Source organism: Hordeum vulgare, chromosome 2H (genome assembly GCF_904849725.1).
Source record: "Hordeum vulgare subsp. vulgare chromosome 2H, MorexV3_pseudomolecules_assembly, whole genome shotgun sequence".
NCBI lineage: Eukaryota > Viridiplantae > Streptophyta > Magnoliopsida > Poales > Poaceae > Hordeum > Hordeum vulgare.
Genome location: NC_058519.1, coordinates 565767051 through 565837171, shown reverse-complemented (window position 1 = coordinate 565837171; position 70121 = coordinate 565767051). Strand labels below are relative to the sequence as shown.

The window sequence follows — 70121 nt, the reverse complement described above, 5'->3', positions numbered from 1 at the left end:
GGACGCTTGGTATAGGAATTGCAATGCTCAGAGTAGATCTACTCATAAGCAATCTACTACCGTCCTGCTTCGCAGTTTTTATGTGGGTGTTTCTCCTTGGAATAGGTATATTCTTGACACCATTGTAGGTGGAAATTTCTTGGGTAGCCATACTGTTGATTCTTACGGAGCTGTAATAAATTTGGTAGGCTCACCCCCACTCATGGTTAATGGAACTACCTTAACTCTGGAACATGTGATGCGTAGGCTGGATGTCATTGAAAATAAAGTTGCTACGATCGAACTTATTGAGAATTTGGATAAAAAAGATCCACAATCAAATCACTTAGTACGGATCCAAGGTGGGAATGGTTTTGAAAAAATTAAAGGAGAAGGAACCCACAGTTAACGAAAAACTAGGTCATGATTCCGCTAGGATTGGCAAACTAGAGGATGTTATAACCAACTTGGGTTCCGCTTTTGCCGCTGTGCAGAATACTCCAAACTTTGCCCACAATAAGGCCACCAAGTCTATTTTTGTTCCTAAAAATAGTGGTGAATCATCTAGTAAGAAATATGAAGACCTTAAGATGATGAGTGATCATGCTACTTATGGTTTGAGCACCAAAGACGACGATACGTGATTCTATCGCCTTATGCCTAGCTAAGGGTGTTAAACAATAGCGCTTGTTGGGAGGCAACCCAATGAATTTATATTTTTATTTATGTTTTGTTGCATCCACACTATCATAATTCTGTTATGATTATGTCTTTTGTGTTTCTTTTTGTGTTTGAGCCAAGCAAAACCTTTATGACTAGTCTTGGTGATGGTTGTTTGATCCTGCTAGACAAAGACAGAAACTTTTCTCTCACGAGATGATTTTTTATTTTTATTCAGAAAGATATTTTGAGTTGATTCTTTTTTCTGGTGGTTGATATGCCTTTTTCCCAGGCATTCGTAATTTTTCAGAATTTTTGAGGTACCAGAAGTATACGAAGTATACAGATTGCTAGAGACTGGTCTGTTTTTGACAGATTCTGTTTTTGTTGAGTTGGTTGCTTGTTTTGATGAAACTATGGATAGTATCGGGCGGTAATAGCCATGGAAAAGTGAGAATACAGTAGCCCAACACCAATATAAATAGAAATCAAGATTGTTGCAGTACCTACAGGGGTGGTAGTTTGTTTTCTTGTGCTAATGTTATCACAAGTTTCTGTTTAAGTTTTGTGTTGTGAAGTTTTCAAGTTTTGGGTGATGTTCTCATGGACAAAGAGATAAGGAGTGGAAATATCTCAAGCTTGGGGATTCCCAAGTCATCCCAAGCCAAATTAAAGGACACTAAAAATCCTAAGCTTGGGGATGCCCCGGGAAGGCATCCCCTCTTTCGTCTTCAATCCATCGGTAACATTACTTGGAGCTTTATTTTTATTCACCACATGATATGTGTTTTGCTTGGAGCGTCTTGTATCATAGGAGTCTTTTCTTTTTGTTGTGTCACAATCATCCTTGATGCACACCTTTTTGAGAGAGAGACATGCACTCATCGTGATTTTGCTAGAATGCTCACCATGCTTCACTTATATCTTTTGAGCTAGATAATTTTTCTCTTTGTGCTTCACTTAGATCTTTTTAGAGCATTGCGGTGCGTGACTTGGTAGTTAGCTTTTGCTATTAAAGTAGTCCCAAAGGTGATAGGTACCAAAAGAGGATACAAAAACCTCCATCTTCATGTGCATTGAGTAGAAAGAGAAGTCTTGATTCCTTTCATTTAGTTTTGAGACGTGGATTTGGTAATATTAAGAGTTATGTTAGTAGGGTGTTGTGAATCTAGAAATACTTGTGTTGAAGTTAGTGATTCCCGTAGCATGCACGTATGGTGAACCGCTATGTTAGGAAGTCGGAGCATAATTGATCTATTGATTGTCATCCTTTGTGTTGAGGTCGGGATCGCGCGATGGTTAACACCTACCAACCCTTCCCCTAGGAGTATGCGTTTAGCACTTTGTTTCGATTACTAATAAAAACTTTCGCAACAAGTATGTGAGTTCTTCATGACTAATGTGAGTCCATGGTATAGATGCACTTTCACCTTCCACCATTGCTAGCCTCTCTAGTGTCGCGCAACTTTCGCCGGTACACAAACCCACCATATGCCTTCCTCAAAACAACCACCATACCTACCTACTATGGTATTTTCATAGCCATTCCGAGATATATTGCCATGCAACTCCCACTGTTCTGTCTCATGACTTGTGTTGTCACTCTCATATTGCCATTGCATGATCGTAAGCTTGATCGTTGCACATCCCGGTACACTGCCGGAGGCATTTCCCATAGAGTCATCATCGTTCTAAGCTTTGAGTTGTGAGTAAATAAAAGTGTGATGATCATCATTATTGGAGCATTGTCCCAAGTGAGGAAATAAAAAAAAGAGGCCAAAGAGCCCAAATAAAAAAAGAGAAAGAAAAGAGGCCGAAGTGCCAAATAAAAAAAAAGAGAAGAGAGAAAAAGAGAGAAGGGACAATGCTACTATCTTTTTCCACACTTGTGCTTCATAATAGCACCATGTTCTTCATGATTGAGAGCCTCTTGTTTCGTCACCACCATATACTAGTGGGAATCTTTATTATATAACTTGGCTTGTATATTCCAATGATGGGCTTCCTCAAAATTTCCCTAGGTCTTCGTGAGCAAGCAAGTTGGATGCACACCCACTAGTTCCCCTTTTGAGCTTTCACATACTTATAGCTCTAGTGCATCCTTTGTATGGCAATCCCTACTCATTCGCATTGATATCTATTAATGGGCATCTCCATAGCCCTTTGATATGCCGAGTCAATGTAACCATCTCCTCCTTTTTGTCTCACAACCACCACCACACTCTATTCCACCTATAGTGCTATATCCATGGCTCACGCTCATGTATTGCGTGATAGTTATAAAAAGTTTGAGAAAGTAAGAGTGCGAAAACAATTACTTGGCCAATACACGGGTTGTGCATGATTTAAATTAGTTGTGTGAGGATGATGGAGCATAGCCAGACTATATGCTTTTGTAGGGATAACTTTACTTGGCCTTGTTATTTTGAAAGTTCATGATTACCTTGCTAGTTTGCTTGAAGTATTATTGTTTTCATGTCAATAGCAAACTATTGTTTTGAATCTTACGGATTTGAACATTCATGCCACATGAAAGAAGTTACAAAGGAAAATTATACTAGGTAGCATTCCACATCAAAAATTCAGTCTTTATCACTTCGGTACTCGAGGACGAGGAGGAGTTAAGCTTGGGGATGCTTGATATGTCCCCAACGTATCTACAATTTTTGATGGTTTCATGCTATTATCTTGTCAAACTTTGGATGTTTTGTATGCCTTTTATATCTTTTTTGGGACTAACTTATTAACTCGGTGCCAAGTGCCAGTTCCTGTTTTTCCGTGTTTTTGACCCTTTTCAGAGAAGGATTTCAAACGGAGTCCAAACGGAATGAAACTTCTAAAAAGATTTTTCTGAAACAGAAGAAGATCGGGAAGCTTGAGAACCAAGGCATGGGCCATCCAGGGACCCCACAAGCCCCCTAGCCACGGCCAGGGGGATCGCGCCTCCCAGGATTGTGGGCTCCCTGGGCCTCCCATGCCCTAGGTCTTTCGCCTATATATTCCCATAAATTCCAGAAAAAATCAGGAGATCATCGAAAGTACTTTTCCGCCGCCGCAAGCTTCTGTCTCCGCAAGATCCCATCTGGGGCACGTTCTGGTGCCCTGCCGGAGGGGGGATTCGGATACGGAGGGCTTCTTCATCAACACCATGACCTCTCCGATGATGCGTGAGTAGTTCACCATAGACCTACGAGTCCATAGCTAGTAGCTAGATGGCTTCTTCTATCTCTTGGATCTTCAATACAAAGTTCTCCATGATCTTCATGGAGATCTATCCGATGTAATCTTGTTTTGCGGTGTGTTTGTCGAGATCCGATGAATTGAGGATTTATGATCAGATTATCTATGAATCTTATTTGAGTTTCTTTTGTTCTCTCTTATATGCATGATTTCATATCCTTGTAATTCTCTTCGAATCGTGGGTTTTGTTTGGCCAGCTTGATCTATGATTCTTGCAATGGGAGAAGTGCTTGGTTTTGGGTTCATATCGTGCGGTGACCTCACCCAGTGACAGAAGGGGTAGCGAGGCACGCATCGTGTTGTTGCCATCAAGGGCAAAAAGATGGGGTTTTCATCATTGGTTTGAGATTATCCCTCTACATCATGTCATATTGCTTAAGGCGTTACTCTGTTCGTCATGAACTCAATACACTAGATGCATGCTGGATAGCGGTCGATGTGTGGAGTAATAGTAGTAGATGGAGAAAGTATCACTCTAGTTGTCTCGGACGTGATGCCTATATGTATGATCATTGCCTTAGATATCGTTATGACTTTGCACGGTTCTATAAATTGCTCGACAATAATTTGTTCACCCACCGTAATATTTGCTATTTTGAGAGAAGCCTCTAGTGAACATTATGGCCCCCGGGTCTACTCCACACCATATTTTCAGCCTTACTCTTTTACTTCGTTGCACTTTCTGCCTTCAGATCTCACTTTGCAATCAATCTTGAAGGGATTGACAACCCCTTTATAGCGTTGGGTGCAAGCTTGTTTGTGTTTGCGCAGGTACTCTGGACTTGACGAGATTCTCCTACTGGATTGATACCTTGGTTCTCAAACTGAGGGAAATACTTACTGCTCCTATGCTGCATCACCCTTTCCTCTTCAAGGGAAAAACCGACGCAAGCAAGTCTTTGTCAACGTGTCAATTTTTGGCGCTATTGTTTGAGAAGTAGCAGCTAGCTCTTCACTTGGAAACTTAGATGAATCTGGTTTGCGACTAAGCCCCTGAGTGAGAAGTTAACTCTTCACTCGAAGAAGTTTTTAAACTTAGGCAAATCTAGTTCACAGCTAAGCCTCCGAGTGAGAGGTTGGCTCTTCACTCGGAGAAGTTTTTAAACTTAGGAGAATCTGGTTCGCGGCTAAGCCCCCGAGTGAAAGGATAGCTCTTCACTCGGAGAAGTTTTTTAACTTAGGCGAATTTGGTTCGCGGCTAAGCCCCCGAGTGAGAGGGTAGCTCTTCACTCGGAGAAGTTTTTTAACTTAGGCGAATTTGGTTCACGGCTAAGACCCCGAGTGAGAGGGTAGCTCTTCACTCGGAGAGGTTTTTGAACTTAGGTGAATCTGGTTCGCGGCTAAGCCCCCGAGTGAGAGGGTAGCTCTTCACTCGAAGAAGTTTTTAAACTTAGGCGAATCTGGTTCGTGTCTAAGCCTCCGAGTGAGAGGGTAGCTCTTCACTCGGAGAAGTTTTTAAACTTAGGCGAATCTGGTTCGCGGTTAAGCCTCCGAGTGAGAGGGTAGCTCTTCACTCGGATAAGTTCTCTAGACCAGAGTCGACAGATATATTGTGGTAAACAAAACTTTTGGCAAGTAAATTGCTTTAAGGAATCTTGTTCGTTACATCAAAACAGTCGAAAATCAGGCATAAAAACGCTTGAGTATGTCTCTGTTCCATGCTCGCGGCTCGTCGATCCTCTTCTCCAAATTGTAGAGTATGTATGCTCCATTATTCAGCACCTTGGAGACGATGAAGGGTCCTTCCCAGGAGGGTGCCAGCTTGTGTGGTCTCTGCTGATGCACTCGGAGCACCAAATCGCTTGCTTGAAACGTCCGACTCCTAACGTGTATGTAATGGAACCATCGCAAGTCTTGCTGGTAGATCGTTGACCGAATCAAAGCCATCTCTCGCTCCTCCTCCAAGAGATCAAGTCCATCCTATCGGGCTTGTTCAGCTTCGGCTTCTGAGAAGAGCTCAACTCTGGGGGAATTGTGAAGCAAATCACTCAGAAGGACGGCTTCTGCACCGTACACGAGAAAGAATGGAGACCGCCCAGTCGACCTGTTCGGGGTCGTTCTGAGCCCCCAGAGCACAGAGGGTAACTCGGTGACCCAAGCACCTGCAGCGTATCCAATCTCCCTCATGAGACAAGGCTTTAACCCCTGAAGTATGAGTCCATTCGCTCGTTTAGCCTGGCCATTTGTTTGGGGATGAGCAACGGATGCGTAATCCACTCGAGTTCCTTGGTTGGAGTAGAAACTCTTGAATTCGTCCGAGTCGAAGTTTGATCCATTGTCAGTGATGATACTGTGTGGGACTCCAAATCTGACAGTGATTTCTCTCATGAATTTGATTGCAGTTCGAGCATCTAGCTTTTTGATTGGCTTAGCTTCTATCCACTTAGTGAATTTGTCGACTGCAACTAGCAAATGAGTAAATCCGCATTGCCCTGTACGAAAGGGTCCAACCATGTCCAAGCCCCATACGGTAAAAGGCCATATGAGGGGGATTGTCTTCAGAAAAGATGATGGCTTATGTGATTTGTTGGAGTAGAATTGACATCCTTCACAGCAGTCCACAAGCTCTTTAGCCATTTCGCCTGCACGTGGCCAGAAGAATCCCGCTCGGAACGCCTTAGCGACGATGGCTTTGGAGGATGCATGATGACCCCAGGTTCCCGAATGAATTTCCTCCAAAATCAGTCGGCCTTCCTTAGGGGAAATGCACCATTGAGCTACGCCAGACACACTTTCCATATAGAGATGATCTCCCATGACAGTGAAAGCTTTTGATCTGCGAACAATCTGTCTAGCTTCATCTTCGTCTTCGGGCAGTTCTTGCCTCAGGATATATGCAATATACGGCACCATCCAATCGGGCGTGACTACTCGAATCTCCATGATTAGGTCGACAACTGCCGGGATTCCAACTTCAATCGGATCAACTGCACTTGTAGGCTGAGGAGGTTCTTCAGTGAATGGATCTTCTTGGACTGAAGGGATGTGTATGTGCTCCAAACAGACATCGCTGGATACAATTTTCTGAGTGGATCCGATTTTGCCAATTCATCAGCAGCTTGATTCTTCAGTCGAGGAACGTGATGAAGTTCCAAACCTTCAAACCTTTTCTCAAGTTTTCTGACAGCATTGCAGTATCCAGTCATGGCAGGGTTTCTCACATCCCACTCTTTCATTACTTGATTAACCACTAGATCCGAGTCACCGTATACCACTAAGCAACAGACGCCGAGTGAAATGGCCATACGCAACCCATAAAGGAGAGCTTCATACTCTGCTTCATTGTTAGATGAATCAAAGTGGATCTGCAATACATAACTGAGCTTGTCACCCTTCGGGGATATAAGAACCACGCCTGCACCAGAACCACTCAGCATCTTCAAGCCGTCAAAGAACATAGTCCAATGTGCCGAGTGAGTAGGGGCTGGTTGTTGTTGTTCCACCCATTCAGCCATGAAATCTGCCAGAGCCTTAGATTTGATGGCTTTCTTGGCTTCGAACTTTATGTCACAATATAATAGCTCCATTGCCCATTTCGCCACTCGGCCCGATGCATCCCGATTGTGAAGGATTTCAGACAATGGGGCATCACTGACCACAGACACCGGGTGATCTTGAAAATAATGAGCTACCTTCTTCGTAGTCATATAAATCCCATAAAGGAGCTTCTGATAGTGGGGATATCTCTGCTTGGAAGGAGTCAATACCTCATAAACATAATATACTGGGCACTGAATCTTGTAAGCCTTGCCTTCCTCCTCTCGCTCGACTGTCAGGATTGTGTGTTGGCAACTTGATTTGTAGCCGCTATGTATAAGAGGAGTGGCTCTTTGCTGTACAGAGGAGCAAGAACCGGCTGGGTGGATAGCAGAGTGTTTAAATCGATGAATGCAGCTTCTGCTTTGGGAGTCCACTCGAAGGTATCTGACTTATTCATGAGTTGGTACAATGGTAAGGCTTTCTCTCCGAGTCGAGATATGAATCTGCTTAATGCTGCCAAACATCTTGTAAGCTTCTGGACGTCATGCACTCGCACAGGGATTTTCATCCGGACGATTGCCCCGATCTTTTCGGGGTTAACATCGATTCCTCGTTCAGAAACGAGAAAACCGAGTAACTTGCCGTTGGGGACTCCGAATGTGCACTTGGCTGAGTTGAGCTTGATATCGTACCTTCGAAGGTTGGCGAACTTTTCAGCCAAGTCAGTCAGCAGGTCGGAACCTTTGCGTGACTTGACTACGATATCGTCCACGTATGCCTCCACGTTCTGACTGATCTGGTCGAGGAGGCATTTCTGAGTCATGCGCATAAAAGTGGCTCTTGCATTTTTTTTAGACCGAATGGCATAGTGATGTAGCAGAAGCACCCGAAAGGGGTGATGAAGGTTGTTTTTATTTCATCTAGGCCATATAGATGGATTTGGTGGTACCTAGAGTAAGCATCTAAAAAAGACAATCGCTCATATCCTGCAGTCGAGTCGACGATCTGATCTATGTGGGGTAGTGGGAAGTGGTCTTTCGGGCAGACCAGATTGATATGCTTGAAGTCGATGCACATTCGGAGTGACTTGTCCTTCTTAGGCACCATGACAACATCCACGAGCCACTCAGAGTGGTAAACCTTGCGAATGAACTTGTCCTCTAGGAGCTTAGCCACCTCCTCGCTGATTGCTTTCATTTTCTGTGTGGCAGACCGACGCAGATGTTCCTTGACAGGTCGAGCTTTGGGATCGACCCTCAGTCGGTTCTCAGCCAGTTCCCTGGGTACACCAGGCATGTCAGCGGGCTTCCATGCGATGATGTCCCAGTTCTCACGGAGGAACTGGATGAGCTCGGCTTCCTATTTAGGGTCAAGAGTTGTTGAGATGTTGGTCGGGGCAGCTGTAGGATCCGTCGGGTGGATGCTGACCTTCTTGATTTCGCTTGCCGACTGGAATGCGGACTCGGAAGCTGGATTCTTCGCGCACATCAGTTCGGCGGGATCTGCTATCTGTCGGTACTCATCGAGCTCTGCCATTGCCATCTGCTAGTCGACGATCTTGGAGCCCTGCTGCAAACATTATTTTGCTCTCTCCCGATCGCCAGTGATGGTGATGCCTCCCTTCGGTCCTGGCATCTTCATCTTCAAATAAATGTAACATGGTCAGGCCATGAAACGTACATACGTTGGTCGCCCAAGTATGGCGTGGTAGGCACTCTGGAAGTCCACCACCTCGAACGTGAGTTTCTCCTTGAGGAAGTTCTTGTCAGAGCGGAAGACGGCATCCAACGCGATCTGACCGAGTGAAACGACCTTCTTCCCTGGGATCACTCCGTGAAACTGCATATTGTTGTCGCTGAGCTTGGACAACGGAATGCCCATTCCTTTGAGAGTGGCGGCGTAGATGATGTTCAAGACGCTCCCTCCATCCATCAACACCTTGCGGAGTCAAACTCCTTCTACCACCGGGTCGACAACAAGAGCCTGACGTCCCGGAGTGGGGACATGTGTCGGGTGATCCGACTGGTTGAAGGTGATGGCAGTCTGCGACCACTTGAGATACTTCGGGGTGGAAGGAGCTGCCATGTTGACCTCTCGATTGACCACTTTCAGTCGACTCTTGCTTTCGACATCAGCAAAGATCATCAGAGTGGCATGGACCTTTGGGAAGTGGTCTTCTTGTTATTCGTCCTCTTTCTCTTGGTCTTTCTCACTCGACTGATCCTCTCCAAATCTCTCGATCAACAGTCTGCACTGCTGAGTGGTATGTTTAGGCACGATGGTGTTACCTTCTTCATCTATCTTTGTGTGAATTGCACATGGCTGATCGAGGACATCTGGTCCCGACTTATTCTTGAATTTCTTTGGGGGGAATTGGCTCTTGCCCTTTCCCTTGAACTTTCCCGCTCCCAGAGCGGCTGCTTCTGCTGGAGGAGTGCGTTCTACCTTCTGCTTCAGCTTTTGGTTGGCATCTACGTCGACTGCTTTGCCTTTGCCGCTACGGAGGTGGTCTTCTTCTTCTCCATTGGCATAGCGGGTTGCTATCTCCATCATCTTGCTCATAGACATATCTCCTGTTCGACCGAACTTCAAGTACAACTCGCGGTACCTGACGCCTACCTTGAAAGCGCAGACTGCTTGATGCTCGGTAACGTTCTCCACAATGTGGTGAAGAGTGGTCCAGCGTTGGATATAATCGCGCAAAGACTCACTCGGCTTCTGGATACAATGTTGTAGCTCTGAGAGACCAGCAGGGTGCTTGCAGGTGCCCTCGAAGGTCTTGATGAACACTCGGGCCAAATCTGCCCAGTAGTATATGCTTGATGGAGCTAGTTGATTCAGCCAGGCACGGGCCAAACCATCCAGCATCAGGGGCAAGTGCTTCATCGCGACATTGTCATTGTCGTCGCCAATCTGAACTGCCACTCGGTAATCATCTAACCACGTCTCTGGCTTGGACTCTACAGTGAACTTGCTTATTCCGTCCGCCAACCTGAAGTAGGGGGAATATCAGCAGAGCGGGTTGCTCGAGTGAAACACTCGGGCCCGGAGATGATAGAGCGGAATTGGGCGCATACGAACCACTCCGCGGAGGAGAGCGCGAGCGATGGCGATCTTCACGATTGAACCGGGGGGAAGCGGATTCTGCCCCTGGTCTCTGTACCGATCTTCTCGGTGATCTCCTCCTCTGCGGCGCTAGGGAGAACCTAGGCTGTAAACTGACCGAACTGTGTCCGCTCGGATGGAATTGATGTGCAGTCTGTTGTGAGACTGAGATACAGCGGAATTCTGTTGCTATGCCGCCTACAACAAGGCATGGATTTGCTTCACTCCTCTACCCGCTGACGAATTTGACGGCTGGATGGAGTCTGCAATCCTTGCGGCCGAAGCAAAGTTAAGGATAGGCGTGCGGAATACCTCGATGTTGTCGTGATGAGAACGTCGACCGGATGCTGGAGGGTGCGGATGATGACGCGCACCCGAAGTCTCTCCGGTTTCCCGCTTGTCCTGATTGGTCCTTGGCGGGCTCTCGTGTGAGCCGGCCATGAAAACCTCCGCCACAGGGTTGCGGTTCTCACACTCAGAAGGAGAGCTAGACGGATCTGACACCGAGTGAGATGCAGCACACGGAGGTGTAGCAGGTTCAATTGATGTCACCTGCGGCGAAGACGCTTGACGCGCGAGTGCATGATGCACCCAACGCTGGAACCGTGAGCGACCGGATCGCTTGTTGCGACGTGCGATGGGGAGCACAGTCGACGACGGAGTCGGTGGTTGGCAAAGAAGGACTCTGCAGGAACTAGCACGGAAGAACGTCTGTTGGAATTATGCCCTAGAGGCCATAATAAATATAGTTATTATTATAATTCCTGTATCAAGATAATCGTTTATTATCCATGCTATAATTGTATTGAATGAAGACTCATTTACATGTGTGGATACATAGACAAAAGACCGTCCCTAGCAAGCCTCTAGTTGGCTAGCTAGTTGATCAAAGATAGCCAGTGTCTTCTAATTATAAACAAAGTGTTGTTGCTTGATGACTGGATCACGTCATTAGGATAATCACGTGATGGACTAGACCCAAACTAATAGACGTAGCATGTTGATCGTGTCATTTTGTTGCTACTGTTTTCAGCGTGTCAAGTATTTATTCCTATGACCATGAGATCATATAACTCACTGACACCGGAGGACTGCTTTGTGTGTATCAAACGTCGCAACGTAACTGGGTGACTATAAAGATGCTCTACACGTATCTCCGAAGGTGTTAGTTGAGTTAGTATGGATTAAGACTGGGATTTGTCACTCCGTGTGACGGAGAGGTATCTCGGGGCCCACTCGGTAATACAACATCACACACAAGCCTTGCAAGCAATGTAACTTAGTGTAAGTTGCGGGATCTTGTATTACGGAACGAGTAAAGAGACTTGCCGGTAAACGAGATTGAAATAGGTATGCGGATACTGACGATCGAATCTCGGGCAAGTAACATACCGAAGGACAAAGGGAATGACATACGGGATTATATGAATCCTTGGCACTGAGGTTCAAACGATAAGATCTTCGTAGAATATGTAGGATCCAATATGGGCATCCAGGTCCCGCTATTGGATATTGACCGAGGAGTCTCTCGGGTCATGTCTACATAGTTCTCGAACCCGCAGGGTCTGCACACTTAAGGTTCGACGTTGTTTTATGCGTATTTGAGTTATATGGTTGGTTACCGAATGTTGTTCGGAGTCCCGGATGAGATCACGGACGTCACGAGGGTTTCCGGAATGGTCCGGAAACGAAGATTGATATATAGGATGACCTCATTTGATTACCGGAAGGTTTTCGGAGTTACCGGGAATGTACCGGGAATGACGAATGGGTTCCGGGAGTTCACCAGGGGGGGCAACCCACCCCGGGGAAGCCCATAGGCCATGAGGGTGGCGCATCAGCCCTTAGTGGGCTGGTGGGACAGCCCAAAAGGTCCCTATGCGCCATAGAGAGAAAAATCAAAGAGAAAGAAAAAAAAAAGGAGGTGGGAAGGGAAGGAAGGACTCCCACCCACAAAACCAAGTCCAACTCGGTTTAGGGGGGAGCCTTCCCCCTTGGACTCGGCCGACCCCCTTGGGGCTCCTTGAGCCCCAAGGCAAGGTCCCCTCCCTCCCACCTATATATACGGAGGTTTTGGGGCTGATTTGAGACGACTTTTCCACGGCAGCCCAACCACATACCTCCACGGTTTTTCCTCTAGATCGCGTTTCTGCGGAGCTCGGGCGGAGCCCTGCTGAGACAAGGTCATCACCAACGTCCGGAGCGCCGTCACGCTGCCGGAGAACTCTTCTACCTCACCGTCTCTCTTGCTGGATCAAGAAGGCCGAGATCATCGTCGAGCTGTACGTGTGCTGAACGCGGAGGTGCCGTCCGTTCGGTACTAGATCGTGGGACTGATCGCGGGATTGTTCGCGGGGCGTATCGAGGGACGTGAGGACGTTCCACTACATCAACCGCGTTCACTAACGCTTCTGCTGTATGATCTACAAGGGTACGTAGATCACTCATCCCCTCTCGTAGATGGACATCACCATGATAGGTCTTCGTGCGCGTAGGAAATTTTTTGTTTCCCATGCGAAGTTCCCCAACAGTGGCATCATGAGCTAGGTTCATGCGTAGATGTCTTCTCGAGTAGAACACAAAAGTTTTTGTGGGCGGTGATGTGCGTTTTGCTGCCCTCCTTAGTCTTTTCTTGATTCCGCGGTATTGTTGGATTGAAGCGGCTTGGACCGACATTACTCGTACGCTTACGAGAGACTGGTTTCATCGCTACGAGTAACCCCGTTGCTCAAAGATGACTGGCAAGTGTCGGTTTCTCCAACTTTAGTTGAATCGGATTTGACCGAGGAGGTCCTTGGATGAGGTTAAATAGCAACTCATATATCTCCGTTGTGGTGTTTGCGTAAGTAAGATGCGATCCTACTAGATACCCATGGTCACCACGTAAAACATGCAACAACAAAATTAGAGGACGTCTAACTTGTTTTTGCAGGGTATGCTTGTGATGTGATATGGCCAATGATGTGATGTGATATATTGGATGTATGAGATGATCATGTTGTAATAGTAAATCTCGACTTGCACGTCGATGGTACGGCAACCGGCAGGAGCCATAGGGTTGTCTTTATACTAACGTTTGTGCTTGCAGATGCGTTTACTATTTTGCTAGGATGTAGCTTTAGTAGTGATAGCATGAGTAGCACGACAACCCCGATGGCAACACGTTGATGGAGATCATGGTGTGGCGCCGGTGACAATAAGATCGTGCCGGTGCTTTGGTGATGGAGATCAAGAAGCACGTGATGATGGCCATATCATGTCACTTATGAATTGCATGTGATGTTAATCCTTTTATGCACCTTATTTTGCTTAGAACGACGGTAGCATTATGAGGTGATCTCTCACTAAAATTTCAAGACGAAATTGTGTTCTCCCCGACTGTGCACCGTTGCTACAGTTCGTCGTTTCGAGACACCACGTGATGATCGGGTGTGATAGACTCAACGTTCACATAACACGGGTGCAAAACAGTTGCGCACGCGGAACACTCGGGTTAAGCTTGACGAGCCTAGCATGTGCAGACATGGCCTCGGAACACATGAGACCGAAAGGTCGATCATGTCATATAGATGATATGATTAGCATAGGGATGCTTACCACTGAAATTATACTCAACTCACGTGATGATCGGACTTGAGCTAGTGTAAGTGGATCATGAACCACTCAAATGACTACAGAGATGTACTGAGTTTAGCGAATAATTTGATTAAGTTAAACTCTAATTATCTTGAACATAGTCTAAGTCCACTTCGAATATATTTGTGTTGTAGATCATGGCTCACGCTACAGTCATCCTGAATTTTAATACGTTCCTAGAGAAAGCTAAGTTGAAAGATGATGGAAGCAACTTTGTAGACTGGGCTCGTAATCTTAAGCTAATCTTACAAGCTGGGAAGAAGGATTATGTCCTTAATGCTGCGCTAGGAGATGAACCACCCGCTACGGCTGATCAGGATGTTAATAACGCTTGGTTAGCATGTAAGGAGGACTACTCAATAGTTCAATGTGCAGTCTTGTATGGCTTAGAACCGGGACTTCAACGTCGCTTTGAGCGTCATGGAGCATTTGAGATGTTCTAGGAGTTGAAGTTTATCTTTCAGAAGAACGCCCGGATCGAGAGGTATGAGACCTCCGATAAATTCTATGCTTGCAAGATGGAGGAAAACTCGTCTGTCAGTGAACATGTGCTCAAAATGTTTGGGTACTCAAACCGTCTAGCTGAGCTGGGGATTGAACTCCCACAAGAGGCTATCACTGACATAATCCTTCAATCACTGCCGCCAAGCTATAAAGGCTTTGTGTTGAACTACAACATGCAAGGGATGAACAAGTCTCTCGGCGAGTTGTTTGCGATGCTGAAAGTCGCAGAGTCTGAACTCCGTAAAGAGCATCAAGTGTTGATGGTGAATAATACCACTAGTTTCAAGAGAAACGGCAAAGGCAAGAAGGGTAATTCGAAGAAGAGCGGCAAGCCTGTTGCCAATCCGACGAAGAAACCCAAATCTGGACCTAAGCCTGAAACAGAGTGTTACTATTGCAAGGGTATGGGTCACTGGAAGCGCAATTGCCCCAAGTATCTCGCAGATAAGAAGGCGGCCAAAGAAAAATCAGGTATATTTGATATACATGTTATTGATGTGTACTTAACCGTCTCTCGTAGTAGTGCCTGGGTATTCGATACCGGTTCTGTTGCTCATATTTGCAACTCGAAACAGGAACTGCGGAATAGACGAAGGCTGGCGAAAGATGAAGTGACGATGCGCGTAGGAAATGGTTCCAAGGTTGATGCAATCGCCGTCGGCATAGTTTCACTTCAGTTACCATCAAGATTGGTGATGAACTTAAATCATTGTTATTTAGTGCCTGTGTTGAGCATGAACATTATATCTGGATCTTGTTTATTGCGAGACGGTTACTCTTTTAAGTCAGAGAATAATGGTTGTTCTATTTCTATGAGTAACATCTTTTATGGTCATGCACCTAATGTGAGAGGATTGTTCATATTGAATCTTGATAGCGATACGCATATACATAACATTGAGACCAAAAGAGTTAGAGTTAACAATGATAGTGCCATATTTTTGTGGCACTGCCGCTTAGGTCATATTGGTGTAAAGCGCATGAAGAAACTCCATGCCGATGGACTTTTGGAGTCACTTGACTTTGATTCACTTGACACGTGCGAACCATGCCTCATGGGCAATATGACTAAGACTCCGTTCTCCGGAACAATGGAGCATGCAAGTGACTTGTTGGAAATCATACATACCGATGTGTGTGGTCCGATGAGCGTGGAGGCACGCGGCGGATATCGTTATTTTCTCACCTTCACTGACGATTTGAGTAGATATGGTTATGTCTACTTAATGAAGCACAAGTCTGAAACATTTGAAAAGTTCAAGCAATTTCAGAATGAAGTTGAAAATCATCGTAACAAGAAGATCAAGTTCCTACGGTCTGATCGTGGGGGTGAATATCTGAGTTTCGAGTTTGGTACTCACTTAAAACAATGTGGAATTGTTTCACAGTTAACACCGCCTGGAACACCACAACGTAATGGTGTGTCCGAACGTCGTAATCGTACTCTATTAGAGATGGTGCGATCTATGATGTCTCTTACAGATTTGCCGTTATCGTTTTGGGGTTATGCATTAGAAACAGTTGCATTCACTTTAAATAGGGCACCATCAAAATCCGTTGAGACGACACCATACGAACTGTGGTATGGCAAAAGGCCAAAGTTGTCGTTTCTTAAAGTTTGGGGATGTGATGCTTATGTCAAAAAGCTTCAGCCTGAAAATCTGGAACCCAAAGAGGAAAAGTGCGTCTTCATAGGTTACCCAAAAGAGACAGTTGGGTACACCTTCTATCTCAAATCCGAGGGCAAAGTGTTTGTTGCTAAAAACGGAGCTTTTCTCGAGAAGGAGTTTCTCTCGAGAGAATTGAGTGGGAGGAAGATAGAACTTGACGAGGTTGTCGAACCTCTCATCCCTCTGGATGGTGGCGCAGGGCAAGGGGAAACCTCTGTCGTTGCGACGCCGGTTGAGGAGGAAGTTAATGATGATGATCATGAAACTCCAGTTCAAGTTTCTGTCGAACCGCGCAGGTCGACGAGACCACGTGCTGCTCCAGAGTGGTACGGTAATCCCGTCTTATCAATCATGTTGTTAGACAATAATGAACCTGCAAATTAAAGAAGCAATGGTGGGCCCAGATTCCAACAAATGGCTAGAAGCCATGAAGTCCGAGATAGGATCCATGTATGAGAACAAAGTGTGGACTTTGGAGGTACTACCTGAGGGCCGCAAGGCTATTCAGAACAAATGGATCTTTAAGAGGAAGACGGACGCTGACGGCAATGTGACCGTTTATAAAGCTCGACATGTGGCAAAGGGTTTTTCACAAGTTCAAGGAGTTGACTACGATGAGACATTCTCACCCGTAGCGATGCTTAAGTCCGTCAGAATCATGTTAGCAATAGCTGCATTTTTCGATTATGAAATTTGGCAGATGGATGTCAAAACGGCGTTCCTTAACGGTTTCCTTAAGGAAGAGTTGTATATGATACAACCCGAAGGTTTTGTCGATCCTAAGAATGCTAACAAGGTGTGCAAGCTCCAGCGATCCATTTATGGACTGGTGCAAGCATCTCGGAGTTGGAACAAACGCTTTGATGAGGTGATCAAAGCATTTGGGTTTATACAAGTGGTTGGAGAATCTTGTATTTACAAGAAAGTGAGTGGGAGCTCTGTGGCGTTTCTAATATTATATGTGGATGACATATTGCTGATTGGAAACAACGTGGAGTTTTTAGAGAGCATAAAGGATTACTTGAATAAGAGTTTCTCTATGAAGGACCTAGGAGAAGCTGCTTACATTCTATGCATCAAGATCTATAGGGATAGATCAAAACGCCTGATAGGACTTTCACAAAGCACATACCTTGATAAAGTTTTGAAGAGGTTCAAAATGGAACAGTCCAAGAAAGGGTTCTTGCCAGTTTTACAAGGTACGAGATTGAGTAAGACTCAGTGCCCAGCAACTGATGAAGATAGAGAGCATATGCGCTCCGTCCCCTATGCTTCAGCCATAGGTTCTATCATGTATGCAATGTTGTGCACTAGACCGGATGTTAGCCTGGCCATAAGTATGGCAGGTAGGTTCCAGAGTAATCCAGGAGTGGATCACTGGACAGCGGTCAAGAATATCCTGAAGTACCTGAAAAGGACTAAGGAGATGTTTCTCGTGTATGGAGGTGACGAAGAGCTCGCCGTAAAAGGTTACGTCGATGCAAGCTTTGACACAAATCCGGACGACTCTAAGTCGCAAACCGGATACGTATTTATTCTTAATGGGGGTGCGGTAAGCTGGTGCAGTTCCAAGCAAAGCGTCGTAGCAGATTCTACATGTGAAGCGGAGTACATGGCTGCCTCGGAGGCGGCTAAGGAGGGTGTCTGGATGAAGCAGTTCATGACGGATCTTGGAGTGGTGCCAAGCGCACTGAATCCAATAACCTTGTGTTGTGACAACACGGGTACCATTGCCTTAGCAAAGGAACCACGGTTTCACAAGAAGACCAGACACATCAAACGACGCTTCAACCTCATCCGCGACTACGTCGAGGGAGAGGACGTAAATATATGCAAAGTGCACACGGATCTGAATGTAGCAGACCCGCTGACTAAACCTCTTCCACGGCCAAAGCATGATCAACACCAGAACTGTATGGGTGTTAGATTTATTACAATGTAATTCACATGATGATGTGAGGGCTAGATTATTGACTCTAGTGCAAGTGGGAGACTGTTGGAATTATGCCCTAGAGGCAATAATAAATATAGTTATTATTATAATTCATGTATCAAGATAATCGTTTATTATCCATGCTATAATTGTATTGAATGAAGACTCATTTACATGTGTGGATACATAGACAGAACACCGTCCCTAGCAAGCCTCTAGTTGGCTAGCCAGTTGATCAAAGATACTCAGTGTCTTCTGATTATAAACAAAGTGTTGTTGCTTGATGACTGGATCACGTCATTAGGAGAATCACGTGATGGACTAGACCCAAACTAATAGACGTAGCATGTTGATCGTGTCATTTTGTTGCTACTGTTTTCAGCGTGTCAAGTATTTATTCCTATGACCATGAGATCATATAACTCACTGACACCGGAGGTATGCTTTGTGTGTATCAAACGTCGCAACGTAACTGGGTGACTATAAAGATGCTCTACAGGTATCTCCGAAGGTGTTAGTTGAGTTAGTATGGATTAAGACTGGGATTTGTCACTCCGTGTGATGGAGAGGTATCTCGGGGGGCCACTCGGTAATACAACATCACACACAAGCCTTGCAAGCAATGTAACTTAGTGTAAGTTGCGGGATCTTGTATTACGGAACGAGTAAAGAGACTTGCCGGTAAACGAGATTGAAATAGGTATGCGGATACTGATGACAGAATCTCGGGCAAGTAACATACCGAAGGACAAAGGGAATGACATACGGGATTATATGAATCCTTGGCACTGAGGTTCAAACGATAAGATCTTCGTAGAATATGTAGGATCCAATATGGGCATCCAGGTCCCGCTATTGGATATTGACCGAGGAGTCTCTCGGGTCATGTCTACATAGTTCTCGAACCCGCAGGGTCTGCACACTTAAGGTTCGACGTTGTTTTATGCGTATTTGAGTTATATGGTTGGTTACCGAATGTTGTTTGGAGTCCCGGATGAGATCACGGACGTCACGAGGGTTTCCGGAATGGTCCGAAAACGAAGATTGATATATAGGATGACCTCATTTGATTACCGGAAGGTTTTCGGAGTTACCGGGAATGTACCGGGAATGACGAATGGGTTCCGGGAGTTCACCGGGGGGGGCAACCCACCCCGGGGAAGCCCATAGGCCATGAGGGTGGCGCATCAGCCCTTAGTGGGCTGGTGGGACAGCCCAAAAGGGCCCTATGCGCCATAGAGAGAAAAATCAAAGAGAAAGAAAAAAAAAGGAGGTGGGAAGGGAAGGAAGGACTCCCACCCACCAAACCAAGTCCAACTCGGTTTGGGGGGGAGCCTTCCCCCTTGGACTCGGCCGACCCCCTTGGGGCTCCTTGAGCCCCAAGGCAAGGTCCCCTCCCTCCCACCTATATATACGGAGGTTTTGGGGCTGATTTGAGACGACTTTTCCACGGCAGCCCGACCACATACCTCCACGGTTTTTCCTCTAGATCGCGTTTCTGCGGAGCTCGGGCGGAGCCCTGCTGAGACAAGGTCATCACCAACCTCCGGAGCGCCGTCACACTGCCGGAGAACTCTTCTACCTCTCCGTCTCTCTTGCTGGATCAAGAAGGCCGAGATCATCGTCGAGCTGTACGTGTGCTGAACGCGGAGGTGTCGTCCGTTCGGTACTAGATCGTGGGACTGATCGCGGGATTGTTCGCGGGGCGGGTCGAGGGACGTGAGGACGTTCCACTACATCAACCGCGTTCACTAACGCTTCTGCTGTACGATCTACAAGGGTACGTAGATCACTCATCCCCTCTCGTAGATGGACATCACCATGATAGGACTTCGTGCGCATAGGAAAAATTTTGTTTCCCATGCGAAGTTCCCCAACAACGTCGCCCCGCGGACTAGAAGCGCCTCGACGTCGAGAGGCGCCTCCTGAAGCCATGTCGAATCATCGGCGATGAAGACGAGTGTGCTGAATGTTGGAAATATGCCCTAGAGGCAATAATAAATTAGTTATTATTATATTTCTTAGTTCATGATAATCGTTTATTATCCATGCTATAATTGTATTGATTGGAAACACAATACTTGTGTGGATACATAGACAAAACACTGTCCCTAGTAAGCCTCTAGTTGACTAGCTCGTTGATCAAAGATGGTCAAGGTTTCCTGGCCATAGGCAAGTGTTGTCACTTGATAACGGGATCACATCATTAGGAGAATCATGTGATGGACTAGACCCAAACTAATAGACGTAGCATGTTGATCGTGTCATTTTGTTGCTACTGTTTTCTGCGTGTCAAGTATTTGTTCCTATGACCATGAGATCATATAACTCATGGACACCGGAGGAATGCTTTGTGTGTATCAAACATCGCAACATAATTGGGTGACTATAAGATGCTCTACAGGTATCTCCGAAGGTGTTCGTTGAGTTAGTATGGATCGAGACTGGGATTTATCACTCCGTGTGACGGAGAGGTATCTCGGGGCCCACTCGGTAATACAACATCACACACAAGCCTTGCAAGCAATGTGACTTAGTGTAAGTTGCGGGATCTTGTATTACGGAACGAGTAAAGAGACTTGCCGGTAAACAAGATTGAAATAGGTATGCGGATACTGACGATCGAATCTCGGGCAAGTAACATACCGAAGGACAAAGGGAATGACATACGGGATTATATGAATCCATGGCACTGAGGTTCAAACGATAAGATCTTCGTAGAATATGTAGGATTCAATATGGGCATCCAGGTCCCGCTATTGGATATTGACCGAGGAATCTCTCGGGTCATGTCTACATAGTTCTCGAACCCGCAGGGTCTGCACACTTAAGGTTCGACGTTGTTTTATGCGTATTTGAGTTATATGGTTGGTTACCGAATGTTGTTCGGAGTCCCGGATGAGATCACGGACGTCACGAGGGTTTCCGGAATGGTCCGGAAACGAAGATTGATATATAGGATGACCTCATTTGATTACCGGAAGGTTTTCGGAGTTACCGGGAATGTACCGGGAATGACGAATGGGTTCCGGGAGTTCACCGGGGGGCAACCCACCCCGGGGAAGCCCATAGGCATTGGGGGTGGCGCACCAGCCCTTAGTGGGCTGGTGGGACAGCCCAAGAGAGCCCTATGCGCCAAAGGAAGAAAAATCAAAGAGAAAAAAAAAGAGGAGGTGGGAAAAGGGGGAAGGACTCCTCCTTCCAAACCTAGTTGGACTCGGTTTGGAAGGGGAGGGTTCCCCCCTTAGGTTCGGCCGACCCCCTTGGGAGTCCTTGGATCCCAAGGCAAGGCTCCCCCCTCCTCCCCCTATATATACGGAGGTTTTAGGGCTGATTTGATACAACTTTGCCACGGCTGCCCGACCACATATCTCCACGGTTTTACCTCTAGATCGCATTTCTGCAGAGCTCGGGCGGAGCCATGTTGAGATAAGATCACCACCAACCTCCGGAGCGCCGTCACACTGCCGGAGAACTCTTCTACCTCTCCGTCTCTCTTGCTGGATCAAGAAGGCCGAGATCATCGTCGAGCTGTTCGTGTGCTGAACGCGGAGGTGCCGTCCGTTCGGCACTAGATCGTGGGACTGATCGCGAGACGGTTCGCGGGGCGGATCGAGGGACGTGAGGACGTTCCACTACATCAACCGCGTTCACTAACGCTTTTGCTGTACGGTCTACAAGGGTACGTAGATCACACATCCCCTCTCGTAGATGGACATCACCATGATAGGTCTTCGTGCGCGTAGGAAAATTTTTGTTTCCCATGCGACGTTCCCCAACACTGAACACAATCTCGTGGCCAAGGCACAAATCACCGCCGGAAGACATGGTGAAGAGGAAAAAAATGCAAATTTGCCGGAAGTCGCCTAGATGCCTGCCCCACGGTGGGCGCCAACTGTCGTGGATATAAGCCTCACAATAGATGTGTAGGGTACGAAAGTAGAGGGCAGAGTCCTAGCAACGGAAGGTTGTATGAGTTCAGGCCCCTCTGCGGTGGAGGTAATAGCCCTACGTCTCAGTGCTCTTGGAGCTTTATGTCGAGTAGAATATGAATGTTACAGAATGCGAACCCTTGTGCCAGAGGGAGGGGGTGCCTTATATAGAGTGTGTTGCCCCTCATAAGTGTCCAGCCTTCAAGGGTGTAATAAGTGGGATTGAATGCATACGTTACAGGTAACGTATGCCATAAAGAACATTAACTACAGTAGTCTAATGTCTGACGGTTAGCCTCGCTGGAGTGGCTTCTAGTCTTCTATGTCGAGTGGCTTCTGGTCTTTACCGAGTGGAATCCAGTCGTCGAGTATTAGGTAACCTTCCGAGTGATTCTTTACCGAGTGGATCAGAGGTTGTCTTAATCCAGTCGGTAAGTATCTTGTGATCCTTAAGCTAATAATGAGGTGCCCTTGGGTAGGACTTATAGGTCAGGCCTAAATCCTACCCTATGGCTATAACCCCATCAATAACAAATCGAGTTCCTACAAAGGTAGTTTGAGTTTTGCTGAGGCTTAGTTGGTATTTCTCACTAGTCCTATGGACTTTGACGCACAAGATGTTTATGTTGATTTGGATGAAGTCATTTTCTTTCTTCGACTACTGGAGGGAATTTGGCTCAAGGTGGATATTGTTAAATTGTGATCCAAATTCTATCTTGTTGGACTATACGTAGTACAAACGGTGTGGGCCTTTGCGTTGGTACCGACGCATACGAGTGCAACTCATTTACTTATCCCCAAGGGCTCTCATGTATTGCCCCTCATATATATCCCATGTAGTCACGCCTAAAGACGGTATGTCGTTCCGTGCTTGTAGTACTCCTCCTCATAGTGAATTGCGCCTTCGTGCGTCCTGATTTTCTTCCGCAAGGGTTTCCATGTAAAAAACTGCGTCTCTCATGTCTCGTTTATCTCGTTTTATCTAACAGTAGGCCAACCTTGCACGTTAATCGAATCTTCTTTCGCTTCCACAAGAAAGTTTGTGGGCTATCCGAGAGAGTGGTTCAGGTGTATTGAAAGTGTCCATTGATCAATTTTTTAAACTTTGGTATTAAAAAAGAAAAGAAAACTAACATGCTCTTGCTAATTGTGTCTGTCCATGACAACATCAGGGCACGTCCACGGTATCTAGCCACTAGGACTGGAAAAAAAGCTCGAAGCTCTCGAGCTAAACAGAGTAGCTTGTGACTCGCCTCGAATAGACTCGAACTCGAAGAATAACGAGTCAAGCCGAGCTTTATTTTAAGATCGTTTATAGACCAAGTTAAACGAGCCAAGTTCATGAGTACTTGTGTAACTCGTTAGGCTCGGTATAAACATCAGCCATCAAGCACCACCATACATTCCAGGCCCGTCACATGGACACAACATTGTGCCCATCCACGAAAAACTAGGCTGATCCGCCAGGGAGATGCACGCCAAGACTGATCTCCTTACATCCCTCCCGAAATAGCAAGATATCAATCTCTCGATTCCTCTTATGTCTCCTATGTTTCTGAATTGTGAGTTCGCGAGGGCGGCAATGCCGCGTAAACCCATCCCTCGGGTCAGGTACATGTTGCAAACTTGCTCAATATTATGGTCATGTACAAGTTACTGACTTGCTAATTATAGTGGTTCTGACTTACTAACACGTTGATGGTACTAACAATTGTAAGTTAAATTACTTACGATTGTTTGTGAACATGGTGGATGCTTAATTTATACATGTTACATTCCCAATTCATAATTTTGTATCACATTCGTAATATTTTATTTTCATATCTATAACAACCTTAACAAGCTAAACGAGCTAGCTCGCGAGTTTTACAAGTCGAGCCAATCTTGGGTTTAAGCTCATTATAGTAATGAGGCGAGTCGAGCTAGCTCATTAGGCCAACTCTAACGCACGATCATATCATGTTCGTCCACATCCGTTTGCGGGTAAAACAGACACACCAGGCGGCCCATCGCGTGGGCGCAAACGGACGTTTGTCCGCTTTTGACCCATTCCCGACCCAAACTTGGTCCGGTTTTGAGGTGAAATGGACAGCGCGCGGACGGGGAGGGGGGACGCGTGCGCTTGTCCTTCCTTGCCCCGGCCGTCGGTGGCACAAAGCAGCACGACCTTCCCGCACCCACGCCACATTCCATTTCATTTCCCCCCAAAACCCTCCCACGCCCCGCCCTCCCCTCCGTCTGTCACCCTCCCGCCATGGTCGATCCCCCGCCGAATTTCGACGACCCAGCCGTTGTCCCGGCAACCAAGGCGAGGAAGAAGAAGGCACCCAAGGGTACGAAGAAGCCGCGGTCGGAACTCATGCCAGAGGAGATCGCAAAGTTGGACGCGGAATCGGCCAAGAGGCGAAACCGGCGGGCGGAGGCGAAGAGAAAGGACGCCGCGGCCGCGTATGCCATCGAGCGCGATGCGTTGGAGATCGTGCAGCAGAAGACCGATGCTCAAGAGAAGGAGGCCATCATCAGCAAAGCCCACACCCTTCACATGATGGGGTTGTGCCGTCTGACGAGCTTCGCGGCTGCGTCCGTCGGACCGGCGAGGACGTGTAGGCTGGTTGTGTTGCCGACGTGATCTAGTGCCGCTTTCATGAACTATGGGTTGTGGCTATTCGAATCCTTGTGTTTGAAAATGAGGCGGATAGGATGCGGCCAAGGATGCGTTCGTGTGTTGAACGCACAATCACCGCATCTCAAAAATGACCCGAATACGACCCCATCATTTATCTCAAACGAACAGAATTCGGATAAAACGGACTTTCGGATGGGTGGCGCGGAAACGAGCCTAGCGAGTCGCGACTCGCGACTCGGCTCGAATTCCAGCCCTACTAGCCACCACCAAACTGACAGCCGAGCAAACAAATCAGCCCGCTTTCCTCGTCTACCTCCCCGGCCTCAGCTCCTCCTCTGCTCTGCGCCTCTGCCTCGCTCCCCGCAGAACACCGATGAAACCCTAAGCGGCCTCTCCGATGCACGCGTCCGCGCGCTTCTTCTATTCCTCCGCCTCCTCCAGGAAGGGTTGGTAATCTTCCCTCCAAGTTTCCCCCGTTTAAATTGGTTTAATCATGGAGGATTTTAACCTCCTTCCCTGTGCCTGAACACCATTACTGCTTTTTAGGAGAAATGATGTACCTGTATGAGCTTTCTTAAAGTTGCATAATTGATGCCGCCCACAATTGCCATGTAATTAGTTTGATTCTCTTATGGGTTTTAATTCTGTCATTTTACCCCCATTTTTCAGTCATTGCTGACATTTCTGACGCCGTTGCACGGTCGTCCTATCGGCCTCTCCGTGGGAAGAAGCATCTGGCTTCTCTGTCTGCCCAGGATCCACCCAGAGTCCAGAAGAGATTAACAAAAGAAGAAAGAAGGGCCAGGGTTGTGGAATTTGTTGAAAAGTAAGGCAAACTCTGCCTGGCCAGCATTTCTAACTGTATTATTGTGATTAACATGCGTTGCAGTTTTCTTGTGCTGCCATTAAAACGAACTGGAATATTGTTTTTAGTTATGACCCTCGGTATTGTAGAATTGCATTGTATATTAGCAGTGTAAGGACACCCGAGTGCCCGGTTTCCTGCTAATTAACCGGGCAATTCTCTTCTGCTTAACTAATAGTTGAGGCAAATCTTTTGCCTCTGTTTCGAAGAAAAAAAGGGACACCCGAGTCAATTGATCAACTTCTTTCAGAATCACACAAGACTGGAGGTGGCAATTGATGTTTTTCTTATTCATGTTATGAAAACTTGGAAATTAGCTCAGGAACTTATCTAGTATTGGGTCCGAGAAAACTGCTAGTTTAGCTTATGAAAACTTGACAAATCAGTGGTTGTCCGTATGATTCATGGGATTAAGCTACTCGACCATAATTTCCAATTGTTGTTGAATAAAAACCAAGTGGTAGATTCGAAACAGTCCTCATCTAATTTTAAACTTCTAAGCATCCGTCTGTGTACTGAACTACTGATTCTTGCACCACATATAAATGTGCTTCCGGAATGGAGCTATGTGCTTGATGAAATTATAGGCCTCTATCTGTGCAATAAGGACTTGTTTGTGTCTTTAAACTTTTATATCCACTATTTATGACTGGCTTTACTATTCAACACAGTTACAGGGCATCACATAAAGGAAAATTTCCGTCTGCTACATATGTTCGTAAGCAGGTTGGAGGGTCCTACTATGTATCATGGGCATTACTCCAGGAATTGGAGTATAATTCAACACTGAGGAGTGATAACAGAGATGCCTCCTTCAACTCGGAGAACTTCAAAGGCAAATATGGGCTTAACAATATTGATCCCTCAACCAGAGATGCCAAGACCAGCTTTGAGGGCATAAACGAAGAGATGGTATTTTATTATAGATAACCTACTCTAACTCTCTGTCCATTTTGTTTGGGTTTGCTTTGTTAGTTATTGCCATTTTGATCCCTTACTTTTCTGGTAGAGCATATCTTATAATGTCGTAGTGTAAGATCAGATCCCAGAAAGAGACTACAAGGTTTTAACAGTTGGTTTTAGTTTAATCTCTGTGCATACTACTCCCTCCGTTTCTAAATATAAGCCCTTTTAGAGATTTCAATAGGACTACATACGGATGTATATAGATATTTTAGAGTGTAGATTCACTCATTTTGCTCTGTATGTAGTCCATGTTAGAATCTCTAAAAAGGCTTATATTTAGGAACGGAGGGAGTAAAATAATAAGTACCGGCTGAACCTTCACATATGTTTCCAGTGGTATAGTATCGTAACTATGTTATTAATAGCTAAACCAGGATGTTTTAGGAATGCAAATGCCCAAACCATGTCAGGTCAGACGCAAAGTGAGAATATGAACACCCTTCTTTGTCTGCTCAGGATCAACCCGAAGTCCCCAAGAGGATGACAAAAGAAGAAAGAAGGGTCAGGATAGAGGAATTTGTTGAAAAGTAAGCCAACTCGGCCAGACAGCATTTCTGATTGTTATTATTGTGATAAGCACTTGTTACACTTTGTGTCTGCTTCCTTTATCTAATTTCAATCATCTCGGACGAAGGATGAACTACTACGTTCCGTACTATAGAATTACACTGTACATTACATAGCAATGTCTAACTCCCGAGCCAATTGATCAACTCTGTTAATCAGATGTAAGTTCCATACCGCCCGAGATATAGTGCTTGATAAACGATACCATTTTCTTATTCAAGTGGCTCTGTGAGCGGGGACAAAAGTTCAAGAAGCATGCTGTAAGCAGCCATTAAATGCTTCACAAACTTGGCTAGGATTGGATTCAAGCAAAACTGCTAGTTCAGCTTAACGAAATTTGGAAAGTGAGTGATCTGATTTATGGGGTTAAGCTATTGAATCAGATTTTATCTTTGTTCTCGGATGAAAACCAAGTTTTAGATTCAAAATAACCTTCGCTAAATTTAGATTCTGGAAGTACCAGTTCTATACCGATTCTCGCTGTTATCAGCTGGATATAGCCGCATATAATTGTGCTTCACCCAATGAGGAGTTAAGGACTCGTTTGTGCTTGTAAATCTTACATCCATTGCTTATGCCTGGCTCTATTATTAAACACAGTTTCAGGGCTTCACATGAAGGAAAATTTCCACATGCGACATATGTTCGTCAGCAGGTTGGAGGTTCATACTATACAGTGCTGGCATTACTCCAGGAATTGGAGTATAATTCAAGACTCAAGAATGATGTCAAAAATGCCTCTTTCAGCTCAGAAAACTTCAAGGAAAAATACGGGCTCCACAATATCGATCTCTCTCCAAGAGTTGCTACTACAAGCTTTCAGGGTGTAAAGGAAGAAATGGTACCTTATTACAGATAACCTACTTCCACTCTTCATGTTTTTCTTTTTGAATTTTCGTCATTGAACATCATCACTGTGCATGCTTAAATATTCATATATCTCCAATTATGCTTGTGCTCCTAAACAATAATATACTAATAATAATTATCTACTTTTGCAGGCTAAAACTTCAGAACCTCTGGATCTAAATACTAAGCCACAACTTCCAGAAGGCCATTGTAAAGCTGGAGCTGTCAAGCCAAACTTATCCCCAACAACTAGTTTGGAGGATAAAAGTGAGCCAATGGCATCAGGTCAAACTGAAAACAACAATGTGGTCAAGGCACAAAACCTCAAGAGGTACTGCTTCCATTCCCTTGCACAAGATCAACAACTGACTCGCAGATGAGTGCATGGTAACGGGGTAACTAATTTTGACTCTGCAAATTAAGCAGCATGAGCACCTAAAGATAACTATTTGAGACAATCCCTGCATTATTCTTAAATTGCATCAAACAAATCAAGAAATATGTGTTTATCTGTAGCACATGTATAAAGATAGCTTACATAGTCCTCTCCGCCATCGGTGATTCACACATTTTAACACTAAGATATTGGCATGTGATGTTAAATTGGTTGCTACAGTCTTATACGTTCCTCACAGCTTTTCTTGATCTGCAATGCAGCCCTAAGCATGCGCATGAAGCATCGAAGGGGGCAAATCTTTGGGGCAGCCTGAAATCCTTTGCTGGTGACCTCAGGATCTTTTGGAACAATCTGTAAATTGATATAGTCTGGCTTGCTAGATGTGATTACATATAGGATTCACATTCTTTTCATGACCTGAAACACAATTGTAAAGTACAGTACTCCAGGAGGACCATTCCTTCCATCTTTCAGATGATACCCCTGTCAGTTATACAAGTCACATTACAAGTTGGAGCACTCTGTTTATTGACCCCTTCATCCAGTTTGCCTGTGTCAAAATTAAATGGAAGTTTTCCTTTATGTTTTACAGACTTGATTGCTCATGTTGTTTTACATTCGAGTCTGGATGCTCTTCTCCCCTCAAAAATAAATAAATCTGGATGCTTTTGTACCAACATATTTGTGTACATTGGGTTCAAAATGGCTTCGCCTCAGCCTATTAAGATGTTCTAACATTTTTCTGATTCAGATGTACGCATTTTTAGAGTGTTTGTCGACTCATTTCAGTCTATATGTAGTTCATATTGAAATATCCAAAACATCTTATAATTGTGAACGGAGGGAGCACTTAGAATCTCGTCAATCCGGCAGCACCATTCCAAACATATCCTGGTTGCACAAGTGTGCAACTTGCACCGAAAGTAGGGATATATATATAAACTTGGTTCAGTCTTATAATTCATGGATGGAAACCAATAAAAGAATAAACAACGCAAATACAGTTAACAATTGTCGCTTTATATAAACTCACTGCTACCATTCTCTCAACAACTTCCTTGTTTTAGTCAGGTGGTAGACAGGTCCGAGACTCTGCCAGAAGCTACAATCCTAGTAGAAGGTAGATTTACAAAACTTGCAGTCAACTATTTAGGACAGCCCTCTCTTCTTCAACCGTTGACAAAAACTCATGCCAAGCTTCGATGATGAAAGATGATAAGTACCCAACCACTAGCATGCTTCAAGATGATGATGTGGTACCATGTTCAAAGTCAGAATCATCGACCATCTTTTCTAACGATTCGATATCACCGGCTTCAGAAAGGGTACGACTGCGAAGGCTGTCTGCATCCTCGCTGCTCAGATGAAAACAGAACAAGAAAAAACGGTTATGACAGTAATATTGGATACACCAGTTGTGGTATAAAATTATTGATGACAATCCACAATAAAGATTTAGCCATACTCTGTAACTCCAAAGATTTCTTTGACAACAAGCGAGCCATCCCGAGAACAGAACTCTGGGAGCTGGATTATTCACAGATATTCGGTTATAATGGAGGAACAGGGAAGTAAGGAGCTGAATACATTATAATACAACATCATGACATCTAAAATATTTTAACTCTGTTTTGGAGTCCTGAAAATTCTCAGCTGCAAGAGTCAATAAAAACAGACTTGGAGTCGATAGAAACAGAAGCAGCAGCTTACCTCTGATAAGTACATGATTTTTCCGAACAATGTTTGCACAGCAAGCTTCCGCTTAAAACCTTGTTCCGTAAACCCAGACAAGTCCATAACTATTGGACCTGCAATATCATAGAACACAAAATATCCTCAGCACTCTAACAGTGTGCTAGCATAATCTTATGCATCAGGTTAAGTTGTGAATCAAACAAAATGATCACTCCTACCAAAACCAAGCAGCAGCAACAACAACAACAACAAAGCCTATAGTCCCAAACAAGTTGGGGTAGGCTAGAGGTCAAACCCATAAGATCTCGCGACCAACTCATGGTTCTGTCACATGGATAGCAAGCTTCCACGCACCCCTGTCCATAGCTAGTTCTTTGGTGATGCTCCAATCCTTTAGATCTCTCTTTACGGACTCTTCCCATGTCAAGTTCGGTCTACCCCGACCTCTCTTGACATTATCAGCATGCTTTAGCCGTCCGCTATGCACTGGGGCTTCTGAAGGCCTGCGCTGAATATATCCAAACCATCTCAGACGATGTTGGACAAGCTTCTCTTCAATTGGCACTACCCCAACTCTATCTCGTATATCATCAATTCCGGATTCGGTCCTTCCTTGTGTGGCCACACATCCATCTCAACATGCGCATCTCCGCCATACCAAAACCAAGTAATATATACTCCCTCCGTTCCTAAATATAAGTCTTTGAAGAGGTTTCACTACAAGTCTACATACGGATGTATATAGACATATTTTAGAATGTACATTCATTCATTTTACTTCGTATGTAGTCACTTGGTGAAATCTCTAAAAAGACTTATATTTGGGAACGGAGGGAGTAATATTTTGAACACTATCCAGCAGGCCACAGCTCTTGATCATTTTCTAGAAAGACAACGATTCTCCTATTTGATATGCAAATAATACGCTCATAGGCTCGTAGCAATCCTAAAAGTAAACCGTATCGTTTTAAGTACAAGAACACGCGTTAAAGGTGTCAAATTGAACTTCACCAAATGAAGCATACAAATGCAGTGCTTTGATTTTGACATCATCTTAAGATTTTCATGCTCAACAAAAATGGCAATATATTGCTAAAACTCTCTTACTTATGTCTGAATATTGCTGCAGCACACAGATGTACATTAAATTTATGTTTGACAACCCAAGTTAAAAAAAGAGAGTAAATGTTTACTCCCACAATGCAGACATCATTTTCAGGCTCAGAAGCTAAAATAACTGAACAATGTGTATAAACTATAAAGCTAATGCGATGAGAGGATTTGAGAACAATGGACAAATGTCAATATTATATGCTCAGTAACCGTTGGAAAGTGATCTTCTAAAAGTTCGCAGCAAATCGAAGTACAAAACCAGTAAATTATGGGACACACGATCAGTACCAAGTTTTACCAAGGATTTCACCAGGGAGATCCACAAATTTCATAGGAAGGCAAGAGAAAACAAAATCACTTCCATGTTTCAGAATTGAGCAGCCAGGGTATTGAAGGTTTCGGAAATACTATGTGTTACCTAAGAGTACCACAATCAGAAGAATAAAAGTACCTTTTTCCCGAACAATTCGTCTTGATATCTCATTCAGAATTTCAGCAACTTCATTATCTTCTAACATTGATGCTTTCCTAAGATGTATGAGATCCACAACCACATCAGGATTGAATTGCTTTTCATTCAGGGTGTATCGGATGTATTTTCTTACTACATCATCCATGTCAAATCCTGTCTGAATACATGGGAGAAAAGGTTAAAAGTGTATATGTAGTCCTCACTATAGCCAGATAGCTTTGCAGCCAACAACATAATAAGAAAACCATTCCTCAAACAGCAGTAGAAATGGCCAAATGGGTGCATTGTGTTAAGCTTCATGCACTAGCCAACACAACCAAAAGTCCGAACTAATGGAAAGGGCTAGTTCAATCCACATATACTGTAACACCCCCTCTCACGTGTGACGGGGAAGATAAGTCAACACGTGCAACCGGAAGAGAGCGACGGCGCGCGAAACTCACGTATGACTCAAGATGCCTCTACGTGGACACAAAGGGGGCTACCAGCAATTTTTTAAATAAATTGCAAAAACCAGGACTTGAACTCAAGACCTTAGCTCCGATACCATGTTAAGCTTCATGCACTAGCCAACACAACCAAAAGTCCGAACTAATGGAAAGGGCTAGTTCAATCCACATATACTGTAACACATTGGTGCATTACAGTTTGATATGTCAAAATCTATTCTGACCAGCAAAATTTCTGGTTTAGATCTTTGCAAGTAGATAGTCTTTAGTCCAAATATTTTTACCACAAGTCATCAGTGTAATTTAATCTTCCAGAATAAGATATCTGAGTAACACTGGCCAAAGTAGATTCATTTGTTGAGAAAATAAAGCAGGTCTGTGGTAACAGCAGTCCAATATAAGTTCAGATTCTCAGGAATAATGGTTGAATCAAGGGCACACCTTTTGCATTAGTTCTTGGATAGCTGGAAAATCCACTGCTTCCCTGCCCTTCTGAAACAACTCATCTAGTGACTTCAACAAGAATATATTCTTGGTCACCTGCAAAGAAACGGAGTCACCATGAAATGCCAAAAATATATCTGGATAACGGTTATGACGTATGAGAGCAATAGAATTTATAGTTCCATCAAGAACATCAGCAAGAAAAAGAGAAAATAAAGCCTAAAGATGAGCTTAGCTTGTGAATTGTGATCAACCAAAAGATAAGCTTAGCTTGTGATTCAGAAACTTCATTAGTACAAAATGAAAAAAAGTTCTCCTGATTCTTTCTCTCACTCGAAAGTAACATCCTACTGATTAACTGAAACAAACTGAATTATTTAGTATGGTCATGACTCATGGTTCTATGATATTTTATGAATAGAAATGAAATTGCAACATAGAAATCCCCGCTTAAAAAAAGAGCCAATGTCCCATATTTCTGGATCCTTGAACAATGTTAGCACCCAATGAACGACTATTGGAGTCTGCAATGAACACACGAACCACTGCTTCACACAATGTGCGTACATTTAGCCATGGCTAAAACTCTTATCATAATTCATAAGAGAAATATAGCATCACTTCATTATCTACCGACATAAATAAGAATTGAAGCACAAGCAACATGTCCAATCTTAGAGAGGGACTACCAAAGTGTAACTAAACTCCTAATCGTATCACCTCCACAGTCTCCCACTAAGCATCGAATGAATTGCAGACTCGAAGGCTCACCCTCTTCTTCTTCTGAGTGCGCGGGGAGGTGAACCTGCGGACGGTGCGGACGACGGAGAGGGCGAAGGAGATGCCGACGTAGGCGAGGGGCACGGCGAGGAGCCACGGCACGGGGCTGGAGCCGACGCGGGGGCCGGGGATGGCCTGCGTGACGGTGCCGGTGAACTCCACGAGGTCCAGCGCCTTGTCCTGGATCCACGGCAGCTCCTCCTCGACCTCCACCTCCTCGTCCGCCTCTCGCTTCGGGGCGGCGCTGGAGTTGTTGGTGCGCTTGGCGCGGGCGACGAGGAGGGGCGTCGACCGCCGGGGGGTCGCGCGGGTCGGGGCGGGCAGGGTGAGGGGGCAGCGCCGGACGCGGCCGCCGGCGACGGGGATGGAGAGCGGGTGGAAAAGGGTGGTGGTCGCCATGGAGACGGAGGCGGAGGCGGAGGCGGAGGCTAGGGCTTATCGCGGCGGAGGTGGAGTTGGTGGGGACTCCTCCGGGGTGCGGAGAAGAGACCAAGCCAGAGTAGGCAGTGGCTGAACAATAAAACTGTGACGGGTTGGGAGAGAGGAAGAGCAGTAATAAGGGCCGAAAGCCCACCAAGACAACATCCTTTTTGGGCTTGTGTCACCTACCTGGGGGGCAGCTCTCAAAAGAAAAAGAAAAAGAGACCAAAAAGGAAAAAAGGAAAAGAAACCAAAAAAGAAAAAGAATAAAAATTCTCTGCCGAGTCCAGTTCTTCAGAAATCAGAATCCCGAAGTTACATCGTTGAGCTTCCCCGAAAGCTCTTGCAAAAAAATTAAAACCATATCTTTCTTTTTTGAGAATAATTAAGACCATGCCCACCAAAGTGGTAAATTGAACATGTCGTGTAATTGCACTGTTATCATAAGTAAATTCAGAGTTAAGAGACAGATAGCAACATCCGCAACAAGGTCAAATAACTGTCACTGCACAGTTAAGAAGGCATGGATTAACAAGGTCCATGGATTTCGTATAATGAGCTGACAACAATTTCTCGTCTAATCCGTTCAGAAACTGAAGTCTCTAGAATACATGTTTTCCAGTTTCTCATTTCAATAACGTGTAATGTAATTCCAAAAAAAAAAGTGTGGAAATATTTCTGCCACACAAACTGTGCTTATGCCTGCCATAAAATCCTGGATGCTTAATCTTGCCTATAACGGAAGAATTTATAGGAGAAACAAGGTGAAGAGTGTGAATCGGGGCAATCTCTGTATCAGGCTGTCAGCTTAATACCACAGGATCTCAAAGCTTTGGTTTGGATTTGGATTCTCTAGACCATGCTGGAGCTCTAACTTTCAGGTCAGACTTCTCAGCCTCCTCGTCCTTCTCCTCCTCTTCCAATATCTCCTTAGAAAATGCCGCTGGATTCTCCTTGATGCAGTTCTGCAGCGCGATAAAGGGCTGCACACAATCTGATCCCTGGCAAGGCAAAGGAAGCAAGTTTAGTGTAAGTCAATATTCAGGAAGAAGTAGACATGAACCAGACAGTCAATAGCATTTAACAGCATACGAGCAGAAGAGGTTTGTATGTGACAGCAAACTCAAAACATTATGAAATACGAGTATTACAAAGAGTGTAAAAACACACATTTGAAAACAGAAACCAGAAGAATTTGTGTCCAGTCAAGTTATAGCATCTGCATTTCTTGACTCTTTTCACTTTAAAGAGGAAAGAGGGTAAACCCTCGGGGTTTTATTTTATGTTGAATTAACAAGTAACCTGAATAAGTACTCCTGATCAAATTGAATTATAATTGGCTATCAGTAACATTGTAGTGTAACTGTTATGACCGGTACAACGTACCAACGGAGGAGGCCCAACGGGCAGGGTTAGTTACGGGCTTAGCCCTAGTTATCTTAGCTATATTAGAGTCCAAGTTATATTAGAAGTCCAAGTTATATTAGAGTCCAAGTTATATTAGAAGTCCAAGTTATCTGGGGTTTAGTGGAGGCTGTCCTCCTATATAAACACATGTACCCCTTCGATATTAAGCAGACAATAAACAGTATTCTGTTGTCGTCTCCCTCAGGAGACGGGAGCCCCAAACCCTAGCCGACTCTCCCTCTCTCTCTCACGCCCAACCTCGCAGCCCGCACTTCCACCCCTACAACCTACGTCCGAGACCTGGTAGAACCCTAGCCTCTACCAATTTGGTATCAGGTAGCTTGGGTTCGATGAATTTGTCGGACCTTCCCACCACCACAGCCGCCGCCACCACCGCCTTCCCCGCCACCTCGCAGCAGCTGCCGCCACCGGCCGCCTCCGGTACCGCGGCCCTGGCGGCCGAAGCTGCCCCGTCCTCTCCCCGGCGGAGATGTCCTCGGCGATCCGCGACCTCACCCTGGCGGTCTCGAACCTCCAGACTTTCCTACAGGCTCCGTACGCAACCCCGCCACCACCGCCTCCGCCAGCGGCGCCCTTCGCGCCACCGCCCCCGGCCACCGTCGCGCCCCAGGGCCTGCCGATCACCCAGGTCCGGTGGTCGCCGTCGTCGTCCCCGCTACCGACGTGGATCGACACGCCGACCTACACGACGGCGCCGCTACAGCCGACCGTGTTGCAGCCACTCGCCCCCACCTTCGGGGGGTTCGGCGGGTCCACTGACCCGTACGCCAAGCGCTCCGTGGTGCCGCGGCACTCTCCTTCTGCCGCGTTGGGTCGTCACGAGGGCGCCTACGCGGTCTCGCCACACGTGCAGCAGCCACCCTGCTTCACCAAGCTGGAGTTCACCACCTACGACAGCACCGTCGACCCCCTGAACTGGCTCAATCAGTGCGACCAGTTTTTCAGGGGGCAGCGGACCATGGCGTCCGACCGCACGTGGATCGCCTCCTACCACCTCTATGGCGCCGCCCAGACGTGGTACTACGCCCTGAAGCAGGACAAGGGCGGGATGCCTCCGTGGGAGCGCTTTCGCGACCTGTGTCTCCTCCGGTTTGGCCCCCCCATACGTGGGAGCCGCCTGGCCGAGCTCGGTCGCCTTCCCTTCACCACCTCGATGCAGGACTTTGCCGACCGCTTCTAGACGTTGGCCTGCCATGCGTCTGACGTCACGGCTCGCCAACGCGCCGAGCTCTTCGTCGGCGGCCTTCCCGACCACATCCGCATCGACGTCGAGATGCGCGCCCCCCAGGACCTGCAGACGGCCATGTATTACGCACGCGCGTACGAGCAACGCGCCAACGCCCTGCAGCAGGCGATCCCGGGCCGTGGCACGCGTCCCCCGACCCGCCCTGCCCCGGCGGCCGCCACCCCAACACGCCCCGCCCTGTCGGCCACTACTGCGACTGCCCTCGCGCCGACACGCACCTTCCGGCGCTTGTCGTCGGCCGAGCAGCTCGAGCGGCGCCGCAAGGGCCTGTGCTTCAACTGCGACGAGCCGTATACGTCGGGTCATACGTGCGCCCGCCTGTTCTACTTGGAGACCATCGACGACGCGGAGGTGGAGGCCCTCACCGCGGAGCTCGACGCCACCACACTCTCCGAGGCCGGCGTCACGACCTACGGGCCGGTCGATGCGACCGCCTTCGTCGTCTCCCTTCATGCCATGGCTGGCATCAAGACGGCAAAGACGATGCTACTTCCGGTGACGATCAACGGGGAGCGTCTCACCGCGCTTGTGGACAAGGGTTCGACGCACAACTTCCTGTCCGGGGACGCCATGCGCCGCCTCGCACTCCAACCGGCGGGCTCGGAGAAGTTCAGCGTCACCGTCGCCAACGGGAACCGCCTTGCTTGCCAGGGGGTGGCGCGGCAGGTTCCCGTCCTCATCGGCAACAAGCCGCTCTCCATCGACTGCGTCGGCATCGACCTGGGCTGCTACGACTTCATCCTCGGCATCGACTTCCTTCCACTCTCGGCCCCATCCTTTGGGACCTCGATGTGTTGTCCCTCATCTTCTGGCGCGAGGGCGGCCGTCGCGTTCAGTGGACAGGCATCGGCGGCTCCGGCGCCGCAACTCCGCAGCTCCAGTTGATGGCGGCCGCACTGGACGAGGCGCATCCCCTCCTAGCCGACCTCCTGCAGCAGCACAACGACATCTTTGACGAGCCACAGGGCCTCCCTCCCGCGCGGCCCTGTGACCACCGCATCCACCTGCTGCCGGACACGGCACCTGTCGCCGTGCGCCCGTACCGGTACCCTCAGCTGCAGAAAGACGAGCTCGAGCGTCAGGTGGCGGTCATGCTCGCATAGGGCATCATCCGGATTTCGACATCGCCGTTCTCCGCCCCGGTGCTCCTTGTGCGCAAGCCCGACGGCACATGGCGCTTCTGCATCGACTACCGCGCCCTCAACGCCCTGACGTCCAAGGACAAGTTCCCCATCCCCGTCGTGGATGAGCTCTTGGACGAGCTACATGGAGCGCGCTTCTTCACCAAGCTCGACCTTCGCTCGAGCTACCATCAGGTGCGCATGCACCCTGGCGACATCGAGAAGACGGCGTTCCGCACTCACCATGGCCACTTCGAGTTCCTGGTGATGCCGTTCGGCCTCTCCAACGCGCCGGCGACCTTCCAGGCCCTGATTAACGACGTGCCCAGCCCATACTTGCGCCGCTTTGTGCTTGTTTTCTTTGATGACATTCTTATCTACAGTGCATCTTGGGCGGAGCACCTACAGCACGTGGCCATCATCTTCAACGAGCTTCGAGCGCATCGTCTTCACCTCAAGCGCTCGAAGTGCTCGTTCGGCACGACCTCCGTCGCGTACCTGGGGCACGTCATCTCAGCGGACGGGGTAGCGATGGACGCGGACAAGGTCGCCGACGTCGTCGCGTGGCCGACCCCGCGGTCACCGCGGGCGCTCCGCGGCTTCTTGGGCCTCATCGCCGCGCCATTGAGGCGTCTCCTTCGACGCGGCGCCTTCTCCTGTGACGAGGAGGCGACTACGGCATTCGAGGCTCTCCAGCGGGCGCTCACGACGGGACCCGTCCTCCAGATGCCGGACTTTGATATGCCGTTCGTGGTGGACTGCGACGCCTCTGGCATCGGCTTCGGCGGCGTCCTCCACCAGGGCGAGGGACCGCTCGCCTTCTTCAGCCGCCCCTTCGCCGCTCGCCATCACAAGCTCGCGACCTACGAGCGCGAGCTTATTGGGCTGGTTCAGGCGGTGCGCCACTGGCGGCCTTATCTTTGGGGCCGGTCATTCCGTGTGCGCACGAACCACTACAGCCTCAAGTTCTTGCTGGACCAGCGCCTCTCCACCGTTCCGCAGCACCAGTGGATCAGCAAGCTCTTCGGCTTCGACTTCACCGTCGAGTACCGCCCCGACCGTCTCAACACGGTCGCCGACGCCTTGTCCCGCCGCGACACTGAGGATGTCGCGGACGACGTCGCCATGGCTGGCACTATCATGTGCATCCGCTCCGGGCCATCTTTCGCCTTCATCGACGACATTCGCCGGGCAACTTCGACGGCCGCGGACGCGTAGGGCCTGCGCCAGCGCCTTGACGCCGGCGAGCTGGATGCGCCCTGGCGCTTGGACGAGCGGCTGCTCCTACATGGCCGCCGCATCTTCGTGCCCGACCATTGCGACCTACGCCACCAGGTCCTGACCTTGGCGCACTTTGCAGGGCACGAGGGCGTGCACAAGACTCTCCATCGTCTCAGTGCTGATTTTTACATCCCCGATGATGGCGCGATGGTCCGCGACTGGGTGCGGTCATGCGTGACGTGCCAGCGGAACAAGACGGAGACACTACGACCCACGGGTCTACTGCAGCCGCTGGACGTACCCTCCCAGGTATGGGCGGATATTTCCATGAACTTCGTCGAGGGTCTTCCCAAGGTGGGCGGCAAGTCCGTCATCCTCACGGTGGTTGACCGCTTCTCCAAGTACACGCACTTCATCGCCCTAGGTCATCCATATACAGTCGCCTCCGTGGCGCGGGCCTTCTTCGACGGCATCGTCCGCCTCCATGGTTTTCCTTCGTCCATCGTCAGCGATCGTGATCCCGTGTTCACGGGACATGTCTGGCGGGATCTCTTTCGACTGGCGGGCGTGAAGCTCCGCATGAGCACGGCGTTCCACCCTCAGACAGACGGCCAATCTGAGGTGGTTAACAAGGTGATCGCCATGTACCTGCGTTGTGTTACTGGTGATCGTCCACGAGCTTGGGTGGACTGGTTGGCGTGGGCGGAGTACTGCTACAACACCTCCTATCACTCCGCCCTGCGCACCATGCCTTTCGAGGTGGTCTACGGGCGCCCACCTCCGGCGATGCTCCCTTACGAGCCTGGGACGGCTCTGTCCGAGACGGCTGGCGACTTACTCCGCACCCGCGATGACATTCTGGCTGAGGCGCGCCAGCGTCTTCTCCAAGCACAGCAGTTGGCTCGGAAGTACTACCATGCTCATCATCGCGAGGCGGAGTTCGCGGTGGGCGATTGGGTGTGGTTGCGCCTCCTCCACAAGACCACGCGGTCTCTGGACCCACGCTCCAAGCGCAAATTGGGACCTCGCTACGCCGGTCCCTTTCGTGTGCTGGAGCGTGTCAGCACACTCGCATACCGCTTGGAGCTGCCAACTGGTTCTCGCCTCCACGACGTCTTCCATGTCGGCTTACTGAAGGCCTACCGCGGGGACCCTCCTGCAGCGACGCCGGCCCTTCCTCCTACTTCGGATGGCCGCCTCCTTCCAGCTTCCGCACAGGTGGCGAAGGTGCTGCAGGCGCAGCAGCATCGCGGCGTCTGGCATGTCTTGGTACAGTGGACCGGCCTGCCAGAGGAGGAAGCGACTTGGGAGAAGCTCGACGATTTCCGCCAGCAGTTTCCAGATGTTCAGCTCGAGGACGAGCTGTTTGAGAAGGCGGGGAGAGATGTTATGACCGGTACAACGTACCAACGGAGGAGGCCCAATGGGCAGGGTTAGTTACGGGCTTAGCCCTAGTTATCTTAGCTATATTAGAGTCCAAGTTATATTAGAAGTCCAAGTTATCTAGGGTTTAGTGGAGGTTGTCCTCCTATATAAACACATGTACCCCTTCGATATTAAGCAGACAATAAACAGTATTCTGTTGCCGTCTCCCTCAGGAGACGGGAGCCCCAAACCCTAGCCGCCTCTCTCTCTCTCTCTCTCTCTCTCTCACGCCGCAACGGCGCCCAACCGCCGGCGCCGGCGTCCCCAACCTCGCAGCCCGCACTTCCACCCCTACAACCTACGTCCGAGACCTGGTAGAACCCTAGCCTCTACCAGTAACGTAATAGGCAATGGCTGTTGTACCTCTATTTCCATTTGGATTGTAAGAAAATGCGACACAGAACAACAGATTTTTATTGTGCTCCATCAGATCTACTACTAATTACTTGGGTGCCTTTTTAGCTTAGTACAAACTAGCCACATTTGCTACTGCACAGTACAGCAGACATAGAATTCGTCTGAAACTAATATCAGTTGAGGAAAGAACAAAAATGCTGACAATAAGAAAAAGGGGTACACTAATCATTATAAAAGCTGTACGTTAGAAAAGGTATTGATTAATCAGATATCTGCCAAACACTAATCCCAACACCCAACCTCCTTGAGTGCTTACCTAAAATAACTCTCTTGGGTATTTACCTAAAAAAACGTTCCTGAGCATATATTAAGTTAAGTTTAGAACAAAGAGGCTCTTTGTTATGATTACCTGGGAAATTTAAGATATTGTAACTTGCACAAGATAACTTTCATTGAAGCAACTTAGTAACTTGAAATAAAAATACAACCTTCTCTACTTCTGTGCTCCTCAGGAAGCAGGAAAATGCATCAACAAATCCACTGCCACAAGGTCCAGTTTTCAAATCAGCCACACACGGACAATCCAGAGCTTTCTGTACCTTAACGTCAATTGACTGCATAAGCAGATAACAGTTTCAGTGATCTCCCAAGCTCCAGGAAGAATTTAATACATATAAGTACTATCTATGAACCTTCCAGGAGCAAAATAAAAGGTCTTACCTCATCATCCTCACTAAATGACATAGCCTCTGCACAAAAAATTCAACATCAGTAATCAGAAGTTAAGCTAATGCTGCGGCAAATTAATGAGCCTTCAAAAGATGCAACATATCCCATGCAAAGCGTACGGGTAAAAATAACATCAGATACCTAATTTCAGTCTAGATTGTTGCCTAGAAAAGTAGAAACTCATTGTAATACTGCTATAAATGAATGATTAATGACTCTTGATGCCAAAAAAAGAAAAGAAAACTAACTACCTAAGAGCAGCCTAGATTAAGAAACCTCTAGAAGAAGCAACACATGTCATACAAATTTGAAAGAGCGCAAGAACTTTGTGCACATTCGTTTTTTTTTTTTTTTTTTGAGATATACGAACTGGAATCTAGTCATTTTGGGAAGATATTAGCAGGTTGAAGCTTGGTAGCTCATCAGGAACGGGGTACCATCAATTAGCAAATACTCTATATATGGCACTAACATTCTAAGACTACCACAATTTCGGGCGGCATGAACACGTAGATGTTCTACTATTTGTAAGAGTCCAGTTAGTACAAGGTCCGCACTGCGTAGCCACATACAGGAGAATCACGGGAACAATCCCTTACACCTAAAACCCACAACTATTCTTAATACTAGCTGCCCCAGAGCTCTACTTCCACCAATGCTTCCCAAATCGAAGCAACGCAACGGACGACTCGAGCAGAGCCACTCCCGGAAACGGCCGCGCGTCTGGTGGAAAAACGAGAATACGAGGAGACCGCCCACCGGCGCCTAAGATTCAGAGTTTGGCGTGTACCTGCGGCGAGCTCCTCGAGGGAGGAGGGTGCGGGGGCAGGAGACGGCGACGGCGACGGTGCCGGGTCGGCGGCCGGCGGAGAAGGCTCCTCCACCGTGGGTCCGGGCTGGCTCTGGTCTTGGCCCATCGACGGTCGGCTAAGCACAGCAGGTAGAGCGAGTTCAGGAGGCGGCCACTCTCGTCTCGGGCGACCGGCGGCGAAGCGAGAGAGCAAGAGCGACCGGCGGCGTGAGCGGTCAAGTCGCCCGACGTCTAATTAGGCACACCACTTTGGAACTTGGAAGCCAATTTGGACCCCGAGTCCGACCCTGGCCAGCGCTTCCCGTCCGTCCGATCGCGCCAAGATGCGTGCGCGGGGAGCAACAGGTTTCCGTGGGCCGGGCCGGCCTTCGTGAGTGGCCACCGTTGCGTTCCCAGTGTGTCGCACTCGCCCACGACGTCTCCCCTGAACCTCCGCGTCGCCATTTCCCCCTCCAGACCGCCGCGATGGCCGGAGGCGGCGGCAAGCCGTTCGGGGACAACGTGTTCGCGGGCCACGCTGCCGCCGGAGCCGCGGCGATCAGCGCCTCCGCGGTCGCCGTCCACCCCCTCGACACCGTCAAGAGCCTCCTCCAGGCGAGCGCCCGGCCCCGCCTTCCCCCTCAGATTCTCCCGTTTGCTTGCACTGCTCTTCTCTCATCAGGGTCTGATTCGTTTCCGCGCGTGCAGTTGAGCGCGGCGGGGCAGAAGCAGAAGATGGGGCTCCGCCAGGCGGTGGACCGGCTCATGCTCGTCTCCGGCCCCGCAGGTGTTTGGTCGCTTGCCTGCCTGCTACTAGACGAGTAGACATCTTCCGCAGGCTGTGATTAGAGTGGTTAAATCTTCGATCTGCGTTGGTTCCAATGCATAATGACTAGTGGTGGTGTGAGGACTGTGATGTTGATTGTTGATTTGCCGGGCTAGAACTAGTATGGTCTAACGAGTTTCATAGTTTGGTCGGTTTTGCGGCTAGTATTGGCTTACCTCTCAGATTACCATCCAGCCATTAGTAACAGTCCATCATAATTCATAGTTTGTGAGCCTGACAAAGATAATCCAGTTGGAGGACCATAAGGCTTTGTATTGTTTCATCAGAGAATCCAGCTTGTGCAATTGTTTGTCGTCCAAACATAGATCTAGAAGCTTGCTTTTAATTGGTTCAATGCTGCTCTTGAAATACATGGGCTTGCAGCAAGATTTCACTTCAATCTGTTGTGGTGCCTGCCTCATGTAATCTTCCCTGGTTGACATATGTAGGGATTTCTACTTCATGTATGATGGCTTCTTATCGCCCACATGTTACTTAACTCTGCACAGAAAATTGTCTTATCAAATCATTGTATGTATTTTAGGTCTTTACAATGGCATTGGATGGTCAATATTAGGTAAACTGCCTGGTTTGGGAGCACGTTTTGGGACCTATGAGCTTTTAACAGCCTTCTATAAAGGTACATGCTTTTTTTTTGCGCAGAATTCATTGGTTACTGTAAGCTGCTTTATATCAACTTGTTGGCGCCTTCTATTGGCTGTTTAGGACCCCATGAGCAAACTAGACATGTTGTCGGTTAGGCTTCCCTGTCATATCCTCCCATTTCCCATATGTTTTTATGTTATCATACTCCAATTGCAGATTGACTAGAGTCCTTTGTGGTAAAAGAAACAATTTGCATGATTTAACATTGTACCTCTGAAGAACTTCTGTGATTCGAGCTTTTGCTTATGTGCGACAAAACAATAGCCTTATCATTCTAAAGTACTCCAAATAGTTTAAGCATGAAACTTCTCAATATATCCCCCCCCCAATAGTTTAGGCATGAAACTTCTGGCTAACAACCGCAGTGACATATGCTGGTCGACGTATAGAACTTTGCAATGATAATATGATGTATGATTTGTTTCTCACTTGGCAGATGGGAGGGAGGATAACCATGTTAATTATTCTGAGGCTATGTTGGCTGGCATAACTGCTGGTGCTGTAGAGGCATTTGTGTGCACGCCATTTGAACTTCTCAAACTTCGGTCCCAAGTTGGTTCTGCCATACCTATGAAAGCTACGAACCCTGCTAATGTTATACAGGAGTCGTTTCCACTGCTTTCCAAGCTATTACCTGGTTATGTCCCTGACATAAGAGTATGGAATAGCAGTGTCAGTCTGTTGTCCAATCTTTCCCCCAAGCATCCTGACATGATGGGTGCCCTGAAACAGCACCCGTGGATTCTGACTGGCTCTGGGAAGCCCCCGTTACCCTCTGATGTTCAGGTGCCTTTGAGAGTGATAGCACTTGAAGGATGGGGTGCTTTATGGAGAGGGCTTAGGCCAGGGATAGCCCGAGACTGTGTCTTTAGTGGAATGTTCTTTTCTTGTTGGCAATTCATACATACGGCGATGCTTACTTGGAGGTCTGTTAACATGAACCCTGAACCCAGGTAACGGAATCATATTAGTATATTTGATTTGCAAAGTAAAGATAGGGACAGTGTCATGATTGATTTTCGTTATTTTTTGTCTATTCTGACCCTTTGCTCCTCTCAGGAATTTAGAAGAAGCAGGCCCTGTGCCCCCTTTAGCTTCTAGTCTTGCTGCAGGCTTCTCTGGAGTTGTAGCAGCTGCTGCTTCACACACGTTTGATACTGCAAAAAGTCGTTCACAGTGCACTGTGATACCTAAGGTAAGTTTATGCTTGATTGCTTTCAAACTTGGAACCACATCCTTCCCTGTTTGCAAATGCACACTAGTTATTCTTACATTTGTTTTTCAGTATATAGCAATGGAGAGGAGGTTTCTTAAATGGAGAGCACCAGGAATGTGGATAGAGAGAATGACAGGAACAACACCTGCTGATAGGAATGTTCTCTTTCGTGGCATTGGGCTACGGATGGCGCGCAGTGGAATCGCATCTTTTGTACTTGTTGGGTCCTACTATTTAGCCGTAGATCAGCTCTTGTAGATGGCAGGCAGAGAAACCATTTATGAAATTCAAACACCTTGATTATATGCATCTGCTGAACAACCAGAGAAGAGGTAACTATGTGGTACCCTTTTCGTCTCATCCAGACTTAATTGGAGCTGTGTGCTCCAGGATAGAGTTTTGGTTACTAATGTACATGTTTATAACAACCGGAATTGAAGGTTCGCCTTCAGTTTTGTCGCTCGTGTTGAAGAGATGTGAAAGTATTTTGGCAGCAGTGAGCAAATAAAAGGGCCTTTGATAATTTGCAACACAGCCTGTTGCTTGAGTGTATTCTACTTGATGATCCTCATAAAATCTGTCATGAAGTGTTTATGGTAGTATAGAATTTGGAAGATGGCCGGTCGATTCCAATAGCTTTGTTAATCCATTGTTCTTGTAGTTGATCACCCAAGTTTAAATATTTATAACTCCCAAGTGCATACTATATGTGATGGATGTTGTAGCTGAAAGCTATGAGGTATTGTTTTCTTGGGGCTTGTAACGTGTTCCCAGTCAGTCGAGTAAACTAATGACAAAATGTATATATGCGCCGTTACCCCCCTGGTTGCTGTCTCAAAACCCAAACAGTTCAGAGCTTCTGTATGTGTTGAAGTAGTTTAAATTTTGTCCTGGCTGCTTCCGTCTCAAGCATTGAATGAAAATCATGATCATGTTTGGTAAATTTACCACATCAACAGGCTCAGAATGGCCCCAAAACTAAGCCATGGCCAGAAAATCCTAAGAAAAAGGAACCATGGCGCTCATTGCAAATTTAATTTTTACAGGAATTGTTGGAAAGCTTTTGACAATGCGTTCCCATTGTCAGAGAAGATTTAACTGTAAAAATGCTCTTGAGATATCTTCAGGCCTTTCTAAAATTTGCTTCCAATTTGTCGACACCAATTTTTTGTTGCAACATATCTTTGTACACTTCGTTTGCGCCGTGTTCGGCCTCCGCATGGCAGAATCCTGGTCGTTGCTTTCTCAGTAGTGCCAGAGCCTTCCCATCAGAAGGCACTCTTGCTGAATGCTGAATATACACTTACTGGTGGCCGTCTTCTTTGTTCCAAAGTGGGTCTAATGGAGGAAGATCGTAGTCTTCAGGTGTTAGTGCCAACGAGAAATCCGGCAATGGGGGTGGTGCTCCAATGATCCTGCAGGCAGGTGCGCAAAACAGATGGCCTATCAGTCCTTCAGATTCACAATTTGAGCAATTTTGACGCGAGCTTATTTTACTGCTAATCGTTACCTTTCTGGAGTATACAGATCCTGGTTGATCCGGACCTTGCTTGAAGCCTCTTTCGGGATCTTGTCAAACAGATACTTGGCTGTTCCGAATGGAGTGGGGCTCCTGCAAAGTTACAGGTATTGTCTTCATTTTGCATTCTTGTTTCTCATACCAAGGGTAAAATAAGTGAAAATATTAAGAAAATACACTTGGTGTGCGCTAAGTAGCAAACTAGGAGCGAATGTCTTACCTAGATGTTGGAGGAGTTGCGTGGAAGGCTTCAGAGGCCCTTTTGCTTTCTTTCAGAAATTCCTCTGAAGCTTCCAATGCTGCTATTGCCATTCCGTGAGATTTCTCGCTGTTTCCTTCGTCGAGGATCAAGCCATGGAAGTAGTATGCTGCAGACTGGTAAGAGCACATGCACTAACATCAGTTTAGATGGCTGTAGGACTAGTACCCTATTGCAGGCGAAACATATGCCATCTGAAGCTATTTGAACTCGGCACGGTCGTTTGTGATTTGAAAATTTGGCGGTTAACATTAGAGGTATGATATGATGGCTGATGTAGCTTTACTCACCTTTGCTTCGACGTACTTCCACTTGACAAATAGCAGATGTTTTTTCCCCCATCCGTCAGACACGGGAAGATCTGGAATGCTCTCCTGAACCTGGTGCCAATATTTGACCATCTCACAAGCTAAGCGCCTTTTTACAGCTAGTGTGGCCTTTGGGCTATCGATTGCCAGCCCAAGCTGCATGTCAACACCCTGTAGGAGATGAAGATTGCCACTGTTTAATGGCCAATTGACCATGAAGCCAAATCAAATGGGATGGACAGCTAGAAATATGAGTCCTCTGAGAAAAAGGGTACTAGGTTATGACTAATGCATCTGAAGTTAAATTTAGGAATGGTACTAGGTTTCATTATGCAATACGTCTAAATAATTGCAAATAAAGTACCAAGTGCTAGAAAAAAAAATCAAAGCATGTGGATGTTGCTTTAGGCTGAGTTTGGCACAGGGAGATTTCGCTGGGATTTTTCACCAGTGATACAGTACCAATTGAGCCATTTTAAACAGCATTAGGCTAGAAAACTATGGTCCTCTTCGCAAACAGCTCATTTGCATTGTTGTAGGATGTTTGGGAGTTGGCCACCGTAATTTAGATAAAATATGTTGAGTTGAGAATAGAGTACCTGACCCAGAGCTTGCAGGCTAAGAGCTTTGAGGTTGCCTTCAGCCAGGTCAACTGGAAGTTGTCTCCTGAAGTTCACACATAGGAAAGCAGTTTCAGTAGAAGTTTTCAACTTCGAAGTCTTAAAGTTACATTTTAAAATGCGGAAAAAAATCTTTAAAAGTTGTCTGGTGAGTTGCTTAAGTGTATGGAACCTTAGTTCTGTTGGTATCTGTGGGAGCACTTGTCGAATCGCGCAGTCCAAGTAGCCAGACGCTTTCAAGAAAACGTCGACAGTGGCGCGTCTGCTCTCTGTATACATTGTCAAGAAACGATGCTTTATCAGTTATCGGGCATTATGAACAGAAAAACTTGAATGCACTAGTCTGCAGGCGATGAACATTCTTCAATTCTCAATGCCTAAACTTGCCGGACCATGCCTTGAGACGAAGTTCAGTTTATGGTAACGCTACCTTCAGAGACCCGTGGCCCGTAACCGTCGCCGTAAGCCCTTGGAAGGAGAAGGGAGTTGGCCTGCAGCAAGCAGACCATGGCCATCAAATGCAGCACGGACAGCACCTCGTACCACGCATCCGCCATGGCCGTCTCCTGCAATCGAAAACCCCGTCCATGATGGTTAGAGCTGAGCACTGAGGTGAACTCTGAAAGGTGAATTTTGGTGAAAACCAGGCATGAATCGGTCAGGACAGACAGGCACATACCTCTGCCTTGTCCTCTTGGTTAGTCCACACAAACTCCACGCTGTTCCTCAACTCACCACCTGCAACATTTCACAGGATCAATGGAACGTGAAAAATGAACCAACAAAACCAAAACCAAGAAAAGAAGATCAAAATTTCAGCAGCCACTCACCATCTTTCACCAATCCTAGCAGAAGTGGGAGGTAGTCCTCCAGCGCCTGCAGGAGGTTAGCGGTGCTAGATCCTGCACAACAAGGCAGCAAAAGAGAGAAGAGAGAGGAAAATCCAACGGTGTCAGCTGAGAGGTCAACATCTTGGACGCAAAACCAAGCCAGCAATCCAGGCAGAAACCACCCAGGAATTCAGTCAGAGGCTCCACGCACCGTGCCGTGCGGCGGCCTTCCGCCTCGGTTTGAGGGCCGACGCCGATTCTTGCATTGTCATGTCGACGACGCGCGCTCTCAGCGCCGACAGCCTCTCCACGGCGCCCTTTTCCAGGCGCCCGGCGAGCGGCTGGGACAGGTCCACGCCCGTCGGCGTCCGGAGCCCCGGGAGGAAGACGACCACGTCGCCGACGCTCCCCTGTTTCCTCCGCGTGCCGCCGCCTTCGTTGTCCGGCGTCGACAAGCCGCAACCCATCGTTGCCCCCTGCTCAAATTACCTGCAAGGATCACCATCGTCAGAAGAAGTCGAGGAAGAAGAAGCGATCCAAAAGGCAAATCGAAGGAGCTTCACCACCGAATTTCTCCGACTGGAGGGGGATAGGGAGAGCTTCTACTGCTGCTCGTAAGGAGTGATAGGGAGAGAAATCGATCGACCAAAGAACCCCAAAAGCAAAGAAAAGAAAAGAAAAGAAAAGGGTTGTGTAGAAAGAGATCGCACCTTTTATCTTGTTTCCTTCTCGGCCTTTTCGGGGTTCCTTGAGGCCACACGCAAAGCCTTTTGCGCCTCTGGTTCTGCTTCTTCTTCTCTGCACGCACCACGGTTGAACCAAGTAGTTAAGCAAAGAGTGGAGAGACGGAAGGAGGCAAGCAAACACTTATCCCCTCGCAAGTCACAAGCACAACAAGCTCGTGGTGCACTAGGTAAGGGGACCAATCGACATCAGAACAAGGGCGTGCAACTTGGCGTAATGCGCGGCCCAATTGGCATACTTTTGCCTGCCTCTGCCTGCCTTGTGTGAATGAAAAGCTAGTACTCCGTACTATTATTCTGTGGGTCGCCTTCGTCGTCGGAAAACCACTACGGTGGTGGTACGTACGTAGGCGAGCAATCGCAATGCATCATCTTGATATCTATCAAGCCCTCAACCGCACTAGCTAGTGGTGTTAAAAGGGTAAAGTAGGACGGGAAGCCCTTGAAAGATCGCGGAAACAAACTGAGGCATCCGGCGAATGAGAGGGAGCCTCCCCACCTAATCCCAGGCTGCGAAAGCAAACTGCGGATACAGCTCTAAACGAAGACACAAGAGGAGGAGGAAGAAGAAGAAGAAAGAAGGACTCAACTGTTCTAGCGCGGGTGCTAGCTTTGGCAAGTCGCAGAGGCTATGGCGATCGCTAGCTTCCGTTGAGCCGGAGGGGCTAGCTGGCAGTAGCAGGTGAGAGAGCAGGGAAGGGGGGGAGGGAGGGAGGGAGGAGGGAGATGAGGTAGAGGATGTGCGACCTGTCTATTTAAAGGGGGAGGCGGATTTGCGGTGATGGAAGTGTAGTTGTGCTCACCCCTCAATTATTACGCCCGCGGCCAGCGCGGCCGGTCAGCGACACGGACGCCGAACCAGCCTCAGACGAGCAGCGAAAAGATCTCGGCCTGTTATACTCCGACGTGTAAACGTGGAGGAGTGGTACGAGCGAGGAAGACAAATCTGCGATGCCCCCCCGCGCGCTCAACTGGTAAATCGTCACGTGAACTACCACCTGCGGGCTGCGGGCGCAGGGGATTCCTAGGCGTGAGCGATACTCTAATGGGACACCTGTGTGGTCTGTCTCCAGTCTCCCCGATACAACACTGCCGGTTACCAACTACGCGTAACATTCGTTGCTCGTTGCTTCTTCTTTTTTTTTCCCCTTTTTTTCTGCAAACCGTTTGATACTCCCCTGCAAACGAGATGCGATTTTTTTGGGTAAACCTGTAGTGCATTTTTTATTTCTGTAGTACTCCCTCCGTTTTAAAATAAGTGTCTTAAGATTAATACAACTTTATACTAGAGCTAGTACAAAGTTAAGACAGTTATTTTGAGACAGAGGGAGTATTACATTTGTTTTAACGGCCTACGCTCTATGCTACTCGCCCTTGGCATAGGTTCGAGAAGAAAAAACGACCTCTCTCCGTTAAGGGCATCTACAAAGCGGTCCGCATCCAACGTGCGGTCTTGTATCCATCCGCGTGATAGTCCGGACATATATTTTTTCAATTAATTAGAAACAAATGGGGGAAGGGGTGCACTTGTCTGGACAACTGCCACGCCCTATTATGTCAACCTTGGCCCATCTTAAAACAACTCCATTGTCCGCACCCTTTTCAGTCTGAAAACAGTCGACGGACGCGACCTCTCACTCGAGCACGCATTGTTCACTCCACGCGTCTTCTCTTCGCATTGAAACGACATCCTTACGTTCATCGAGGAACATACTCCGTAGCTTGGAGTCCAGCCGCTATTTAAACGTGGCCAGGCAAAAGTTGCACCACACCTCCAATCATCATCTCCTCTTTGCACCACACCCGTCATGGCCTTGAGCTCCAAAGCCATGTGAGACGACCTCTCCAGCGAGCAGAAGAAGGAACTCTCTAGCATTACAGCTGGCAGGGTGGCTCTCGTCTAGCCAGGCGGATACAGACTGGCTTGCCGACGAGCTCTTTGGAGGGCACCGACCCGGACGAGCCATCACCACCGACCTCGGCGGTTCAGGTCGGCATCACTGTGGGCGAGGGGCGGCCACACTACACGGGGAGGTCATGTTCTAGTAGGTGCAGGCCGACCAAAGAGGTACAACCTCTACCTCCTTGACAAGCATCCGCACACGGAGGAGCAGATCGTGGGCATGGGCATCGGCAGACGGTGACGAGCAGAAGGTGTTGCTTCTGTCCTATGCCGCTGCCCGACATCCATCACGAACGATGGCGGCACCACGTCTTATAGGCAGAGAAACAGGCCATGTTTGCGGAGATTGACGTTGCGACGAAGGAATTTGAATAGTGCACGTACGACGTCACCAACTCTGCATCGGTCATGCCCCTACCACGACAAAACCGACACGTCTGCTGCACACGTCGATAGCGAGGAAAAGTAGATCATGAGAGGACGGCGTCGCATGGGTCCCAAGAAGGCCACCACCACCGTCTTACCGAGCAAACACTTATCCCCTTGCAACAAGCTCGGCTCGTAGCTGCATAGGGGACCGCGACCGTCTTTCCTCTGCCCAAAAACCAAATGTTGATTCGTGAATCATGCAGGCGGAGGCTATTTTATTCCCGCGTTGAAGTACTTAGCTTCGGGGCTCAAGAGGGTCCGGTGAGCTTGCCGTCGGACATGAGGGATACATGCGGTGGGAGACGGGCTCCGCCGCGACGATGATAGACTAAGTTAAATAGCCTAGCCTAATTCGGTATAGTTTAGTTGAAATATGAGATGTACATGTTTTCGTCTGATTTATATGAAAATCATTCGGTTTGCACCAGTTCCGTCTGGTTTGGTGAAATCCATTTTGAAATGCATGTGAGCATGGTTGGATGGCCGGCTCCCAATCAGTGTCCACGGAAAAGTCCGCACCAGTCCACGGGCAGATATGGTGTCCGATTTGGGGGTTAACATTTGAGATGCCCTAGAGCTCCCGATCTTTTTTAAAGATTAACCAATAATACAAAGCACTGTAAACATAACAAAAAATACATCGGTGTTTTTGGACAACGAAACCACCACACCGTCGTCGAAATGAGCTGAAGAGGAGTCGCTATCGGCACTCCCATACATTGTCGACTGACTTTGTAACCGAGAAAATTTTCGAGCACATGCCTCTAACAACCAGCGTTGTGGAGCCGTAGTTGTCACCACAAAAGTCATGAATCGATCCAGTTCACCATACCTCCAAACGACACCTAACATCTGATCTCAGAAATATGCACACAAGGCAAGAAAGCCTCCCCTTGATGTCCATGTCATCCCGAGGGGACAGTAGGAAGGTACGTAAGAGCTCCCCCGACTATGTCCTGACTCCGACAAACTCCATATGAGTCGCCCGACATACCATCTTGACAATGAGTCGTCGCCCCCGAGATGACCTCACCCTACCCTTTCTACATGCCCGGACACAGATACCGGGATTCCCCAACCTATCGTTGGGCTCACCGACAGAGATACGAGGGGATGTGCACTTTGTCCTTTTCGCCTTTCGTTCACATAGTTTAGTACCGTCTTAATAGCGCCACTGCCGTATGTCTTGATTTAGATGTGCAACTATGTTAAAGTTCAGATGGTAAACATTTGGATCTCAAATCAGGTGTTTGTATCTACTTCGAAGCGGTGACATACCTTTCTTGTAGACATTGAAAATTAAAGGTAGTCCTCTCGACCTCTGTATCAACTAGGCACCCGACGAGAATTCTATTCATGCGACGTTTAAGATGTGGATGCTGAAATCATCTTAGAGGGAAACAACTTGTGCCAGTCGATGGTGTCAAGCCACTCGTACAACCAATACAACCATATTAACAACATTAAGGGCCTCTTTGATTCGCAAGATTTTGAAAACGTAGGAATAAAAAAAGTATAGGGTCAGAGTGACATGATTACTTGAATCCTATAGGATTAGCAGTGAGTGTTTGATGCCACATGAAAAACAAAAAAATTGTAAAAACAAGGTTGGAGTGTATGTTAGATTTCCTGTGAATTTTTATAGTAAATAAATCTTATGGGGTTCAATCCTATGAATCAAAAGACCAACGTATTCCTAAGGATTTCAATCCTAATCCTATAAGATTTCTTTGAATCAAAGAGGCCCCAAAAGTAGATAAAGAATAACTCTTGAGCTGCCTTCTCAAAGGGCTGGACCATTGTGCCACCATTGCCGCATCCATCAACCTTCGACGTGATCGACGGTTTTGATGGCAATGACGTATGCTCTCAAAGGGCAGGAGTAGGTTTTAAGCAGTTCGATCATGAATTCGTTTAGATACCGTTGCTGTAGTCGAAGCCATGCCTAGGCGCGTAGCCATCTAGCCAACGTCACGACATATGACCAGCATGCACCGTACCGGCTGAGCGTTGGATCACAGCATGACATGAACACCGGTTGTTTAATCCACCGGATGAGATTGAATAATCCTTGGCTGCCACCGCTAATCATTTGTATACTCGGGCTCAGATTGCTACGTACGTACCCGTTCTCTTTGGACTACTCATCAGCGGACTTGCCATATAAAGTGCTTAAAGGCTCCTGATGGGGCACACAAATTGGGGATACTCAGCCATTGTTAATTAGTCAATCAGTCCTGGCCTAGTTAACGGCAAGTGGATCAGATCGATACTCTTTGCGCAGTGCTTCCACACCAGCACTATCACTAGATAATTACATCAGTGATCTAGCTACTCTGGATCATTACTTAATGGCACATCTGCTGCATGCGATCGTATGAAGGCGTCATCACGTTTGAATTGGCTTCGAACAGTAGGCATCCAACGCATGTGTGGTTTTGTCAAGGGCCGGCTAACATGCATGTGAAGTCGCAGCTTAAGACCAAAACTTTAGTTTGTGTGTGGTCTTTGTGCCGAAAGGGGAAAGCCCCGCTGCCTGCCGCTTGAGTGCTGTGACAACCTTTCTTCCTTTCTTCTGTGGATAAGAACGCCTGCATGCTTAGCTTACAAACAAAGTTTAGGGGTAAAAAGACCTAGAGTACGCACGCACATATAGGCACAAAATAACATTCAGTAGTGTACACGTGATTAACAAACATTATTGGCATAAACAGTAGCTAAGTGCAGCCTTTCAGCCAGGTGCCTGGTTTCATGACACAAATGAAGTTTCGTGAATGGATGACACCCGCAGTATTCTTTGTGAGGAATATACAATCGAAACCTTACTACTGATTCAACAATGATGTTTATACCTTTGATGTTAGTTATTTTTGGTTAAAATACCACAAATGTCATTTCTTCACGAAACTTCACACACGAATAGTAATGGCTGATCAAGTCTTTATGTCTTTTATTAATGTTTTATTACAGTTCTGGCGGGTACGCGAGAAACCATGCTCCGAAAATACTCCCTCCGTCCGGAAATACTTGTCCTAAAAATGAATAAAATGGATGTATCTATAATTAAAATAAGTCTAGATACATGCATTTCTAGGACAAGTATTTCCAGACAAAGGGAGTAGCTACTTGTCCGCCCAGCTAGCTAGGCGCATGACACGTTGACACGAGGAAACCCAACGTGCTAATCTCACGGAAGACGGATGAACGAACGGCGCTGGCAGGTCGATCACGCGTGGAGGTAATGAACAGCGCTAGCAACTTAACTTGCGCAAGAACCTATACAAGCAAAAGGTAGGACCATATACCATACTAATACCATATACCCCAGTGGAGAGTGGAGAGACGCATGAGATACACACGAGAGATCTCTCACTCACGGTGACGGTGATGACCTACTACGTACCAAACCCTCGCTAAAAGTGAGAAAGAGGCAGAGATCCGGCGCATGCATGTTACTCCGAGACCTTTCCATGACCTTTTTTCCCCAGCAAAGACTGATCATCTTCTCCACCAGGCAAAATGTGCGGCCGCCTCCTTTCCTCTTCCAGCAAGTCGTCCCAGCCCCGACTTTCTGACCACCACCAATAGCGGTTACCAAAAGCAACACTATCTATACGTACCTTCCTTCCTTCCAAAACAACGCAACAACGGCCAGCATGGCATGGCATGGCATGGCACGGTCGACCATTGCGGCCTGCCAATAATTGCAGGAAAAACAGGTACTAGTAGTGAACAGTTCTCTTGCATTATTTGCATCACAAAACCGTGCCCCCCAACAGGTGGCGCGACCGCGTCGAACCCCTCTCGTTTCGTGTGCTTAAACAACTGGGAGCTGGTGGTTCTGCCCGGACAGGTGGCACCGCCCGTGTGTTGACTTGCAAGGTAGAGATGTGTGTGATACGGCGACAGGCGGGGGAAATATCGGTCCGGTCTGGTCTGGCCTGGCGCGGTCGTGGACGCGAGGGATGCCACGCCGCCGGCGATGTGATCTTTTTTGAGGCCGTCTGGTGGTGGTGGGGGGGAGCGGGTTTGGTTTCGTGTTGGTGGAGCGAGCTTGATCGGGAACTCGGGCGTTGTTGTCAGTAGAAATGTGGTGGCTGCTTTGTGAACTCTGACTCTGAGATGGGCATCGAGCGGCCTGGTTGATGCCCCTGATGCACAACGGTTGCTTTTTTGTTAGGCGAACGCGTAACAGTTGTACTGGAGTAGTTACTTGAGGGTAGCATGATTGTCTGATGAAGTGATGATGCGTGATAGGTAACGTACTGCCGGGAGAAGCTTCTAGAAGCAAGGGCACAGGAGGCTGTGGAGCGAGGACAAGTTAGTTAGCAGTCAAACGTTCGGATCGGAGGCCGCCGCCGGAGCAACGAGGGCGCACCATGTCGCGCGTTGAGTCAAACCCTAGCCCCCCAAAACGGTAGCTTTCCGCTGGCCGACTGATCGACTTGCTGGAAATATCCCTAAAAAGCCATGGTTTGGCCGCTAGCTTTCGATGGATCCGGCCCGGCGCGGGCACACGTGTGCGCGCGCGGTGCCGGTGCTGGGGCGATCGATCGTCGCTGTCTTTCCTCTCCTCCTTCCCTCGGCGGCAGGGCAGCGCGGCTGGCCCCGACCGTCGCTGCCACCGAAAAGTTTCTGAGGCGGTCGCCGGCTGGCTGGCTGCCAAGCTCGCCGGACACGTAGCCGCGACGGGCCGTGACACCGTCCGTTGATTGCCGCCGCATGCGTGCGTGGCTGCGTGCCGTCGCCGTCTCGACGTTACTGACGGGTGGTCACCGTGGCGAGCTAGACGAGAGAGACGCCGCCCTCACGAGCACGGCCCCGGTTGCGCTAGCTGGGCCGGCCGGGTCGTGGCTGCGATGCCACGAGCAGCGATAAGGGCTGGGCGGCGGGCGGCGGGCGCGCCGGGGAGCGTGCAAACGGCCGGATGGCACTGGCATGCTGGTCCACGGACGCGCTACGGTACTGGTGGGATTCGGGACGGTGAGCCGTGAGCACGATGTGCCGGTCCGGTCGTGGTCTCGTGGAGCCTTGACAATGAGAATCTGGCGACGCGGAGTAATGGAGTGACGTGAACACGATGCCATGCATGCATACATACATCGTGCAGGGATGTCACCGACTGCAGGCACAAGGGGATCAAGAGAGTTTCCAAAGCCATCTGTTGTCTATAGATGAGTGCGCATGCACTCGATCCACCCCACACGGAGGTTATCTCAAGGCCCCCGCTGTTTGGTAGACCTCATCGTGGACATGTGCGGGAAGATGGATCTAATTAATAGCAACAGAAGACTGTCGTCCATGCATCATGTCCATCCGTCCTACCTTGAACTAGCGTGGGCACGTAGAAAGGTGTCTGTTCGTACTTGGTAGTATCCGTCGAAACATGAGTGATTATATTAGTAGTTGATAGTAAAAGCGTTATTTACAGCGGGAAAAAATTCCATGGAAACATGAGTAGTGAGTCGCTGCCTTTTGATCAGCTCGTCCATCGCTGTCGCTCATGACGTTGCCGTATCCGTTCTTGTGGAGGAGGTACGAGTTCGGCCCGAGAATGACTGAAGAATGGGAGCGGAAGGCAACTCGGAAGAACGCTCGTTTTATATTGCGAGCTCAGTATTGCTGGACCCCGTCAAACGATGATCTGGACCTATCTGGTCCATTCGTGAGAGAGCTGACTCAGTTTTGATAGGTTTTGACGAAAAACAAATAATGAAAAAAAAACAGATGAAAAAAACAGGACGGAAATCCGTGCCTCTCGATAGAAAAAACAGAAAACGTATTTTTTATGTTTACGAGAGACACGGCTGTGCCTCTCGTGAAGGCAAAATCATATCTCTTACGGAAGCAAAATCATGCCTAACGCAAAAAAAAACATGTTTTTTTTTTAATTTCGATGGATTTAACCGTCACTACAGCTTTAAAAACCAGTCAACCGTTGATTCATATAAAAGAACTGAAAAATTCATTAAAAAAAAGAGAAAGTTTAAGAATTCAAAAAATGTGCATGGATTTTGAACAAAAGTTAACTAATTTTTAGAAAAATTTCACCGAATTTGAGAAAGAGTCCATTGAATTTGAAAAATCATCCAACTTGAAAAACTATTATGAATACTGAAAACAATTCATATGTTTTGAAAACATCATCATTTTTTTTTAAAGTTCATCGAATTTAAAATAAACTAAATTGAATTTGGGGAAACAAAATCATCGAATTTGAAAAAAAACATGAAAAATGAAAAAAAAATTAACTAATTTTACAAATTTCATTAAATTTGGGAAACGTTAATCTAATTTGAAAAATAAATATGGATTTTTTAAATCGTTAAATGCTAAACAATGTTCAAAATTTTTGGAAAAAAAACTCAACAATTTGAAACAAAATCATGATTTTTCGAAAAAGATTATTTTATTTGGAAGAAAAAGTTTTTTGATTTACAATCACGCACTTCAAAAAACAAATAAATAGAAAAGAAAAGGAACAAAAAAAAGAAAAAAGGAAAAAAGATATGCAAACTAGGGAAAGAACAAAAAGGACGAAGAAGTTTCCATCATAAGTTATTGATGGTCCTTGTCGTTAGCCCGGTGCGCTAAGAGCATACATGTAATCATCATTTGCCATATTTGTCGCGTGCATGAAAGCTTCATCATCAAGACTACAATTGAACGCACAAACAATAAAAACACATACAATTTGAAACAACAAACGAGAGGACAACCGAAAAATTTATACCTTTGCGACATTTCGTCGAACATGTTGAAGGCGGTGGCCGTCGGTGTTGCCACAAAGTCCTCCATGGCCGGCGGTGGCGGCGAGGGAGGTTGAGGAATGGATGTAGGGTTGCTGGAGGAGGCTGCCGACCGCATTGGTTGCGATTCGTTACCCCGAGCCGTCGGGGCCGCCTTGGAGAGCTTCACCGGCCGCGCAGAACTGTCGGTCGGGTTGCGGCTGCAGTTGGCCGCCCGTTTTCCGCCGCCTCGTCCCTTCATTGGCTTCGCCATCGACGCGGTGGCCACCGGCCGGGGCGGCGCTAATACGGGCCGGCGGGCGGGGGGCGGCGGCATGGCAGCGGTTGCGGGCGAGATGGCAGCGGCGACGGCCACGTGGATTAGCCCACCGGCGGCGGAGAAGGCGGCGGGGTCGCCGCCTTCGGCCATGGCAGCGCCGGACGGCGGGGGCGGAGCCGGGCGGGCGGGCGGGAAGGGAAATGAAGTGGCGGTTGGACATTCGCGGACGGCGGCTGGTTTTGAACCAGATGCACCTCGTGATGTAAATTTGCACCGCGAGGTGTTGCGTTTTACATCACGAGGAGGCCGCGGTCCAATTTTTTTACATATGGACCGTCTGTTGGAGAAGCGTTTTTAATTTCAGACGGTCCAAAAGTTAAATATTTTTATATTTGAACCGTCTATTGAAGATGCTCTAAGAACATAGTCCAGAGTTCAATTCTTCGGCGTGCACCATTGCACTTTAAAACAAAAAATGGAAAACGCTAAATTGGCCGAGCCCAGCTAACACGCGTACAGGCGCTGATATGCAGAAACAAAAGAAACCGACGTCTCCAATGTCAAATAGGATTTGCCGCTTTTTTCTTTTTCTTGAACGAGTAAAGCAGTTTTATTATTCAAAATCCATAGAATGTGGAATACAAGTTTGGTCATGGGGTTGACCAAGTCAGACGTGATGTCCGAGACCTATTATAAGGGCAAACCTGGCTAAGCTATGTGCTTTATAATTCACAACACGACTCTAAAAGAATACATTGAAATTAAGCAGCTCGTAGATTAATCTCACTAACTATTGCACCATATTGCCCTCGGGAGCTGTTGGTAATATCACCGACAGCTTGTTTGCAATCAGAGGCGACCACAAAAGTATGTAGGAGGAGGTCTTCGGCCAATACTATGGCCTCTCTGCAAGCCATCGCCTCCAGCAAACCTAGATCATCAACGCCTTCAACCACTCGGGCGGAGCTCCCTATATAGTTACCGTTGTTGTCCCGACACACAGCTGCAACAGAACCACCCGTTCCTTGCCTCACAGCTGCATCTACATGTATCTTAGCATAGCCTAGAGGAGGTGCTGTAGGTCGTCGCGGCATTGCCTGTTGTCCATTAGAAGCAGTTGCAGCCCCACGATTCATACTTGGCTTGATTATGTTTAGTTCGTCAAGATATCTTTTAATGAAGTTATGTACAGCTTGAGGACTCTTGAAAATTCCCTCGTGGATTGTCTTACGCCGTGTACACGAAATCGATCACAATGTAATAGACAAAAGCACAAACTGGTCATGTGTTTGCTGCTTTTTCGACGCGACGAACTAGGACAACGAAGTATGGGCCGATGGGCATGGCTATGGTCAGCCCAATTGTGACATGATCCTGTCATCTTGACTTCACATGTTTGGTTTCTTCATCTTTTATTTATATATAAAAAGCAAAATACATATTACGATTTTTTTGAGTAAATCAAGTGAAAAAAAATCTTCGCCCCATTTATACAAAATGTTTCTTCCAAAAAGGATATATGACATTACAAAGATCTTCACGCGTTAAAAAATGTGTATGTAACATTTTAAAAACTTGTTATACAATGTAAAATTATATTGGTTTAATTAACCAAAATATAGAAAACGTATGTGACATTTAACAATGTTCATGCATTACAAAAAAATGTTTGTGACATTTTCGATTTATCCAATATAAAAAATGTTTCATAGTTGAAGAAAATGTCTCATATCATACAAACCATGTTTTTGAAAATATATTCAACACATATTCATAAAAATGTTGGAAACGGGAATGTAAAGAAAATGTGAAATCATTTATGTAAAAATGTTAAGCGTCCGTAAAAAATGTTTCAGATGTATATAAAAAATACACGATTTTTGTGAAAAAATAGAAAATGGATCATATATTTTAAGAATTCAAAAAATGTGCATGGATTTCGAAAAAAAGTTAATTATTTTTTAGGAAAAAATTACCGATTTTTAGAAAGAGTCCATTGAATTTGAAAATTCATCCAACTTGAAAAATATTCATGAATTTTTAAAAACATCATCAAATTTGAAAGAAAAAGTGCATCGATTTTGAAATAAAGTTTTGAATTTGGGGAAAAATCATCGAATTTGAATAAGCAAATCATGAAAAATGAAAAATAGTTCAACTAATTTTACAAATTTCATTAAATTTGGGAAACATCAATCGAATTTGAAAAATAAGTATGGATTTTTAAAAAAAATCATTAAATACTAAAGAATATTTTAAAATATAGAAAAAAGCTCATAAATTTGAAAAAAAAACATGTTTTTTTACGTTCGATTGTTTTGAAGAAAAAGTCCATTGATTTACAATCGCGCATTTTAGAAAGAAAAAAATAGAAAAGAAAAAGGAAACAGAAAAAATATGCGAACTAGGGAAAGAACAAAAATGACGGAGAAGTTTCCATCTATAAGTTATTTGATGGCCCTAGTGGTTAGGGTTGTGCGCTAAGAACATAGTCTAGAGTCCGATTCTCCGGCATACACCATTGTGCTTTAAAACAGAAAAAGGAAAACGCTAAATTGGCCGAGCCCAGCTAACATGCCGGTAGGCGCCGGTCTGCACAAACAAAAGAAACCGACGCCTACAACGTCAAATAGGACCTGCCGCTTTTTTCCTTTTTTAAGGAGTAAAGCAGTTTTATTATTAAAAGTCCACAGAATATGGGATACAAGTATGGTGATGGGGTTGGCCAAATCGGACGTGACATCCCGAACTTCTCGTAAGGACAAACCTGGCTCTATGTGCTTCATAATTCACAGCGCGATTCTAAAAAGAATACATTGAAATTGAGCAGCTCGGAGATTAATCTCACTAACTATTGCACCATATTGCACTCGGGAGCTCTTGGTAATATGATTGACAACTTGCTTGCAATCAAAGGCGACCACAAAAAGCATGTAGGAGAAGGTCTTCGGCCAATGCTATGGTCTCTCTACATGCCATCACCTCCAGCAAACCTAGATCGTCAACGCCTTCAACCTCTAGGGCGGAGCTCCCTAGGTAGTTACCGTTGCTGCCCCGACACACACCTGCAGCAGAACCACCTCTTCCTCGCCTCACAACGACATCTACATGTATCTTAGCATAGCCCATAGGAGGTGCTTTAGGTCGTCGTGGCACTGCTTCATGTCCATTAGATGCAACTGCAGCCCCATGATTCATATCCAGTTTGACTATGTCCAGTTCGTCAGTTCGTCAACGTAGAGCAAATCGATCACGTTGTAATTGACATGAGCACAAACTGATCATGTGTTTGCCGCTTTTTCCTGCCAGGATGCACGCTGACGCACTGGGACAACAAATTATGGGCCAATCGGCATGGCTATGGTCCAACCCAGTTGTGACATGATCCTGGCACGTTGACTTCACATGTTTGATTTCTTCTTATTTTATTTATATATAAAAAGCAAAATACATATTATGATATTTTAAGTAAATCAAATGAAAAAAATATTCGCCCCACTTATACAAAATGTTTCTACCATAAAAAACATATGAAATTTCAAAGATCTTCACGCGTTTAAAAAATGTGTATGTAACATTTTAAAAACTTGTTATACAATGTAAAATTACATTCATTTAACTAACCAAAATATAGAAAATGTATGTGACGTTTAAGAATGTTCATGCATTACAAAAAAATGTTTGTGACATTTTCGATTTTTTATCCAATATAAAAAATGTTTCATAGTTGAAGTAAATGTCTCCTATCATATAAAACGTGTTTTTGAAAAGATATTCAACACATATTCATAAAAATGTTGGAAATAGGAATTTAAAGAAAATGTGAAATCAGTTATGTAAAAATGTTAGGCGTCCATAAAAAATGTTTCAGATGTATACAGCAAATATACAATTTGTTTGAAAGAATGGAAAATAGAACATATATTTTACAAACATATTAATCATGTATGTGATAAATGTTAAATGAGTTCACAGAAATGTTCCAACTATATAGGAAAAATTTATAGCACTAATAAAAAATAGACATGTATTAAAAAAAATAAACTCGATGGAAATCGAAGAAAGAAACAAAAAAAGATGTAAATGGAAGAAAAAACAGGAAACTAAAATAAAACAAAAACAAAACAGGAAACCAAAAAAAACATAGAAAACTGAAGAAAACCCATGGAGAAATTATATTTCAAATAGCGAAAAACCCTCGGAAGAAGAACTCGTGCTTGGTACAATGTTGGGCTAGCCCGATAGTCGCTTGCGCGTAGGCGATATAAATCTGTACGGGCGAGACATAACTCTTGCGATGGAGCATAGGTAAACAAGAAATTTTGCGACAATCCAGTAGACTAAATCGAGTATGAACGTCTCGCGCTTAAGCTACTACTAGTACTGTTCAACGACGTTGTTCCGCGATAATGCATGACGAAACCTGTACGCTGGGGGCAAACATACAGAAGCCACACAACTAGGTGAGGAGATGTCACTTGAACCGTTCTTTTGAGTTAATAAAAGTGTTATTTACAGGGGAAAGAACCTGTGGAAACATGAGCAAAGAGTCATTGCTCTCTATCAGCTCGGCCATCGGCCCATCGCTGTCACTCGTATGTTGTCACATCCATTCTTATGGAGGATGTGTAATCCAGCCCGAGAATGACTGAAGAATGAAAGAGGAAGGCAACTCAAAAGAATGCTCGTTTCATACTACCAGGCTAGTGTTACTGGACCCGTCAAATGACGTTGCGGACCTGTTTGGGCCATGCGCCAGACAACTGACTTTTCTTTTCTTTGAGGCAATGTGAGACAGCTGATTTAGATGTGCAAACTTATAGATGAGGCCTTTAGCGATGTATGGTATTCCGGCCCAAAAGCACACACGCTGGCACTACGACAAAGTCAAACAATGCAGAAAATGATGAAAAATACTATAGGACGCGCATTGCGTCAAGTATAATTTTTTAAGTCTAAAAACACTGCATTTTATTAATAATTAAACAAAGTCATGCGGATGCATTTGAGATATGGGGTATTAAGGAGCCACACATGGCGTCCCAAAGAAAGTCCTAGAGTGTGTTTAGCGAGGCTATGTGCCTTGATGTTGGATCTCGTCCATCAAAGATGAAGAAGGAGCAATCTATTTTGGTTTCAAGCTTGGTTGATCCCCTTGATGATACTAGCATATATTCCTTCCGTGCCTTTGTGAATATCATTTACCACACCTTGGCAATCCGAGGCAATTACCACGTCCGTAAATGAAAGGTCAAGGGCAAGAGCAAGTGTTTCTTGGCATGCCATTGCATCCAAGGAAGAAGCATGTTTAACCCTCGAACATTTGATAGCCGATGAACCCATGTAATTGCATGTAGACTCGGCGCTATAAGGTCCTTCCAGTGAATCCCGTGACACAACCCCACCAACTTAATTTTTTTGCATAATCATTCTGCGGCGGGATACATCTTTGGCACCATCTGACACTAGCTTGATGATTAGTCGTCAAGCATTCGCATAGGGGGGCACAAAGCGCGAGATAATTTCAAAAATTGGTCTTCAAATTCGAAAAATGTTTTTGCATTTTAAAAAATTGTACTAGATTTTTAGAAAATGGTCAAGATTTACAAAAAATGTTCTGGATTTTTAAAAATTGTTCTTCAGATTTTAAAAATGTTTTCAATTTAGAAATTTGTTCTTGATTTTAAAATGTTTGAAAAATGTGCCCGTTGAGTGTTTCAGCGATCTCAATTTCTAGGAGGTTCCCAATTGACGTTGGCCGACCCATTAGCGCTCCAGTTATCCAGGTTTGTAAGAGGTTCCCAATCGATGATTTGGGCCGGGCTGTTAAGCAGTTCAGCGACCCCGGTTTTGGAAACCTTCAAGGAGGTTCCCAGCCCTTTTTTGGTCACTGGAACCTTCTAGGAGTTCCTAAACCCTTTTTAGGTTTCTATTCATTTATCATTTTCTTTTTCTTTTTTTTTTTGCTTTTCTCCATCTTTTTTTAAGTTTAAAAATGTTTTTTTTGGAAAATGTTCGTGAATTTAAAAAAATGTGCACATTTTCAAAATTTATATTGCCGTTTCAATTTTTTGACGAGTTTAAAAATGGTTCTTGTATTCAAAAAAATATTTGCATTTTTAGCAAGTGTAACAACATTTTAAAAGTCTTGGCATTTTCATTATTTTGAAAACAAATCGGATTTTTATAAACATGATCAAATTTTAAAATGCCAAATGTTTTCCAAAAAAACGAAGAATTTCTGAAGTTTTTCAATATGGTTTGGAAAATATGAAGAATTTCCAAAAGAAAACATGATTTTTTGAATCCTTGGAGAAATTTCAGGATGTAGAACATTTTCTAGAATTTTAAACAGAAATTTGAAAAACATGAACATTTTTGAAAATTATGATCATTTTTTTGCAAGTTTAAGGATTTGTTGAAAATTTCTGAACTTTTTTTAAAAGGATTATTTTTTGAAAAATAAAAAAGAAGGAGAAACATCATGTTATCCCATGTTTGAAAAGGAAAATAAAATTAAATGAACAAATTCTATTTGGAGGAACATTTTTTAGGATCCTCTTTTAGGGAATAGATATAGTTGCTTTGGCATGACACAGTTCATCGACACAAATATCAACAACTCAATATCAGGTTAGCCCAGGTCCGTAGGTCCCGAGCCCGCCACATCAGGATCATACCACGTCGGTCCAACTCTACCCTGCTGGATATTTCAAGTTGAGTACTTCATTTCACTTAGAAACGAATCCATCGTGTCGAGTAGAATACAAATCCACATGCTATGCTCGCATGTAACTCGAAAGGAATCTACCCCACGTGATAGAATACAAAAAACCATGTGCTATGCTCATACATTCATACATACATGTCGGGATCATATTTTGGCCTCCGAACTTTGTGAAAAAAGAATTCAAAATTGGTGTTAAACCCGAAGTCTCTAAAGCGATTACCACTTGATCCCTATTTGAATCAATGCCAATGTTAATGAAATTTTAGGCGGTGTTGTGTGTTCATCTCAATAAAACTATGAGATTAAACTAATTCATAAATGCTTCACAAAAGAGATAGGAGAAGTGACCTTAAACAAATCCAGAGATAATAGTTCAGAAGACAACATAGTAACATAAGAACTACCCTTGTCTGTTTCTGAAGCAAACAATAAACAAGTGCCATGATCTGTTGAATTTGGCAAATAGTGCTAGGAAGAGTGAGAGATTTTTCTTGCTTGGTCCAAGAAGCGCCAGGGTTTGTAAATTGAAAAGTAGTAGCGTCAATAAATTTGATGCAAGTGGTGTTGCACATGACCAAGAAAACTGTTACAAAATTACAGCATCTCATAACATGCGGCAAGCTGCAGAAGTCTCAAGAATAAACCAACAACCGTCCAATCATGTGCACAATTCAAACCCACAACTATATCTCTCCCCTTTATTTTTTTCATGGGTCGTTGACAAGTGAGAGCGGCACAAGCATTGAGATCATTTTCATAGCCTCCAATCCAACATGAACATGAATTGGCATTCTTTCTATACTATTAGGAGTCTTAGCTGTGTGCAAAAAGAATCTTTCTCCACTAATCAACATAATAGAACATATGAATAGCAAAAGATTTAGTATATGTGTGTATTCCCCTGTTCTGACGGTAAAGTATAATCTATCCCATAGGGTAACTTTTCATTGGAAGCAGAGTACCTTTTAATTGGAAGCAAAATTTGAAAGTAGAATGAAACCCTAATTAACTGAAAAGAGCAATTAGCGAGCATTGATGGATAGCATACCTCTAAGCCCATGATGACTGTTGCATGGTGCAGGAAGAGCGTAAAGCAGCTGCTCGGGCACCTCTAGCTTGGCGTCTCCGCTCTACCACTCCTCTCCTCATCTTCCCAGGCGCAACCACCACATGTCGGGATGCTGTCGTGTTGGAAGTGACCCGTCGCCCACCTCCACCGAAGATGGCCAAAACTCAGGTGACCGACTTGGTTGGGAATTTCATCAAACACACAGATGGCTTATATATACCTCTGCAATTGTGTGCATTGTGGTTAGTCCAGTGCTATAACAAAATTGATAGAGGTGGAGTAAAGCTATAACCACGATTGAGATCGAGGATTGTTACGTCTTGTCCTGGAGACCTTTTCAGCGGTCGCCCTGGCAAGTCATATCTTCTCCGTCGGGGGCCTTGGGGCTCAACTTCACCATTACTCTAGTCGGCGACGACTCGAGGCAGCGAGGCTCCTCAGGTCACCTATGGTGGACACCTCCCAAGGCGTGGATCTGGTATTGGGTGTCACCAGTGAGGAGGGAGAGAGGAAGCCGTGGCTGACTGCGATGGGAGAGATAGACCCTTCACTGCTGGATGGCGACGAGGTGCCGAACAGGGAGTCGGGGTTGGCCTTCGTCTTGGGCTTGGCCGACGTGACTCCCAGCGAGCATCAGTCAGGAGCTGCCGGAGGCAGCGCCTCCTGGAGCCCATCTTGAGGGCTTTCGGTGGCCAGGAGCATGAGGGAGATCGGCTGACTTGGGTTGGACGGCGGCGGCGGCAAGTTTCTCTCTCGGGACTCGAGAGAGAGGGGGTTTGTGGGAGATGGGGCGTGCGACGTGTGCCCTCGTGGATGGTTTTTTCTTCTTTATTGTGTGGGGAGCGTGAGAGCAAGGTCAAACTGTCATGTTTTTTCTTTATCGTGTGGGGTTGTGCTTTTTTTTTTGTTTGTGTAAAGCTCACGAGGAGGGGTGGAGGTTGGTCGCGCGATGGTTGTGGTACGAAGGGAGGTGGGGATGGACGGAGGTCGAACCATCACCATAGTAGAATTTTTTCAATAGTAGAGATTAGGTTGTTGTACTTTAACATGTTTGTTTTATATATACTAACAAAAGAGCCCGTGTGTTGCAATGGGAGAAGAAAATCTTACACGTCCTAATTTGTATTTCCACTTGAATGGCACATATTATGACTGAAATTTGTTTGCAGATCAAAAAGAGAGCAATTTGTTTTAGTATCAACTTCCACTTTGCACATTTTTTTTCAATACATTATAGCTTTCCATCTTTAAGTGGAGCACCAGAGTACATTATAGCTTTCCATCTTTAACTGGAGCACCAGAGTGTACGCAATCAAGCTTTGGTTTTTATCCCACATAAGACCTTTTTTAACCTACAAAAGAGAAATCTAGTCCGTATGGGCGTCATCCTTTTGCACATATTGTCTGAATGTCGTTCAAAGAAATAGCTAGCATGGAACCGAAAGAGATAGAAACATACATTTTTTTGAATATTACTACACTACATACTTCTAGGTACCATTTGCTTTCTCAATCATCATAATTACCTGGCAAGATCATTAATTAGTGTTGCTGAAATTTCATGGCAACAGAGAGGGGATTCGAGAACAGAACTGCGGAGAACAGAACAAAGTGACAAGAGCTTCAGATTGAAGCTGGTCAATTTCAGAGAAAGATTAACACGAGAAGAAAATACGTTTACTTAGTAGTTTATTTAGTACCGCTGCAACTGTGAACTCTTACAATAAAGGAAAGGGAATTAGATAAAATTTCATCTTAAGACCAACAAAACAATCTAACCTAATATGTATAATAACACCACACACTCAAGCAGTGCAAGTAAAACACCCCCTCTCACACGCATTTGATAGGTAGTGCCATTTGGTGCAAGCTGGGGACAAAATCAAGGTTCAAAATGGTACATATTACTCTAATATATGTGGCTGCAGGATTTCCACTGCTCCCAGAAGGTGGATGGATAAATCAACAAATCAAGAACTAGTAATAAGTTAGAAGCAACAAATGAGATTATGCTCTCTGCATGTTATGCCAATTCCTATCAGGAAAAGCTAATTTTCAATAAGTTATTTACTGCTTGCGTATGATGGGTATTGGAATCAAAACACTGAGATCCTGGTTAAATCTACTAAGAATCATACACGCCGAGATACAAAGCATAAGTAACATCATGAGAAGCCGAGTTACTATTAGGAACTCTCAATTTAGGGCGTGCATGTGGAGGTCGCGGTGGTTCTGACACCGGCATCCCCAATCAGCTAGAGTGCAGCTACAATTTGCCGATGCAAGGATGACATATACATCATCTAAGCTCGGCGAATGCTTCTCACTCTCTGCCTGTTCTTGATGGGCTTCCCCTCCGAACCAGCCACCAAGAAGAGCGCAAACTAAAATGTCGATGGATTTTTGTAACCAACAGGCAGATTCAGTTTTGTTGCCAAGAGAAAGAAAAAGACCACTGTCACCCACCTCTTCCAGAGGTCGCGCTGGCCCTTGGCGGGGATGGAGCGCCAGAGGCGGTCCATCTGCACGCAGAGGCCCTGGATCTGCGCCAGCTCCCTCCGCACGGCCTCGGTGCCCGCTGGGTCTGGCGCGTCGACGGGCGGCGCCGTGGCGGAGTAGAAGGAGGAGGCGGGCGTCGAGGCGAGCCTCTTGACGCGGGCCACGCCGTCGCAGGCCGACAGCAGCAGCCGCCGCGCGCTCTGGTACATCTCCGACAGCGTCGCGCCGTCGCCGTCGGGGAAATCCATGACGGTCGAGATCGATCGAGGGCTCCTCCTCCCCCGCTAGAAGGAGGAGGAGCAACTACTTTCTCAGGCGATTAGCAACTACTTTCTCAGGAATCACACCTAATACGTGGAGCTTAGGAGTTAAGACTACCAACTTACATGTGTTCATCTTGATCACAAGCTACTTTTAAACACAAAAGGCAGAGCAGCTTGCTCATACGGTCATACTACTTGAGAAGTTGAGATCACATATCAACATAAGTCAAGTAAGTCGTACTATTACTGTCACATTATCCTCCTACAGTTGATTGATCTCAGTATATCTATAACCTCACACGTACCTTGGATCACAATCGTATTTGCTGTCCGGTCAATCCACAATGAGGCACTTGTCTTCGACAAATGCAACAATAATTGCGACCAATCTGTCACACAAGAGATCCGGATTTGAACCGCAGCCATCAACACCCCTAGAGATTGTGCAGTGCTAGTTCAATTTTGAATTTCTGATCTCCGCGATCCAAAGTTAAGTCAAAGAGGAATCCTTGTGGTTTGATAGCTCAGGGAGCATCCCTTGGATCCTCCTCAGCTCGGCCAACGCCTCTCGGGCGTCGAGTCGGTCGTCCTTGCCCGGCGCCATGCATCGGAACGCCAGCTCCGTCACCGCCTCCACGTCGGGCATCACGTGGGGGAGCTCGTCGAGCACCGGCGGGTCGACCACCTCCCTCAGCTCGCCGGTCTGGATCTTGGACACCACCCAGTCCTATCCCATCAAAAGTACTTGGTGATGGTGGCGGAGGACGGGGACGATGACGGCAACACGTGCAACCGCTTCATGGCGGCGGAGCGGCCCGCGGGCGGGAGGTACGCGAGGTACAACATCGTGCCGCCGTCGCCGGAGAAATCCATGGCAGTCGAGATCGATCGAGGGCTCCTCCTCCTCCGCTACCCAAAAACGAAACTTTTTTTCCCACTAAATCCAGGGGCTTTTTTGCAAAAGTGCGACGACGACGAATCCATCGGTGCTTTATATTATTACTAGTACAAATGCCCGTGCGTTGCATCAAGCTAGAAAAAAGTACAAAACCTACTTGTTTTGCCATAATGCGGCATTAATTTTGATAAATGTCAATTATAATGTTAAATATAGGCATCTATTTTTGGACGGAA

General features: G+C 46.4%; 5 protein-coding genes across 6 annotated transcripts; 2 read left to right on the top strand and 3 right to left on the bottom strand.

Annotated features, from left to right (window-relative positions):
* The first annotated feature begins 25031 nt into the window (after positions 1 to 25031).
* On the top strand, positions 25032 to 28931 carry LOC123427305. The gene is made up of 7 exons (XM_045111312.1): positions 25032 to 25211; positions 25435 to 25591; positions 26302 to 26542; positions 27053 to 27123; positions 27764 to 28004; positions 28165 to 28343; positions 28670 to 28931. The coding sequence occupies exons 1-7, from the start codon at positions 25163 to 25165 to the stop codon at positions 28764 to 28766; spliced, it is 1035 nt and encodes a 344-aa protein (XP_044967247.1). The 5' UTR covers positions 25032 to 25162; the 3' UTR covers positions 28767 to 28931.
* Positions 28932 to 29408: 477 nt separating this feature from the next.
* On the bottom strand, positions 29409 to 33882 carry LOC123427304. Its single transcript, XM_045111311.1, has 6 exons — positions 33354 to 33882; positions 32580 to 32678; positions 31669 to 31846; positions 30120 to 30217; positions 29875 to 29936; positions 29409 to 29764 (listed from the first exon to the last, which is right to left on the bottom strand). Exons 1-6 carry the CDS (start codon positions 33759 to 33761, stop codon positions 29650 to 29652), a joined length of 960 nt encoding a protein of 319 aa, XP_044967246.1. The 5' UTR covers positions 33762 to 33882; the 3' UTR covers positions 29409 to 29649.
* A 424-nt stretch (positions 33883 to 34306) lies between these two features.
* LOC123427303 (mitochondrial intermembrane space import and assembly protein 40 homolog) lies at positions 34307 to 42392 on the bottom strand. The gene is made up of 4 exons (XM_045111309.1): positions 42100 to 42392; positions 41301 to 41329; positions 41069 to 41194; positions 34307 to 34783 (listed from the first exon to the last, which is right to left on the bottom strand). The coding sequence occupies exons 1-4, from the start codon at positions 42224 to 42226 to the stop codon at positions 34607 to 34609; spliced, it is 459 nt and encodes a 152-aa protein (XP_044967244.1). The 5' UTR covers positions 42227 to 42392; the 3' UTR covers positions 34307 to 34606.
* An 84-nt stretch (positions 42393 to 42476) lies between these two features.
* Positions 42477 to 45330, top strand: LOC123427302. The gene is made up of 6 exons (XM_045111308.1): positions 42477 to 42714; positions 42808 to 42886; positions 43470 to 43565; positions 44028 to 44544; positions 44651 to 44786; positions 44877 to 45330. Exons 1-6 carry the CDS (start codon positions 42586 to 42588, stop codon positions 45063 to 45065), a joined length of 1146 nt encoding a protein of 381 aa, XP_044967243.1. The 5' UTR covers positions 42477 to 42585; the 3' UTR covers positions 45066 to 45330.
* A 477-nt stretch (positions 45331 to 45807) lies between these two features.
* On the bottom strand, positions 45808 to 49818 carry LOC123427300. 2 transcript variants are annotated; one of them, XM_045111306.1, is made up of 12 exons: positions 49677 to 49818; positions 49054 to 49141; positions 48555 to 48832; positions 48344 to 48415; positions 48193 to 48251; positions 47944 to 48079; positions 47686 to 47782; positions 47493 to 47559; positions 46876 to 47064; positions 46547 to 46701; positions 46318 to 46419; positions 45808 to 46222 (listed from the first exon to the last, which is right to left on the bottom strand). In XM_045111306.1, the coding sequence occupies exons 3-12, from the start codon at positions 48808 to 48810 to the stop codon at positions 46111 to 46113; spliced, it is 1245 nt and encodes a 414-aa protein (XP_044967241.1). In that variant the 5' UTR covers positions 48811 to 48832; positions 49054 to 49141; positions 49677 to 49818; the 3' UTR covers positions 45808 to 46110. The 2 variants fall into 2 exon arrangements, with proteins under 2 accessions (XP_044967241.1, XP_044967242.1); XM_045111307.1 differs by lacking the exons at positions 49054 to 49141; positions 49677 to 49818 and adding an exon at positions 48907 to 49007.
* Positions 49819 to 70121: the final 20303 nt, after the last annotated feature.

Excerpts from the sequence above, each read along its gene's own strand:
- LOC123427305 (XM_045111312.1), top strand. The coding sequence starts at position 25,163 with ATGCACGCGTCCGCGCGCTTCTTCTATTCCTCCGCCTCCTCCAGGAAG. Across the intron at positions 27,124-27,763 it reads ATAGAGGAATTTGTTGAAAA|TTTCAGGGCTTCACATGAAG; the intron begins GTAAGCCAACTC and ends TATTAAACACAG. Across the intron at positions 28,005-28,164 it reads AGGGTGTAAAGGAAGAAATG|GCTAAAACTTCAGAACCTCT; the intron begins GTACCTTATTAC and ends CTACTTTTGCAG.
- LOC123427304 (XM_045111311.1), bottom strand. The coding sequence starts at position 33,761 with ATGGCGACCACCACCCTTTTCCACCCGCTCTCCATCCCCGTCGCCGGC. Across the intron at positions 31,847-32,579 it reads TCCAAGAACTAATGCAAAAG|ACAGGATTTGACATGGATGA; the intron begins GTGTGCCCTTGA and ends CCATGTATTCAG. Across the intron at positions 29,937-30,119 it reads AAATCATGTACTTATCAGAG|CTCCCAGAGTTCTGTTCTCG; the intron begins GTAAGCTGCTGC and ends TGAATAATCCAG.
- LOC123427303 (XM_045111309.1), bottom strand. The coding sequence starts at position 42,226 with ATGGGCCAAGACCAGAGCCAGCCCGGACCCACGGTGGAGGAGCCTTCT. Across the intron at positions 41,195-41,300 it reads CATTTAGTGAGGATGATGAG|TCAATTGACGTTAAGGTACA; the intron begins GTAAGACCTTTT and ends CTGCTTATGCAG. Across the intron at positions 34,784-41,068 it reads GGAGCACAGAAGTAGAGAAG|GGATCAGATTGTGTGCAGCC; the intron begins GTTGTATTTTTA and ends TTGCCTTGCCAG.
- LOC123427302 (XM_045111308.1), top strand. The coding sequence starts at position 42,586 with ATGGCCGGAGGCGGCGGCAAGCCGTTCGGGGACAACGTGTTCGCGGGC. Across the intron at positions 42,887-43,469 it reads GCTCGTCTCCGGCCCCGCAG|GTCTTTACAATGGCATTGGA; the intron begins GTGTTTGGTCGC and ends TATGTATTTTAG. Across the intron at positions 44,545-44,650 it reads AACATGAACCCTGAACCCAG|GAATTTAGAAGAAGCAGGCC; the intron begins GTAACGGAATCA and ends TGCTCCTCTCAG.
- LOC123427300 (XM_045111306.1), bottom strand. The coding sequence starts at position 48,810 with ATGGGTTGCGGCTTGTCGACGCCGGACAACGAAGGCGGCGGCACGCGG. Across the intron at positions 48,416-48,554 it reads GAAGGCCGCCGCACGGCACG|GATCTAGCACCGCTAACCTC; the intron begins GTGCGTGGAGCC and ends CTTGTTGTGCAG. Across the intron at positions 46,223-46,317 it reads GATCTGTATACTCCAGAAAG|GATCATTGGAGCACCACCCC; the intron begins GTAACGATTAGC and ends ACCTGCCTGCAG.